At 29.2% G+C, this 51,358-nt stretch overlaps 2 protein-coding genes across 10 annotated transcripts; both read right to left on the bottom strand.

Annotated features, from left to right (window-relative positions):
• Positions 1–11,291: 11,291 nt before the first annotated feature.
• On the bottom strand, positions 11,292–27,980 carry LOC111280338 (N-terminal acetyltransferase A complex auxiliary subunit NAA15-like). 6 transcript variants are annotated; one of them, XM_022867612.2, is made up of 26 exons: positions 27,760–27,980; positions 26,649–26,727; positions 25,889–25,971; positions 25,649–25,798; positions 23,974–24,089; positions 23,135–23,240; positions 22,098–22,169; positions 21,881–21,996; positions 20,782–20,914; positions 19,770–19,847; positions 19,614–19,667; positions 19,412–19,482; positions 18,999–19,053; positions 18,790–18,885; positions 18,173–18,301; positions 17,974–18,056; positions 17,658–17,888; positions 14,446–14,566; positions 14,261–14,368; positions 13,994–14,125; positions 13,578–13,634; positions 13,360–13,457; positions 13,182–13,240; positions 12,982–13,093; positions 12,777–12,877; positions 11,292–12,033 (listed from the first exon to the last, which is right to left on the bottom strand). In XM_022867612.2, exons 1-26 carry the CDS (start codon positions 27,808–27,810, stop codon positions 11,825–11,827), a joined length of 2,700 nt encoding a protein of 899 aa, XP_022723347.1. In that variant the 5' UTR covers positions 27,811–27,980; the 3' UTR covers positions 11,292–11,824. The 6 variants fall into 6 exon arrangements, with proteins under 6 accessions (XP_022723347.1, XP_022723344.1, XP_022723349.1 ...); XM_022867609.2 differs by having other exon boundaries at positions 11,528–12,033; positions 17,974–18,095; XM_022867614.2 differs by having other exon boundaries at positions 11,528–12,033; positions 17,974–18,095; positions 25,889–25,954.
• A 1,388-nt stretch (positions 27,981–29,368) lies between these two features.
• On the bottom strand, positions 29,369–34,466 carry LOC111280745 (E3 ubiquitin-protein ligase At1g63170-like). 4 transcript variants are annotated; one of them, XM_089757377.1, is made up of 6 exons: positions 34,197–34,428; positions 33,593–33,663; positions 32,631–33,466; positions 30,813–30,938; positions 30,434–30,719; positions 29,369–30,045 (listed from the first exon to the last, which is right to left on the bottom strand). In XM_089757377.1, exons 3-6 carry the CDS (start codon positions 33,293–33,295, stop codon positions 29,857–29,859), a joined length of 1,266 nt encoding a protein of 421 aa, XP_089613503.1. In that variant the 5' UTR covers positions 33,296–33,466; positions 33,593–33,663; positions 34,197–34,428; the 3' UTR covers positions 29,369–29,856. The 4 variants fall into 4 exon arrangements, with proteins under 4 accessions (XP_089613503.1, XP_022723930.1, XP_089613504.1 ...); XM_022868195.2 differs by lacking the exon at positions 33,593–33,663 and having other exon boundaries at positions 34,197–34,466; XM_089757378.1 differs by lacking the exon at positions 33,593–33,663 and having other exon boundaries at positions 32,631–33,427; positions 34,197–34,449.
• Between the last annotated feature and the right edge of the window lie 16,892 nt (positions 34,467–51,358).

Here is a 51,358-nt window from a genome sequence, read left to right as displayed (position 1 = left end):
TATTTTAATAATTTTCATAACAATTTGGAATTTTATTATTTTTGGATTTTATTTTATATTTTTTTTCTTATTTTCATTCTTTTTTTTTTTACTGAATACTTTTCCTTCCATTTTTTTCATTCTATTCCTCTTACTAAATTATTTTCATTTTTACTTTGATTTTTTTTATACTTCAATCTGATTTGTCATATATTTTCTTTTCTTTTTTTTCGTATTCTTTTTACTTTTTATCTTTATTTTTTTCCTTTTTTTTCCTGCTTTTCTTATATTTGTTTTTTGCACACATTTTTAATCTCACACTTGGTTTTTTTTTTCACTTCCTATTGTTTTTATTTTTATTTTGTTGTAACTTTTTTTAATTTTTTATCTTTGATTTTTCATACCTATTTTTTCTTTTTATTGCTTATATTTTTTCATATGTGTTTCTCTAAACTAATTTTTTTTTCATTTTGTCATTCTTTTTCATTTTTGAAAATTTTATTCCTTTGTCTTTTTTTTTATTTTTTTTCTTTTGAAACGTTTTTTTTTTCTTTTTCTTACCTATTTTATTTTTTGTTTTTGTTGACTTTTAATTTCATTTTCTTTTTTTAGCACTTTATTTTGTTTTATTTTTTTTACTTTAATATTTTTAATATTTTTATTTATATTTTAATAATTTTCATAATAATTTAGAATTTTCTTATTTTTTGGTTTTTTTTATATTCTCATTTTTTTCTTTTTTTTCTTTTTTCTTATTTTCATTCTTTTTTTTCTACTGAATACTTTTCCTTCCATTTTTTTCATCCTATTACTCTTATCAAATTATTTTCATTTTTCCTTTGATTTTTTTTTATACTTCAATTTGATTGGTCATATATTTTATTTTCTTTCTTTTCGTACTCTTTTTACTTTTTATCTTTATTTTTTATCTTTTTTAATTTTTCTTGTTTTTCTTGTATTTGTTTTTGCACACATTTTTAATCTCACACTTGGTTATTTGGCACTTCATTTTGTTTTTATTTTTATTTTGTAGTAACTTTTTTTAATTTTTTATCTTTGATTTTTCATACCTTTTTTTTTTCTTTTTGTTGGTTAAATTTTTTCATTTTTGTTTCTCTAAACTAATTTTCTTTCTATTTTGTCATTCTTTTTCATTTTTGAAATTTTTATTCTTTTGTCTTTTTTTATTTTTTTTCTTTTGAAATGTTACTTTTTCATTTTCTCACATATTTTATTTTTTGTTTTTGTTGACTTTTAATTTCATTTTCTTTTTTAACACTTTATTTTATTTTATTTCTTTTACCTTAATATTTTTATTTTCCTTTTTTGTTTTTATTTTCTTATTTTTGGATATTTTTATATACTCATTTTTTTCTTTTTAAACTTTTTTCTTATTTTCATTCTTTTTTTTTTACTGAATACTTTTCCTTCCATTTTTTTCATTCTATTCCTCTTACTAAATTATTTTCCTTTTTACTTTGATTTTTTTTTATACTTCAATATGATTTGTCATATATATTTTTTTTTTCGTGCTCTCTTTATTTTTTATATACATTTTTTTCCTTTTTATTTTTTCTTGCATTTCTTGTATTTGTTTTTGCACACATTTTTAATCTGACACTTGGTTTTTTTGCACTTCTTTTTGTTTTTATTTTTATTTTATAGTAACTTTTTTTAATTTTTTATCTTTGATTTTTCATAACTTTTTTTCTTCTTATTGGTTATATTTTTTCATTTTTGTTTGTCTAAACTAATTTTTTTTCTATTTTGTCATTCTTTTTAATTTTTGAAAATTTTATTCCTTTGTCTTTTTTTTTTTTCTTTTGAAACGTTACTTTTTCATTTTCTTACCTATTTTATTTTTTTTTGTTGACTTTTAATTTCATTTTCTTTTTTTAGCACTTTATTTTATTTTATTTCTTTTACTTTAATATTTTTATTTTTTTATTTATATTTTAATAATTTTTATAATAATTTAGAATTTTCTTATTTTTATATTTTTTTATATTCTCATTTTTTTTCTTTTTTAACTTTTTTCTTATATTCATTCCTTTTTTTTTACTAAATACTTTTCCTTCCTTTTTTTTCATTCTATTCCTCTTACTAAATTATTTTCCTTTTTACTTTGATTTCTTTTTATACTTCAATCTAATTTGTCATATATTTTATTTTCTTTCGTTTCGTACACTCTTTACTTTTTATTTTTATTTTTTCTTGCTTTTATTGTATTTGTTTTTGCACATATTTTTAATCTCACACTTGGTTTTTTTGCACTTCCTTTTGTTTTTAATTTTATTTTGTAGCAACTTTTTTTAATTTTTTATCTTTGATTTTTTGTACTTTTTTTTTCTTCTTATTGGTTATATTTTTTCATTTTTGTTTGTCTAAACTAATTTTCTTTCTATTTTGTCATTTGTTTTCATTTTTGGAAATTTTATTCCTTTGTCTTTTTTTTTTTTTCTTTTGAAACATTACTTTTTCATTTTCTTACCTATTTTATTTTTTGTTTTTTTACTTTTAATTTCATTTTCTTTTTTTAGCACTTTATTTTATTTTATTTCTTTTACTTTAATATTTTTATTTCTTTTATTTATATTTTAATAATTTTTATAATAATTTGAAATTTCTTATTTTTGGATTTTTTTTATATTCTCATATTTTTCTCTTTTAACTTTTTTATATTCTCATATTTTAACTTTTTTATATTCTCATATTTTTCTTTTTTTTTAACTAAACACTTTTCCTTCCATTTTTTTTCATTCTATTTGTCTTACTAAATTATTTTCCTTTTTACTTTGATTTTTTTTATACTTCAATCTGATTTGTCATATATTTTATTTTCTTTTTTTTCGTACTCTCTTTACTTTTTATCTTTATTTCTTTCCTTTTCTATTTTTTCTTACCTTTCTTGTATTTGTTTTTGCACACATTTTTAATCTCGCACTTTGTTTTTTTGCAGTTCCTTTTGTTTTTATTTTTATTTTGTTGGAATTTTTTTTAATTTTTTATCTTTGATTTTTCATACCTATTTTTTCTTCTTATTGGTTATATTTTTTCATTTTTGTTTGTCTAAACTAATTTTTTTTTATTTTATCACTCTTTTTCATTTTTGGAAATTTTATTGCTTTGTCTTTTTTTATTTTTTTTCTTTTGAAAAGTTACTTTTTCATTTTATTACCTATTTCATTTTTTGTTTTTGTTGACTTTTAATTTCATTTTCTTTTTTAGCACTTTATTTTATTTTATTTCATTTACTTTAATATTTTTATTTTTTTTTTGTTTATATTTTAATAATTTTTATAATAATTTGGAATTTTCTTATTTTTGGATTTTTTTTATATTCTCATTTTTTTAACTTTTTTCTTATGTTAATTTTTTTTTTTACTGAATACTTTTCCTTCCTTTTTTTTCATTCTATTTCTTTTACTAAATTGTTTTCCTTTTTACTTTGATTTTTTTTTATACTACAATTTGATTTGTCATATATTTTATTTTCTTTCTTTTTGTACTCTCTTTACTTTTTATCTTTATTTTTTTCCTTTTCTATTTTTTCTTGCTTTTCTTGTATTTGTTTTTGCACATATTTTTAATCTCACACTTGGTTTTTTTTGCACTTCCTTTCGTTTTTATTTTTATTTTGTAGCAATTTTTTTTAATTTTTTATCTTTGATTTTTCATACCTTTTTTTTCTTCTTATTGGTTCTATTTTTTTTATTTTTGTTAATCTAAACTAATTTTTTTTTCTTTTGTCAATCTTTTTCATTTTTGAAATTTTTATTCCTGTCTTTTTTTATTTTTTTTCTTTTGAAACATTATTTTTTCATTTTCTTACCTATTTTATTTTTTGTTTTTGTTGACTTTTAATTTCTTTTTCTTTTTTTAGCACTTTATTTTGTTTTATTTCTTTTACTTTAATATTTTTATTTTCTTTTTTCTTTATATTTTAATAATTTTTATAATAATTTGGAATTTTCTTATTTTTGTTTTTTTTATATTCTCATTTTTTTTTCTTTTTTAACTTTTTTCTTATTTTCATTCTTTTTTTTTTACTGAATACTTTTACTTCCATTTTTTTTCATTCTATTCCTTTTACTATATTATTTTCCTTTTTACTTTGATTTTTTTTTATACTTCATTCTGGTTTCACATATATTTTCTTTTCTTTCTTTTCGTATTCTCTTTACTTTTTATCTTTATTTTTTTCCTTTTTTATTTTTTCTTGCTTTTCTTGTATTTGTTTTTGCACACATTTTTAATCTCACACTTGATTTTTTTGCACTTTTTTTTGTTTTTATTTTTATTTTGTTGTAATTTTTTTTACTTTTTTATCTTTGATTTTTATACCATTTTTTTCTTCTTATTGGTTATATTTTTTCATTTTTGTTTGTCTAAACTAATTTTTTTTTCTATTTTGTCATTCTTTTTCATTTTTGAAAATTTTATTCCTTTGTGTTTTTTTTTTTCTTTTGAAACGTTACTTTTTCATTTTTTTACCTATTTTATTTTTTGTTTTTGATGACTTTTAATTTCATTTTCTTTTTTTAGCATTTTATTTTGTTTTATTTCTTTTACTTTAATATTTTTATTTATATTTTAATAATTTTTATAATAGTTTGGAATTTTTTTATTTTTATATTTTTTTATATTCTCATTTTTTTTCTTTTTTAACTTTTCTCTTATGTTCATTCTTTTTTTTTCACTAATTACTTTTGCTTCCATTTTTTTCATTCTATTCCTCTGACTAAATTATTTTGCTTTTTACTTTTTTTTTTACTTCAATCTGATTTGTCATATATTTTATTTTCTTTCTTTTCATACTCTCTTTACTTTTTATCTTTATTTTTTTTTCTTTTTTATTTTTTCTTGCTGTTCTTGTATTTGTTTTTGCACACATTTTGCACTTCTTTTTGTTTTCATTTTTATTTTGTAGTAACTTTTTTTAATTTTTTATCTTTGATTTTTCATACCTTTTTTTTCATCTTATTGGTTATATTTTTTCATTTTTGTTTACCTAAACTAATTTTTTTTCTATTTTGTCATTCTTTTTCATTTTTGAAAATTTTATTCATTTGTCTTTTTTTTTTCTTTTGAAACGTTACTTTTGCATTTTCTTACCTATTTTATTTTTTGTTTTTGTTGACTTTTAATTTCATTTTCTTTTTTTAGCACTTTTTTTATTTTATTTCTTTTACTTTAATATTTTTATTTTCTTTTTTTATTTATATTTTAATAATCTTTATAATAATTTGGAATTTTTTTATTTTTGGATTTTTTTGTGTTCTCATTTTTTTTTTAACTTTTTTGCTATTTGCAATTCTATTTTTATAATTTTTCAATAACTTTTTTCTTTTTTCTTTTACTAATTTTTTAATATGCTTTCATTTTTCCTCTTTTAATTTTTTTCTGTCTTAATTTTTTTTATACTTTTGTATTTTCATTTTTGTATTTTTTTCTTGCTTTTACTATTTTTTTTCACAAAATTTTTTTATTTGTTGTTTATGTTTTTGTGCTTCCTTGTTTTGTTTTTATTTTTATTTTGTATTAACTTTTTTCCATTTTCAATTTTTTTCTTTTTGATTTTTTGTATGTATTTTCTCGACTAAATTTTCTCCTATTTTGTCATTCTTTTTCATTTTTGAAGTTATAATTTCTTTTCCTTTTTTTAGTACTTTACTTTATATCTTTTATTTTGTTTTAATATTTTTTCTCATTTTATTTTGCCTTTTATTTTTTTATTTTTAATTTGGTTATTTTTTATTTCTTTTTTTATTTTGTAAATTTTTATAATGTTTTGGATTTTTTTAATCTGTTTTCCTTTTCTTTTGGTTTTTCATATTTTCTAATTCTCATTTTTTTATCTTTTTTTTCTATTTTCTATTATATTTTATAATTCATTTACTTTTTCGTGTGCTTTAACTTTTTCTGTTTTAATTTATTTTCTCTGTTTTAAAATTTTCTTTATCCTTTTTGTTTCATTTCATAACTTTTGTATTTTCATTTTTTTTATTTTTTCTTGTTTATCTTATATCTTTTTTGTTCACAAATTTCCTTTTATTTCTAGTTTGCGTTTTTAAAATCTATTTTTTTAGCACTTCTTTCTTTTGTTTTTTATTTTTATTTTGTATTAATTTTTTTTTAAACTTTTATAATTTGAAAACAATAAGCCTATTTGCTTGAAAATAATAAAAAAAGGAGCACAATCTAGACCTTTTTAAATGGCAACCTTGAAGAATTACTATCATTGTCAAATTTACTACTTCAAAGTTTGACCATCAAAATCAAAATCAGAATTCCAAGATTGAATGACTATATAAGATTTGCTCAACTTAAATAAAACATAATAAAAAGTTGACATAATTGAAATAAGTCATAAAACATATATACTAAATTAAATAATAAAAAATACAAATAGCACCAAAGGAAGTAAGTAAGAAACAAATGAAGCAAATAAAGAGCAAAAATAAAAGAATTAGAGGTCTAGCAAACTTTCAAAGCCAATACTCTAATGCATCAAAGCAAACCTATTTATAATGTTGAAGTCGGATATCTAAAATTAGGAATTTAATTTAATTAAGAGTAAGGTAAATTGAATTGTAATTTATTTATTTATAGAATTAAAAATGAATAAATAATTTTTATTTATCTTTTTTTTGCTATTTTCTATTATATTTTATAATTTTTCATTTACTTTTTTTCCTTTGTTTTCTTTTTACTTGTTTTTCGTGTGCTTTAATTTTTTTTGTTTTAATTTATTTTCTTTGTTTTAAAATTTTCTTTATCCTTTTTGTATCTTTTTGTTTCATTTCATAACTTTTGTATTTTCATTTTTTTATTTTTTCTTGTTTTTCTTATATCTTTTTTGTTCACAAATTTCTTTTTATTTCTAGTTTGCATTTTTAAAATCTATTTTTTTAGCACTTTTTTCTTTTGTTTTTTATTTTTATTTTGTATTAACTTTTTTTAAACTTTTATAATTTGAAAACAATAAGCCTATTTGCTTGAAAATAATAAAAAAGGGGCACAATCTAAACCTTTTTAAATGGCAATCTTGAAGAATTACTATCATTGTCAAATTTACTACTTCAAAGTTTGACCATCAAAATCAAAATCAGAATTCCAAGAATGAATGACTATATAAGATTTGCTCAACTTAAATAAAACATAATAAAAAAGTTGACATAATTGAAATATAGGTCATAAAACATATATACTAAATTAAATAATAAAAAATACAAATAGCACCAAAGGAAGTAAGTAAGAAACAAATGAAGCAAATAAAGAGCAAAAATAGAAGAATTAGAGGTCTAGCAAACTTTCAAAGCCAATACTCTAATGCATCAAAGCAAACCTATTTATAATGTTGAAGTCGAATATTTAAAATTAGGAATTTAATTTAATTAAGAGTAAGGTAAATTGAATTGAATTTATTTATTTATAGAATTAAAAATGAATAAATAATTTTTATTCATCTTTTTTTTGCTATTTTTTATTATATTTTATAATTTTTCATTTACTTTTTTTTCTTTGTTTTCTTTTTACTTGTTTTTTCGTGTGCTTTAATTTTTTTTGTTTTAATTTATTTTCTTTGTTTTAAAATTTTCTTTATCCTTTTTGTATCTTTTTGTTTCATTTCATAACTTTTGTATTTTCATTTTTGTATTTTTTTTTTGTTTTTATTATATCTTTTTTGTTCACAAATTTCCTTTTATTTCTAGTTTGCGTTTTTAAAATCTGTTTTTTTAGCACTTGTTTCTTTTGTTTTTTATTTTTATTTTGTATTAAACTTTTTTTAAACTTTTATAATTTGAAAACAATAAAAGTTATGAAATACAAGATAGTCCACATGTCAATAAGTTAGACCATTTACATTGGATTTTTTTTTTTGTTTTGCGTAAGGTTTTAGTTTTTATTTATTTTACTAATAATTCAAATTAGTAAAAGATAATACAGTAATACAAATATTAGTAAATTATTTTGTTCCATTACGGAGAATTAATTTGATATATTTTCCATATATATTTACAAATGAAATACATCATGAAATATATCACTCATGAAATATATCAATTACTCAAATAGATATTATATTTAATCAAATATAAATGTATCAAATAATTAATTAGAGAATCAATTATTTTATAATTGTAATTGTTGTATTTATTAATTTATTAATTATATATTGATTGATTTAATTTGTCAAGTTAAGAAAATTTTTTAATTTTAATATTTATAATATGAATTGAATTGAGAGTGATTTAAAATCAATAATAAAAACATAAACTAATCAATTTAGTTTTTTGAATTATATTTGCTTTATATATTTACACAAGAAACACATCAATTACTGGATATTATATTTAATCAAATATAAATGTATCAAATTATTGATTAGAGAATCGATTATTTTATAATTGTAATTGCAGTATTTATTAATTATATGTTAATTGATTTAATTATATATTAATTAAAATTTTTTTAAAAATTTAATGCTTTTAATATGAATTGAATTGATTTAAAGTTAATAATAAAAACATAAATATAAATCAATTTAGTTTTTTCAATTATTTTTAAATTAAAAAAGTATTAAATAAAATAAGATGCATTTATTAGATATAAGTGACGATTTTTAAGACCATCCACATGTCAACATTTTAAGTTATCCACAAATTTTTTTTCAGTTTTGCCAAAAGCTTTGACTTTTATATATTTATATAAGATTAAAAATATATTAAATAAAATAAAATGCATTTATTAGATGTCAAGTGATGATTTTTAAAATCATCATCCATATATCAACATTTTAAGTCGTCCACATAGAATTTTTTTCATTTTTGCCAAAAGCTTTGTCTTTTATATATTTATATAAGATTAATTAAGATGGTAAAAATCAAACCTTCATAAGCTCTCTAAGTTCCTCATACATTCCAATTTGTCTTTCGTCAACCAATTCTCCAAAAGATTCTACTTTGTTTGGATTAAACATCGGTCAGAGAAAAATTCCTTCGCCTCAAAAGAATTAGTTTCCTTCCTGTTAGATTAAGAACCTTAATTTCCCAACCTAAACTTGATGCCCAATCTCAAAGGAAGTTGAGTCGACTCATTACTTGTTTAATGTCGATAATATCGACAATAATTTCTATTCCAAACCCTAACATCGAAAAAGAATCCAAAAATGAAAACCTAAATTAGAGAGAAAGAAAATTAAAATGATGAGAAGAAAGGTTGAAGCAAGAGATTTCTAAATTTTAAAAAATATCTGACCATTAAAACTTGACCAACGGTTAAATTTTAAATTAAAAATTGACTTTTTTGTATTTAAAATAAATTTAGTGACTAAATGAAAAACATGTTTGATGGAAATTGGCTCCGCTTTGCAAACTGATTTCTTTTACATAAATAAAAAAATGCATTTTAAAAAAAGGAAAATAGAAAGAGTGAAGAAGCCTCATCAATTTTAAAAGAAATTTCATTTTTCTAACGAAAATAAAGTTGAGAAGGAATGGAGAATGCGAATAATAGCAAAAGTAATTCTAAATTAAAATTAAAATTACCCACGCACCAAACCAATTAAAATAAAAAAAAAAAAGTTTAACCAAAAGCTCAGCCAAGCCGAAGCTTGAAAGTTGCAAGGAAGATGTAACTGGAGTAAGAAGGAATAGCATTTTTCTCAAAATTGGCCAAAAAGACAGTGAAAGACTGACAAATAGTTGCAATTACAAAAAGACCACTCACCAATTAACAGAAAAATGAGCTGCCTTCATTTTATTTGGTGGCTTAAAAATTTAGGCTTTTCTCATAGTAAGGGAGGACCCTCCCTCTTCTTTAGCGTTACCCACAAAGACACATGGTGGTGTTTATGATTCCATGGGGTCAGCCATCACTGCACCTTATGATTTTCTTCTAAAACATTAATGATAACTATAGTATCAATGAGAAAATTAACAAAATCATGAATGAAAAATTAAAATAATGAATCAATTGAGAAGAAAATCGAGTTAAATATATCAAATCTCTTTGAAAACATTGTGTGTAAGATTCTCTTCATGTTATGACGTTTTTATTTTATTATTTTTTGTTTGAAAAATTAATTTAAAGATAAGAGAAATTATCTTATTTTTAAGATTAAAATAAATCATCAATTTATAATTTTTTTTAATTTTTAACAATTTTTTAGATTTATAAATTATTTATTAATTTTTAGAGATTTAAATATGAAGCAATAAATCTAAATACTTTATATCTAAATCTTAAACCTTAACTATTTGCACCAATCTTTATTGGCTTACTTGATTATATTTAGCAAAAGAAAAACTCAATAAAGTGTTGAAAGAAAGAAAGAAAAGAAGGTTCAGTGACATGCAGATAAAGTAAAGTTGTGTTCATGCAAACTAGCAACGAGAAATATGAATTTTTTTAATTTTAAACTTGTGGTATGAGATCCCTTGGCGTAATTGTTGGTTCAAATAATATGTAATTTAATTAAATTTTAATTTAGTCAGATTTTTAAATTTATAAATTTGAAAATATTTTAAATGTTTAATGTTTTTTTCATACAAATTAAATTAATAAATAAAAAATTTTAAAAAAAATTAATCACTTAGACTCATTTTTTCTTCAAGGTGTTTTTAGAAAATATTCCAAGGCTTAAAAATTGAGATTTCATGCTTTTCCATAATGTTTGGTTTGAAAAGATAAAATTATAAATATTAATGGAAACACTTCTTTTGTTTTTTTATAAAATTATATACCATTAAAAATTATAATTATAATCCATTAAAAATTATAATTATAATCAAATAACTTTTAATGTATTAAAAAAAATTAACAAATCAAAGTATAATATGATGAAATTCAAATTTGATTGGTTAAAAAAAAATTTTAAATCTAATAATTAACAATTACTCAAACAAAAAAAATTAAGTGTTTAACAATTTAATCATCCAATTACATAGAGTACTTATTATTTAATACTTTTTAATTATGTTTAGCATATAAAATGATAGATAGGACAATAATTTTATATAATATTTGATTTAGACTTAATTAATCATTTTGATATAAGATAATTTAATTCTTTTAAAATAAAAATAATTATTTTTTATATAAACTATATAACTCAAAATTATATTAATAATTTAAATTATATAAAATTTGAAGAAAAGTAATTTTACGTAGGCACCTCAACAAGATTTCGTTAACCTTTTTCAACTAACAATAAAATTTTATAATCCAATCAAAATCCTTTTTTTTGCGCTAATTATCAATCTTTCCTCCATAATAAAATTCAAACAGCAAACCATAGGAGATGAGACTTAGAACAACAAAACTGGGAATTTTTTATAGCCACTCTCGTCAGCTCCGTAGCAAAATTTTCCACATTATGTAGTGTATAAATGGCAACTAATGAAAGGGGCGAAGTACAACATGCTCCAAAGGCAAAGATTAGCTCTAAAACAGTGTTCTTCCTATGCTGACCAGAAGATTTCATCAGTACCCAAAAATTTTCTATAGCGCCTCAAATTTTGGGGCAAAACCATGGAGCCAGATATCTCCAAAAACCTCAACCAAATGGTGAGCAAATTAATATATATATATATTCAACCCTAAAATCATAAATGCGGATAACTTATACACATTTTGCAAAGGAATGCATTTCACAATTAATTAGAAAGGCAGCGGAAATTTTGATCTCAAAGCAACAGAAGAAAGCATTGTCATGGCTTGCACAACTTCAAGGTGCTCCTTTTTTCAGCCTGCTGCAAAGCACTCTTTCTAGGGTACAATTAATGTGATCCATCATTCAAACACATTGAGATATGGTGTCATTTGATGCGCTTAAGTAGCATCATCTTGAAATGGTAAGGCTTTTAAACGCCTCAAGCTTTCCATTTGATATAAAGGAATTTGCACCTTGACTGATTTCAGGATGGCTTGCACCGCCATTCACAGCAGCTTTGCTATCCTGATTGTTCAACAAGTTTTGCACAGCAGAGCTACGACTACCTTCAAAGTAGGTAGAATAGGGGAAGTACTCCGCACATCTCACTTTCCACCCTGCGGTATAAGAAAATTATCAGACCAAAGATATTTCTTTCAGCCTGAGCAACCTTTAAATTAGGTAAGACATGATCAATATCACTAGAAATGCAAATTTCCCCTATTATTTGTACAATTTCCAATATCCTCAAGGTTTGACAACCCCAGCAAGGAGTAAGTGCTACAGGATACAGAGCAAAATATGAGAAGTGAGAATAAAAATGAGAAATAACAAAACTCTAAGCACAGAATACTACTTCAAATTGTCTACCTAATTTTACTTCAATTGTCTAATAAGCTATCAATAAAGAGGGTCTAATAAAAGAATAAACAATCATTTCTTGAATAATTTTGTCACATAGCTTGCAACTTCAATTAAATAAACATCAATAAGAAAGTGAGAAAATTATTATCATGAAGGTCCACCTTTCTTTAAAATGCCAATAATAATCACAGCATCCAACTTTCAAAGATTAAGCATCATAATAACAAAAACCCACAAGCAATCAGAACTCGTGAGATACATCTCAAAAAAATCACCGAATGATGTTGAAACCATAAATTTAAAAATCCTAATTTAATGTTTTATTTTTAGGCATCTAATCTATAATATTCAATAACAGTATATCAAAATTTCAATACCGTTAAAATTCTTACTAAAATACCTTCTAAACCAACAACAGTAATTAATGTCATTAGTTGTTAATGGAGTCAAAGTCAAATTTCTAGTCAGCATCAATTATGTGGAGAATTATACTTACTCAAAGCAGCATCTTGGTCAATAAGAACTTTTTCTAAGAGTATATGGACTGCAATACAGTCCTTGAGTTTCCACTCCAGTACTCGTCCAAGTGCCCCATTCCTGGACAAGCAAAAGAGAAAGAAACAATTAATCTCAAGAGTAAGTTGCAATGCATGGAATCAACATCAAACAGCAAAAATTTTAATGTACACTAAGAGCATTACATTGGCATGACTTTATTGCATGAATCTTCAATTAACTTAACAGCCTCAAGTTTCTTGGTGTGCTCCAAGGTATATAACATTTCTGCAACTGCCACTATATGCATCAAAGATTCTGCAGAACCAAAAAGTGAAAATTGCATGATTATACAGCCTACCTCAAGGAACCTAAAATGCATCACGTTATGTAAAGGTCATAATACCTTCATGTTTACCAAGGAAAACTTTGTTTGCCTCACTAAGAGTTTTCTCCTGCAATTGACTGCGGAAACAGAAAATAAAGGGATTTAATGCATCAGGGATCAAAATAATAATAGTAATAGTAATACAACAAAATTCTAGTACGGGGGATAGCTATCATAAAGCCATTTCAAAGAGAACCTGATGGATGGACGCTCAGCTTCTAAGACACTCCAAACAAGTTTTTCAGCAGCAGTTAATGGAGCAGGCATTGAGCCCAATTTATGGAAGAATTTAATCTGCATTAGATTAAATTCAAATAAGCATTGTAAAGATTACATGATCTTTGTATCTAAGAACAGAAAAGAATGCAGTTGTGCATGGCAGTGCACAAATATGGTAAGGCAGACGTTACATACCAAGCAGCGATGTGAATCTGGATTCTCAGCATCCAGCCTTTGCAGTTGCTTTACAGCCTTCAGGAAAACAAAATAAAACCAAGACAAACACACTAATATGAGCTCATGAAATAGTAAAAGTACTACCGCACAAAACCATTGTTCTACAACTCAAAGATATGTCGCGCAAACTATCTAATTCACACATAAATTCATTGAGTGAATAAAGTAATAAGAAAAAGATGTTTGGTTAAAAGGTACAGTTTCTTTACTTCAAGAACACATCCACAGGCATCAAGTGAAAAAAGAGAGGAGAAAACAAGAGAAGGGGCTTCCTCACAAACCACTAGCTGACAAATTAAATATTAGTTCTAGTTGACCAAACATAAAAAGAAGAAGAAACACATCTCATGTTCAATTCTTGGAAAATATAATACCTGAAAGGCAAGCAAAATCTTCTGCTTTCTCATATTTACTTCAAAAGAAAGTAAGTGCGTCTCCAAAGAATCAGGTGAGTTCTTCAGAAGCAACTTCAAGTACTTTGTTGCTTCTGACAAGGGATACTCTGTCTGTAAAATTAAAAAAAAAAAAAAACAGCTTAAACAGAGTCTTAGCTTCATAGGCATTAGCAAAACACATTTTGACAGCACATGAGGACTTCAATCAGGAATCTAAAGCACAAGAAAAAGATAATAATAGGTAACCTTCAATAATTTTTCTCCTAAAGGATCTGGATCTGCAGGTTTAACATGTCTTTTCCCAGACCTAGAGATGCCACTAGAACTTGATTCTTCATTTTTCTCCTCTGCCTCCTAAAATAATACACGGCATTAGAATGAAATCATCAAAGAGAGTGTTAGCCAAGAATCACCAAAACAAGCTGATATACTTTCTTGGCTCGTTCCGCCTTCCTCTGCTTCTTCATTTTCTTTTTCTGAGAAGGAGTCTTTGATGTGTCCTCTTTTTCAGCCAGTGAGTTCAAAGGAGAATCAAACAACTTTAGATAGCATCTGCACTTCAAAATCCAATAATTATCACAATGCAGAAAGAAAAGATTCGAAATTAAAGTAATCACCAGTTTCAAGCCAAGAGTTTCAGAGAAAGAAACACCAACATAGAAAAGGTACAATGGATCAATCACAAAAACTAACACTTAATTGTTGCATGGCCTGTCACTATATCATCCCATTCCATTTTACCATCAAATCAATAAGATCAATATAAAAAGCTATAATCAATAAAAAAAAATTCTGGTACAGTAACATGCAATTATCCATACTTAACCCAACAGAAATCCCAGGCACCGCCTTCCTATCATTTAAAAAGCCACAATATCAAATTTCAATATGCCCGCAAGGAACATTTAATCCTTTCAGTAATAACATCACGAGAATATGAACTTACAAAAGATATAATGAAAGCAAATTGAGACTACCAACCAAAATTTTTATCCTGTTTGGCATATACCACAAGGTCTCAACGTAATAAGAATCCCCTAAGTACAACGTAAAACACCATCCTAAGTATGAAACAAGTATATAACCTTATAAAAATAAGGAACTATAATCTAGAATACTTGTTAAATTAAATTTGACTTGAGCATCATTTGAACACAAATTTTTTAAGCAGATCCAAATATTTGCATCTTCTTTTAATAGTTAATAATTTGTGGGAGAGCATTTGAACTTCAGACCTCCTGCCAGGGCAAGAGGATTTATTGCAACTAAGGTATGTGTAAAGTCACCAAAAAAAAATTGCTTTATAATATAACATAATTGGCTTATTAATAGCATTCGTTTCTGTATCGTAAGGATAGACATGTATCCACAGTTGAAAATTCGTTAATGGTACATTTTCCTATATATAATGTATGTGGTCCATCAGGTATATAAAACAAATAGACGGGGCACAAGGATTGTCTTACATAGCATTCTGATACATAATACTAATTTAATCACATACATATCAATTAGATCAACAAATGAATCAACAACAGCCTCTTATTTAAACTCTAAAATTCTCTTTTGTATTCCTATACAAATGAAATTGAAAAACAGATTGATTAACATTATTTGAAAAAATCATTAAGTTCATAACGAATTTAAAATCATTGTGCATATCAAAATGACTAGTATTATTATTATTGATTAGTAAAATTCACATTCAAAAAGAAAAGAGAAAATTTTGTTTTATGATAAAAAATTCATTCATGGATCTCAGTTAATTTTCAAGGGGAGAACAAAGAAAACAAGGAGTCCATTGAATTTCAACTAATTAGTTTCACCAATAAGATACAAAGATTTACCTCAAATTAGGAATTGCACAAAAAAGATTATTTACCTCAAAAAGGTCTATGTAAAATTATAGGAAAACATCAATGGCTACTATCTTATTTATCAAAGAAAAATAAAATACATTATAAAGAATTAATTAGTGAGTAGGATATTCAGGAATAAAAAAATCGCTAATTTGAAAATTTTGAATTAGTCAATTTATTAGATATTTCATTTTGATATACTTTTCATTTTCAATAATCCATGTAAGAGTGAATTAAGGAAAAACTTATGAATCTATCAATTATAAAAAAAAGGCCTTAGGATAGTCAATATGATAGCCATTTAGCCTTATGGAGTTTTGTATAGAATATAAAAAAAAATAATAATAATAACAATAATAATTCCATTGCTACCATTATTATGATATTACATATTCCAATCCAATTGAATACTAGAAAAATAAAACGAATTCCTAATTTTATCTATTCATTTAGATAAAGAGAAAATAATCATAAAATATATATAGAGAGAGAGTTGATTTTTCTCGAACTTAACTTTTTCATAGATTCCATTGTTCCAAAAATGATTTGTAGAGAGATGTTTCACCAACTTTTTATTTTTTATTTGTTAGTAGAATATTTAGAATATGATTGAAGTGTGCACGAAAAAAGGCTTGCATTTGTGCAGATATAGCATTTCTATTTATATTCTTTCCCTTTTTTTATTCCATTATAGCAATCTAGTGGAGAAAACACACAACGTGGTCTATGAAAAATTCTATTTTTCTTTAATTTTAATCTATTCAATGAAAAATTGAAACATGATAATTTTTTCTAATTCCCTATGGACATCATATCTAGATAGATGAAATACATTATTAGATAACTATAGCTGTGTAATAACTTTTGTTCTGGTGTTTACATGGAATCATAATTGTTTTTATATTATTATATTATAATATAAATCAAATTAAGAAACTTTTTTTATTGAAAAAAAGAACAATACTAATTTTTTACTTGAGATACTATAACTAATTGAAGGTATGGTTCCAATCTATAATTAAAAAGGGGATACTCTCATTTTTTTTGTTTCTAACCTTTGGTGACATGGCCAACCAGTAAGGTGGGTGACTGCAAATCCCTTATTCCCCGGTTCAAATCAGGTTGTTGCTTGATTAACAAAAAACTTGGAACCCTATATTCTGTTTTGCTCATATAACTCGAAAAATTTTCTCTACCAAAAACAAGTGTAAGAAAAGGACTCTTGATACTTTCTTGATTATAAACTTAGCGAGGTTTTGTCTTAAAAAATGTTGTAAATCCGTACATCTAGGATTCAAGGAAAAACGAGAGTAGTGGAAGGGAATCAGAAATCTTGATATGATAGCCCCTCCCCTATTAATGGAGGGGCTGCTAGAAGAGTCTTGAATTAGATTGGATATCATAATGGGAGTGTCTAATTAACAAATAAATGGTTGTACAAGGGTAAGTAATGAACAACAGTTACCTTTAGGAAGTTTGTCATGCTTTGAAAGCAAGGTTCAGACAACACATCATTGTAACATATGATTAATGCAACATATATGCAAGCAATAATCCCCCATTCCCCAAAAGACAAAAGGAAAAAGAGGGAGGCAAAGAGAATCTAATCCAAAGTGAAGCATCACATGCATGTGTTGATCAACAATAGGTGACAGACGCTAAAAGCACCCAGACAAGTGGACAACAGAGATTACATAGCATTTTACATGTACAGGCCACAACCAAATAGAATAAGTCTATTCCAAATCATTGAAAAGCTTGCAGATCCTAACAAAAATGTTCACCTGATGGCACCAGCTGCTGCTTTGTGAAAGTAAGCATGTGAATGCAACCGATCTTGAAATTTTAGCATTTCAACATATGCACGGAGTGTCATTTTCCGCAAACAATAAGAATGGAAATCAAATTGATCTTCAGTAATATCAGCATAGTGCTTCTCCACAGCTAAAAATTTCTTCAGGGCCTGTCCAAGATCACCTTGTCGAAAGTAACTTTCACCAGAAGCAAGTTCATACCTTCAAAAGATGGATAACACTCAGTAGGTGTACCCAAATTATAATTAGAGACAACAACATGCAAAGGTAATAAACAAAAACAGACCACATGCACTGCATGTCATGAAGGTTGTTGTGCTGGTCCCCATCTTTTGTGAACAAAACAGCAGTTTTTTCTGCCAAAGCCACCTTCAAGAGTGGAAAAGGTTTGTGAACCGTACAGTAATACTGAAAGAAATTTACAGTGACAAATATTAACTATGACAAAAGATGAAAGAGGGAGGGGGGGGGGGAAGCTTTAGAACCTGATCAGCCTGCAACATTCGCTTCACAGATTCACTGTTTATATAGCGGTCTGCGAGATCCATACACCTAGCTTCATCTGCGAATGAAGCCGCAGCTACCAAATCACCGGCATGTTTCAGTATCCGACTCTGTCACCAAAGAGAAGTAAATAATATACACAGAGAACCAGCTTCAAGAAAATTCCAAGAACTTCTCCAAAAGATAGTAAAAAGGTTCATCAAGAAACAATAGCCATGTACCAAAAACCCTAAAACCTAATAAAGGAGGTCATATGCCTGCCCAATGCCCATCAAGACTTAAGGTCCACAAAGAAAAACTAGTATGCATTTTAAATGAATGTATATCAACTTTGCACAATTTAGTGCAAAACAATATATTCAATCAAGGTCAGTATCATAGAAAGTGATAAGTCTCTTACAAGTGAATGATAACTACAAGGAAATATTTAGAAAGATTTTCAGGTATTGCTATGCCTTGTGAGATGCGAGACAAGCCGGGCAAAAAGATTTCAAAATATAAGATTAAAAAATTAAATAAACAAATCCAGCTAACAAAATTATAAAACACAGCAGATGAAGCCAATGCAAAAATTTGAAGATTGAAGGCGAGAACAAACCTTGACAGTGTATAAATCAATTACAGTTGGTGTGTGCTCTATGGCCTCATTAATTTTTGAAAGAGCAACATCATATTGGCCTTCTCTATCATAATGCTGCATCAATAAATTCAAAGTTACTCAAATGCAAAGAAAGCACCAAATATTTATAGCAAGAAAAGAAGAAAAGGCCATGGCCCAAGGGGTGAGGAAACCTGATGGTTACCCACCTGAGCCAAAAAGAATAAAATCCATAAAAGTGTTGAAGGGGGCTCTTTCTCTGTCCTGCACTCAATATGAAACACAAGCAAGAAATGACTCAGCATAATACCAAATGTGTGCTTGTGTATTAGCATACAACTATAGGAACTTTACGTGCAACCATATGGGACAACCATTATGTACTTGTTTAATAGATAACAACACACATATGACCGAGGACTTCACCAAACAATAAGCAGTAAAAGAAAAACATGCACCCAGACTGCACCCAATATCTAAACATTTGGACACTGTTAAGACTTAATAGAATATCACACAACGGCTGAAAGTCTATATTACCTCAAAGAGTAGTAAATCTAAAACATTTATTTGCTTTTAAGACTTACTAAAATATTACACAAGGGTTTAAAGCATATATTACCTATCAGGGTATCTGCTGGTGGCCCTAATTGAATGCTCCAACCCAAGAATAAGTTGTTCCAATATGTCTGCCTGTATAAGTGCCAACAAAGCAGTAATCAATCCTAATGAAATCAAGCTCCAACTAGTTGCTAAGCAGTTTAAGAGAATCAATATTTAGAAACTTAATTCTATTTTTAGAATATAAAAGTAAGAAAACTTACCTTTCCAAGGTGATCATACAAGGGAGAAAGGTCTGAGAATAAAGATGGAACCCCCTGAGACCACCAAGAAAATATATCATTATTTCACCCAACAAACTAAAAACACCAGTCAAACTAACACAAAAAAAGAAAAAAAATCTCATTGGATATATATACCTTTGTTAGAAAAGGCTTAATGTAATTAAATGTTGCTTCACGAAATTTGTCTCCTTGGAGAAAATCAAGAGGTATCCTCTAAAAATTGAGAAAACAAAGTTCCAACATAAGTCCTGGAACATTCATCACATGTCATAAAGGAAGTAGCATTTATTGGCAATGGCACATTGTAACAGCAATAATTACAATTCTCATGAATGAATACATAACAAATGTGGGTTACAGGAAGAAAACAATTTAAATACATCCTCACTGCATGAGTCAAATTCCAAAAGCTCTAGAATTTGACACTTTATTTCAATCATGCCATAACCTGGCCCACCTTCAAAAGGTTTTTATATAGGAAAGTCAGATTAACTAAAAGAATGAGATAAAGATAGCCACTAATAAAAGAATTAGCCACCATGTCAAATCTCTAAGGGTGAAGCATATGAAAGCATAATTTTAACCACCTAGAGTTCTTACTATTGTCACATCAAGACATCAATTAAGTATTTCAGCATAATACCACAACAATCTATTTCTAGATTATTTAAGAATATCACAAGCCATTGAATGGACTGTCTGTTGTAGAAGCACATCACTAGATTTTTGTCACATAATTTCTTATCAAGCCATCAAGAAAAATAAGATCACTGCAAGAGTATTTGTAAAAATAGCCACTCCTCTCTCTAGAAAAGGGGAGAAAGCTTGGCAGCTCTGCAGAAAAGTAAGGTTTTCATTGGATTTGCATCATGTGATACTATAAATAAGAGAGAGAGAGAGAGAGAAGAAATCCAGAGTAAATATAATGAACAGAACATCCCAAGGTACCATTTGGAGCTCATAAAAAAAAAAAAAAAAAGAGATACAAAACAGAAAATGAAATTAATATGACTAACAGTAAAGACATAATAAAACAGTTTAGAGTAGCACATTCCACCACTAGGGAGTTTTTGCAATAAACAGAATGTATCGATAACATCCATCATAAATTCCTAATGAAAGCAGAAGCACAACATAAATCCATCACCTTAACTGCAGAAGACCAAGTGTACTGTTGTGAAAGTGATTTGTATAATGCATCCAATCGATCAACTTCATCAGAGGAATACTTGCCATTTTCAGAATACAGGCCAAAGCATTTCTGCAAGCCTTCATAATATCTGAAAAATATACATATACAAATATAAAAATTGCAAGTTGGTTGGCTTCCTATTTATCAGACCTAATAGCAATAGATTGCACCGATATATAGGCATATACTGAGTGAAGAGACATAATTTAACAGTTCTGTAAAAGAATTTTCCTCATTTCCCAATCTGAGAAAGCACCCAAGAGACTGTTGACACATATGCTAGTATAGAATTACAGTTGTGCTCATAGTTGCTTTGCTACTTTTTAATTATATTTATATATGAGGTGGTGCATAATGCTTCTTTTTACTAAAAGAGCTAATTATACTTCATTCACATGTAATGATGACTACTAAAATCATGTTGCATAAGGCATGACACTATGATAATATTATCTTTAATGTGTGGCAAAGTAGTATAATATCAATGTCAAATACAACTTCTCTAAGCAAAGGGCTTGACAGGACAAACAGATATAAAACAATCCCAAGAATGAAAAAAATAAATATAACCTCATTTTATGTAAAGATACCATGATGTAAATGTAACATGCACAAGTATAAGCAAAAGCTTAAAGAAACAAAATTTAAAACTAGAAAATGATTGAATATGTGACATAAGAGATGCACATTGATTAGTTTCAAGCTTAAAGCACCAACGAAAATAGAACATAAAAAATAATGACTATTTCTACCATTCTTTTAACCCTTCATAAAGTTCTAACATAGATAAAGGAATTTGGGTGTTACTACAAGAAGAATTGAACAACCTATTAGCCCACAAAATATATATTTAAACACATAAACTATTCAGAATTTTAATTATTCTTCATTTCCTACAATAATAATACACCACGGCATTGAGAAAAAGAAGTCAATTATAACTTCAAGAAGTGCTATATAAAAGGAAAGAGTTGGCTAATATTCTTTGCTATGAAAGATTTATTAATGAGCTTAACTAGGTGTTTCAAAAGAGTACGAAATGCATAAGACTCACCTGTAATTGTCAGGGTTCATGGTAAGTAAAGCCTTGTAAATATTGGCACCTTCTTCTAGGCGTCCAAGTTTCACCAGGAGAGAAACCTCTTGTTCTTTATAAGTCAATTTATCAACCTAGAATAATAGAATTGATTAGAATTTTAATGTCCAAAAATTCAAAACTTACAAAATTTTTAACGTTAAAAGTATTCAGGCATTATACATTTGACACTTACTATTTTTGGCTCTTTCTTGTACAATTCCTCTAGTGCTCTCTCAAGAAACCCGGATTCCTCTAGCAAAGAGATCTGGAGAAAAATACCATGCCCTCATAAACATCAGAAAAGCTGCAGGGGGCACCACTAGTCTAGATGTACAGCATCCATTATGCAAAATGAATGTAGTTATGCATATTTCTATGCCAATATATTATTAAAGAAATAAATGCTACTGCAAGGGCTAAGGCTTGTAGGTACTTGTCCAATTGGTTAAGCTGTTTTTGAATCATGTTACTGGTGTTAAACCAAAAAAGAGTAGTCAAAAAGAAAGATAGACTAATTTATTAAGATGTCAAACAAAAATTCCGAAATGGTTCCATAGAACATATAATTGGAGATTAACAATTATTAAGATTCAGAGCTGCCAGGTACAAACACCACAGATATGATTACTTGTAGAAGGCCCAACAATTAGTGAACAAGCCATATTTCTCTCTAACATGAATACATCAAGAATTAAATATCTTACAAATGCCAAATACCACTATGGGCCACTAGTTAGTCCTCCATCTCAGATTAAAGTAAACTTGGAGATGATTTAATTTAACTTATCAGCCATACACAGAATCATGAAAAGCCATACTTCACAAGTAGAAAGAATGGGTGTAACATGTACATTAAAGTAGACTAGATTTTGGCAATAAAATAAGCAGAAGGAAAAAAGAAGTTAAGAAGAAATGGGTAGGTTTCCTAATTGCATGTGAAAAAAATTAGAATTAATTCAAAAATGGGACCCCTTATAAAGAAGGTAAAGGCATTAAAAATCTTTAATTTTTGTATATTTAATTACTTTATTTGGTTTATGGATAATTTCACTAACTGTGTTGGCATCTGGTTAACAAGTGACACCAAATCAGTCACTCCCATTATAAGTTAGTATAAATTCTAAAATTTTGAATGTCTGTATAATGAGGTCAACTCATGTGACATTACAGCCACATCCCACATACGTATGCATGCAAAAAAAAAAAAGAGTAGAAGTACATGACCAATACCTTATATAAAAGCATTTCACCATGCTCATAACGTTCATTATCTGGTGGATAATCATCTTCTAATGTCCCTTCAAATGCTTCCAAAATTTCAACTGCTTTTGCACCACTAATATCAACCAAAAAAAGGAATACAGCATAAATACCTAAAGGATGAATGAAATTAATAAGACTTCATTCACTTAGAACTACTTGGCTAAGACAGGGACAGAAAAGGAAAAACTCTCATAACTGCTGTGCCAACAACTTCAATTCATTCATATATAAAGCCAAATGAAAATATGGCATCATCATTGTCTCCATATAAAACTATAGCAAAAACAACAGAACTCTGCAGTTAACAAGGCATTGCTTGTAAAAGGCTAATTTGCAACCAAATTTCATAAATGCAAGTGCAACCAGCTTAGAATAGTAGGGTACCTATCTATCTATCTACCCACCTATCTATACATATTAGTAACATCTTTAACACATTCTACACCCACCATATATTGTCATAAAAGAAGTTTGATATCTTATTGGATGTTTAGTTGAAGTCACACAAACAATATGAACCACGTGTTAAAAATCAACAGTAATTTCATCCATGTTAGCACCAATTGATCATATAATTAGAAACACTAAGTCCTGATTAAGCAATTAATTTAAAGAAAGGCTTTCATTATATCAACAAATATTTCAACTTTCAATACCAAAAGGCCCTTCATTTTGGACCTTCAAGTATACATAACAATAACAACACTTTAAAACATGTTTCACAAAATAAAAGTCAACAGAAATTGGTGAAAGTTAGCATAAGAATCGGAACAAATTTTTTTAAGAAAAAAATAGAGGACAAGTACTTTGAGTTTAAATGGTGGGCTACAGCAAAGCCAATCCAGTTCATGCGATGATTTGGTTTCAAATGCAAAAGTTGTTGTCTTGTATCAACAAATCCTGTCAAATCTCGCATTTGTGCCTACAATGCAAAAGATAACATAAATGTAATAATTTCTGAAACAACCTGAAACATGACAATGAGAAAATACAAAACCATGATCAAATCTGAAAAATTTCTCTCAAACTTCATATCTTAATAGAAAGACAAATGCTCATCATCTTCATACTTTTTCCTTTAACTTTTCAAGGCATATAAACCATAAAAAAGGGGAGGGGGGGGGCACAAATAAGTTAATGCCAACAAATGACTTAATTGTCTGAAATCCTGAGTTAAGAATCCATAATATGGCCAGTGCTAAAGCATCAAGGGAGAATAATAGAAATGAAAATCATCAGTTTCAGTATCAAAGACGCCGACTTTTGTTACTATCCTGGAGCAGTAAGACACATGTGCAGATGAAGTTAAGAGAAGAACCGAACCAGATCTGATCCAGAAAGTATAAACACTTTCTAATTGCAAAGGTCATTCATGTTAAAACCTTCATCCATTAAGGAACTAATAGAATGAGAGACAAAAAGGTTCTGTGGCGGTAGACCAGAAAGTCTCAATTCATGGTGGTTGATTCTTACAGGACAATGAGAATGAAAGGATCAAATCAGACTGGTTGATTCTGATTATATTACTTGTCATTCTATAAACACTTTCAACCATTAAGGAACTAGTAGCATGAGAGAGAAAAAGGATCTGTGGCGGTAGACCAGAAACTATCAATTCAAGGTGGTTGCTTGTTACAGTATAATGAGATGAAAGGATCAAATCAGACTGGTTGCTTCTGATTATATTACTTATGTTTTATTTTTGTGTGTGCATCAAAACAAAACCTTCAATTAAGATACTAAATCTGAACCATCTCTCATATTAATCTGCTGCCAGAATATCAGATGATGTCTGTTATATCCTTTTCCTTCCCCTAAAGCCATAAATTGTTTCTATCAAAACTATGATCTAAATTTTCAAAGTTACAAAACCAGCTGACTCATCTACTTTCCAAGTGTTTAAGAAGATATTTTTTTCATGGTCTCATACAGCCTCTCCCTTTTAGTTGAGTTATCTCCATAAATTCCATTCCTCTGTTTTAAGCCATATATCTTCATTTCTTTTGTTACTATCTTAATATAATTATGCCTTTTCTATCCATCTACTAGTAGATTCCATCAAGCAACTAAACAGCTTCAAATTTCATAAAATTTATTTTCACTTCACTACTATGTAGCTGATCTTGGTGTTTTCATCCAGTTATATTAAGTTACCACAATGAACCTGCCCTTACCAACTACCACGAAACTTACAGTTGCACAAAAGTTGGCACCAAACTATTTTAGTTGCAATATTGACTTGCCTACAAGTACCCTAATACTTAAGATTCTCAAATTCTACAATGGAATCTGAAAAATCTTTTAGGCAAGCCACAAAGCTTACAAGAAATCTTATACAGAGAAACTCCTTTAAATGTTTGAAAAATACCATGACAAGCAAGTGTTCTTACTTAACATTAAGCATACAACTGATAAACATCTTAGATTTAACACTAAGTCTAGATGTACAAATCATAAAGAAGGAAGGTAAATAAGGTATACCTGCAAGAGTGACAAGTCCCGTAGTATTTCAATGTTGTCTGGATCTATTCTCAAGGCGTTGCGATAGCATTTGATAGCCTCCCTGTATTCTCTATCTGACCGATAGAGGAGACCATAAACGTGCCAGCAAACATGACTTTTTACATCATTCTACATTAAGACACAAACATGAAAACAATGTTAGGAAAAAGTGACATTGCTTTGACATTATAGCAACCAAAAGAAAATAAATAAGATAACCTTTACACCTAGCCGAACAAGCTCATAAGCTTCAGTTTTCCGATCCATGCAATTTAAGGTTAACCCCTTCATTGACAATGTTTCTGACAATAATGAATAAAAGCCCATATGACAACATACAAACACAATAAACAAACAGTTGCCAGATAGTATAAAATATTACTTGGAAAGTGCATATTTAAAAGAATGGATATATTAAACAAAACGCAGAGAGAGAGCTACTACACTCTACCAATACCACATGCTAATGAATATTCACAAAACCCAACCAAGATGAAGAAGGTATTCAAATATTGCAGATTTCAAACTGCATAGGCTAAAAATGTCGTTATATACCCCAAATTAATGCAATATATTCAGTTGATAGAGAATATCTTCACATTGATACTGCTAGAATGTTCCACTTATCTCTAGAACCATCATAAATCATGGACTAGTCACTATACAGCTAGTGCTGTCAAAAATGCAATTGACATCAATCATAAGACATAAGAAAGGAACATACAGTCTACAGAAACAATCATGTCAAATTTAGAGGCATTCTTGTAAGGATTATCGAAACCAATAACCTTGATAACAACATAAACTATCTAGTGACAGCCCCTTTTTCCTCTAAAGTGTAAAGTTCTTTTTGTTTCAGAGTTCTTGCATCTTTATACAGGTACATTTACAAGAACCATGCAAACATAAACACTAAACAATAAGTGCCTCTCAGCCAAAAACAAATAAATAAATAAATAAGTGCTTAAAATTAAATTACCTCCATGGTCAGGAAACTTTTTCAGTATTGCATCTGCAGCCTTCAGTCCTTTCTTGTACTGTTTAGTTTCATGTGATTTCTGCAATGATAAAATATACAAGAGCTTTAGCAATAGCACATGGACCTCCAAGCAATAAAAATTCAGTTATGAGAATTAGCTAGAATATAATAACAGAAAAAAATTAATTACATAAAAATCAGGCAAAAAAACTGTGTCAAGAGTCCATTACTATAGAAGTTAAAATAGAGTAAGAATTCACCAGTCAAAACTCTAGTTTTCACTATAAATAAGGAGAAATAAGAGGAAAGGGGGGAAAACTCTCAATAGCGTGTGGAAAACATCCAAATGTTGCTATTCTATATCTAATACCAACAAGTTCTTAAAATATATAAATATTCAAGTTTAACCTGCAAAGTCTACAATTACATTAACAATTGTCCCAGTCAATTTATCAAATTCTTAAATAGATTGTTTCGCAAAGGTTGTTATTGTCTTGAATGCTAATGTGCATCAAAGCCAAAATGCCACAATTGCTTCCCATTAGGAACCAACAAAATTCCAATTTTAAAAAGTTGGCAACATGCAAGAGAAATCACTAAAGTAGGAGTCACCAAACCCCTTTATTTTCATTTCTCTAATTTTCTCCGTGATGATACAAATGAATTATCACCAAAAGGAAAGCACAACGAGCATCCTTACTTTAAGAAAAATAAGGTCAAAGCAAAATTCAATTTTTTTAAGTTGCTTCTCAACAAAATCGAATTCATTGACCTAAATTAAGCAAAGCAATAAACTTAATTAAGCTTCAATTGCTAAACAGAACAAAGAAAATGAACTTAATTTATACGAAAAATTGCCGAAAAGCAAAAACCTAATTGATAAACAAGCTTATCTAGTCCAAATTTCCATTTATAATTGATATCCACCAATTTTCTCAGCAAACAAACAGACCAGTATCCAGCTAGGGTTTTGCAAGCAAAGAACAAAAAGAAAAAAGAAGTGCGATCGAATAAACAGAAAATAAGAAAGCAAAATACGAGTATAAATACCAAGTAGAAATACGTAGATACGAACTGAAAAATGAGAGAGAAAAGAGAATCGAAGCCTTACGACAATGAGTTTGAAGAGGTTAGCTTCCTTCGGAGGCAACGAAGCTCCCATTGTTGAAGAAAATTAGAAAATTTTAGAAGAAAAACGAGAATCGTTAGAGAAAAAAAATGAGAAGATTGAGACTTGAGAGATGAAGTGAGAGTTAGGGGCTTGCAAGAGAGACAATAGAGTGGTGGCGTTTATCTGCTGCTTCAACCCTACTGTCAATAACAAGCTTGAACAAAAGTAAAATTAAAAAGGAATAAATAAATAACTTTTTGATTAATATATATGGGCCGTTGGTTCATTTGTCTGACGGAAAATTTAATAAAAGCGTGATCTCACAAATTTTTATTAATTGATATCATAATAAGATATTTAACATATAAAATTAATAGAAATATAAATTATTTTTACCAATTTAATGTTTAATAGGTGTTAATTTAAAATTTAAATGATTATTATATATTACATATACATTTAATCAAAATATATGTAAATTTAAATATTGAGATATAATTTTAATTTTTTATTAATTTTACTTATAAATATTTTTATTAATTATTTTATTATAAAATCAAATAATAAATATTTTTATGAAGTACTTAATTTTATAATTCTCCCATTGTCTTTTCCCCTATACCTAATCATTTTTCTAATCATCTATATTAGTATTAGATATTAATTAAAAAAGTTACTTTGATTTGTCTTTGAATCAAACATGCTAAAAGGTAACTTTAATCATTAATAAAATATGTTTGATATTTTGATATCATGCAAGCAAGTTGTTTTAGAGTACAAACTAATCGAAAACAATTAGCAAAAACTTTCACTTCAAATAATAACTAAAAAGATAAAGTGAATATAAAATTTGTCGTTTTAAATAATCATATTATTTTTGCATTACATGTTAAATAAAAAATCACAAAAATACTTAATTCTTATAATGATTCCAGAGAAAGATATAGAACCTCTTTTTCTTCGGTTTGAAACTAGAACCTCTTTTTCTTTGGTTTGAAACTAGCAAAGAAGCTTGCTTTATAAATTGTTTTACAAATTTTATGAATGAGTTGAATTCAATAAATACTCAAATAATTTTTAATTTTATTATCTAAATCTAACTCATATAATAAAAAAAATCAATTATTGTTCAAACTCATTAAATATTCATTTATTAAGTTAAAATTTAAATTTAAAATTCAAATTTAAAATTGATTTTAAAAAATATTATTAAAAGAAATTAAATTAATAAATGAAAGTAATCCACATAAAATAAATAAAAACTAAAATTATAAATTAGAACACTCAATAAATTAATTTAAGTATTACCTTCATAATAAATAATTTATAAATAAATATATAGTATTAAAATACTATTATTTATAATCAATTTCGTATAATTAGTACCCATAAAACACTATCCGAACTTTATGCCAACCTATAATGAATTATAATATTTTATTATCGGAATACCATCCAAACCATACTATCCAAATCGACTTTTAAGATGCTCTAATCTTACTACCCAAACCCATACTACCTAAACCGACTTAGAGGATGCCTTAATCCGACCTGTTATTATTCCTAACAATTTGATAACGAAATCCAAGTAAGAGATGGACCAAGTATCTTCATTATAAAGATGATTTTTCTACTATCATATATGATGAAAGAAGAAATTTTCATCGTCAAGTCAAGTACAGCAGAGCCACCAAAAATTCAAACTTTAGTTTGGAAACCACCAAATATTCAAATCTTAGTTTGGAAAATTCCGATTTACGTACAACATGGTGAAGAGCAGATGCAGTACCCAAGACGGTAACGATCAAAATAATTTCGTGGCAAGGAAAGAGCAAAATATAAACAGTGGAGGGAAAAAAGAACAAGAGAGGTAGCCTGAAGAAATAATCTCTTAATAGCGTAGCACTGCAAACTTTTTGGCTTGATGATAGACTTGACTTCATATTTGTATCTGGTGCATGGCCATGCGGAACTGAATCTGAAGAACAAAGTAAAGATCTTCAAGGATTTTGCAACAGCAGCAGGAGCTGAGCACCAAAATATTTAAGACATTGCCCCATTTTCAACTGGTTCCTAGTCCATCCTCTTCCTATTCTGTTAATTTGAGCCTCTAGCTATTGCTAATGGTGAAGCCCTGCTGCTCTCACCGATCTCATTTTTACATAGGGGACAGGATGCATTGATTTTCAACCATTTATCTACACACACCACATGGAAGACGTGGATGCACGGCAGCTCCCTCAGCTCATCATTGTCTGCATACTTTGCCAAGCAAATACAACAAACCTGCAACATCTCAAGTTAGTAAGCTGTATTATTAATCCAAGGACAGGCGAAGATAAAATTGCTCATTTGCACCTCACAGTCAATGCAACATATCTATTTTATGTATCCAGTAACCATGTGAATAAAGAGATATTCATGTCAACTCACAAAGTTATACATTTTAGGACACCAGAAGTCAAGCAAAGCAAACATATAGCTGAATGCAGCAAGAAAAATTAAGAGACAAAACTCAGCTAGATGCTCCAAAAATTCATTGTTCTGTCTATGATTAAATTTGTTCAGTTTCATCCAGTTTGATTTTAGCAAGTACTCTGAATGCAGGTTAAGTGATTGCAGTTTACATGTAAAGACCAATAAAATGTTAGCAAATTCCTAGCATTAAACTTACTGCATCATCCCCTGATATCACACGTTCCTTTGCTGTACCTGTGGCCAGGACTCCACCTTCACCAGCAGAATTTTCCTGATCATTTACATTTCCAGTTTTCTTGTATTTAAACTTGTAGGTTGGCAATGCGCTTATAGATTCCATGGTGGCTCCTCTAGTTTGTGAAAAATCCTCTTGAAAACCAAGGACAGAAATTATGCAAGGCAAGCAGCAACAAATTGTTGCACATAGTATGAATGGCATGGCATATCCAATACAGCTAAAAGTAAGGAACACTATACATAATCTGCAATGAAACCGATAAACAGTTGACAAACCGTAATGAAAATGTGAATCTCAGTCAAAACAGAGCAATAGATTTCATTAGTCCCCATTGTACCTGTACAATTTAGGAGCATCAGACGGAGATGAGTGACCTCCAAATATCCACACATTGCCCACAACAAACCACACTGCAAAAAAACAATCTAGGGCCATCTTGAAATGGTCTACTAATCCATTGAGCCTGCATATTAGATGCCAATTCTTCACTTAGTGACAACATCTAAATGATAATATACAGAACCTACAGAAACTTCTGAGATACTACAATAACAGCTTATTATATTTTATATGCATACATATATTTTTTAACTGCATTGCCTCTTTATGGCCATAAGAGCTCCTAAATTTTTGGCATGCTTATTTTTTTCAAAGTACAATATGCAAAGTTTTGGCTTCACTATCATATAAGTTTCAATTTTTATATGTCCTCCTTTTGAGCAAGAATTTAAAGTTACCTCAAATCCCAATTGAAGAACACAATTGCGACTGTTTAAGTCCCATTTCATCAGATTTTACAAAAAATTCATTGACAAGAACGTTGGGTGTTGAAATAATACTGAATGAACTGATATAATAATACTAATATCTCAATTTTGTATTTATCTGTGTAGATCAACAAGCTTACTGGGCTCCTTTTGCATACTCCAGCTTACACTTCAGTGATCACATTAATTCAAAACATACCAGTTGTGAAATTAATTCAAAACATACCAGTGTTTATTGCACAAGAACAATTATTAGGAGGATTTCTAATCCATATTGCAATCTATTACAAACCAAAAAATTCTTTTAAGTAAATTAGACCTGGTTGCTATTCTTGCTACATCTCTTCCTTCTTTTTTTTTTAATTTTATTATCTACAAAATGCAAAAATTAAATTTCAGATACAAAAAGAAAAAAAAACCATTTCTAAATAATTCAAAATTTCTTAGATAGCAAAAAGCACAATTTCTCTTTGTGCACCTAAATGAAGCCTAAGATCAATCTAAAATATTGTGCAGAATAGATCTCCATCTCCATTTCCAATGCCACTACAGTCTCCCCATTCCAGCACCATTACTCACCAACACCATCACAAAAACAAAGATGTTAGTGGTAACACCATTGAACTTTGCAGTATTGGCATAAATATGTAACTGAATCATCATTATCGTCTTCATGATTTCCACCATTATGACTGCCACCATAAGCACCATCATTTCGTTCTACTACCACTACCATCACAACAATTTTGCACTTAGCAATTCCCCCTTAGCTAGAACATAGAAAAAGAAGAAAATTGAAGACCTTCCATCTAAAATCCTCATTGCTCTCAATTTCTTTCAAGATATTCAGAATCTATTTGAAAAACTTAACAGAAATAAATATCAATTGACACATTGATGAAAAATCCCACCAGAAAAACATGCACGCTTCATTCTGTTAAGTGTGAATAAATCAATGTTTCAAGTCTTGGCAGTCATCAAGTCAAAGTCTAACATACTCAAAACACATCAACCAAATAATTGTTTTCAACCTTTAAATTGGTAACTACATGAAGTTAAACCCTCAAATTATACCAAAAGTGTTACTATGTTTTTGTGCCATATTACATTCTCTTAGTCTTAGTCCAACAAAGAGTTCAAAAAGAAATCAATAAAAAAATAGCAGGCGCCAGAACTTTTTCTTTTTCATGCTCTTACAAATTGTTATTCAACTAAAATGCACTATTAATTAGTCTCTTCATCATTGATGATAAATGCGAGGAAGTTAATGATGTAAAGTAATTTCCAATCCCCTCTATCCAACTTTATCGTATAAAAAGAGAAATCCGGAGTTTTATTAACCCACAAGTACACATAAAGTAGCGACTGAGTAACAAATGAAAACACACCTTGTACTTAAAGTTCCTGCTATCTCAGCGTTCCTTGTTGCTGATTCAGTGATGTGATTATTCTCCTCATCTGAAGCTTGAGTAACTGAGACAGCTGTATAGGGTGTAGTCTCGCTGAGATTGCCATGAGAAGAACCTTGACGTGAGTGTGATGAATCTTGCTCGATACCCTGATTGCGGTTATGAAAGCGCCAATAAAGAATAGGAAGTATTGCAACACAACCAGATGCATAACCAACAATCCATTCAAACAATGGAGCTTGTGGCTTTTCATTTCTTGACAATGACAGAACAACAATAGATGCTATAATCTGACTGACAGTGACAACTAACTCAACAGAAATCCATAATCCAGAATTTAAAGGGCTCCTATGACGACGATCATACCCAGCACTTCTCATGAATGATGAATTCCTAGAGTTCAATCTGTTTGAGAAAGAAGAAGTCTGATTAGTGGGAGCTTGTGTGCTACTTGAAGGTCTATGTTCACTTTGTATTAAGTTCACTCCAGAAGGTTGCTCTTCCGGAGATAAGTGTGATGAAGCATCATCATGCCTTGTTATGTCAATAATGTGCTCTTGATCTCTAAGGCTTTCCACTCGTTCCATTAGCAAGGGGTATTGGTCAGTTTGCTCACAGCTTTCTTCTGGAAAGGAACTGTCCATCTAAGTGTGGTGATCCAAGTAGAAGGTGTGAATGCATAGGTTGCTTACAGACTTTCTAGATATCTACTGCTTTTCTCCCCCCAAAATTAATAAGCTGTGCAAAGCAACGTAAAACACTTGGCACTGCAAAATCTACAAATCTACCAACTTTATTCCCTCTTTGCAAAAAAGCTGCCATGAAATCAAGCGTAGAATAAATTTTTACACTAATCACGTAAAAAACCCATGTCTTAAAATTCTAGAGAGAGCATAAGTGTGTGTGCATGTAGTTATAAAAAGATTACAACATCACATAACTGGTAAGAAAAATTGAGCAGCAGCAGCTCTCCAAAATGATGCACCAACAGCATAATCAGACAACAAAGCAACTACAGAATAAACAGGACAGCATTTACTACAAATATATTAACAAGTCATTCAAATCACTTTGTGAGGTCACCACTACATAAACAAAAGAAACTAGATCCTAAAACAATAATACAGCGAAACAGTGGCATTAAGCATCAACAAGATTTTCAGAAGAAAAGATCTGATATTTCCCACCAAATTCATACAAAACTAAACTAAAACTAATTATAAATAAAAAGCCAAGCCAAATAAATTCAAACTTTTCAAAACATCATGATTTAAGTAAACTAAACATCACATATAGTTTTGATAACGCAAAACATTATTAGCATGTTATTTTCACAATAACTTGACTTCAACTGAAAAATAAAAATAAAAATTCAATATTTTAAATATTTAAGCTATTCTTTATGCAAATTAAAACAACCCATTAATTAACTGCAAGAAAACTAAAAACCTATTATTAATTTTGCAGAATCAAGAAAAATTAATAGGAAAATAAAGCCCTAAATGAAAACAAAAAGGAATTATTGGAAATAGATTGGAACATTACCTAAGATTTTGAATAATATATATCCGATAGTATATGAAAGTAAATAAAAAAAATAGAAGTGCCAATAGACAAGATGATAAAGCTTTTCAAAGCCCACTTCTTTTTCTTCTCTTTTCTTTCATTTTCTAAAGAAAATATAGCGTCAGATTTTCTGCTCCATTGCTTGCGCCAAAACAAAGACAGAGCGCAAGCGTTTCTTTTTTTTATTTGATTTTGTTTTTGTTTTTTGGGTGGAAAGAAGAGAGGGAGGTACAAAAAAGTGAGAAAATCGTGGACCGTTTTATTAAGGAAGTTCAGATCAAATGTGGTTGATATTTTTGCCAGCATTGATCTAACGGTTTGATCTTAACCACGTGTTTTCTTTTTTTTATTATTTTCTTTATTTGTAACAATTGAGGGTCTATGCATGACACTCGTATGTTAAACTTTGCACATGCTAATTGCATGAAAAATATTTTTTTTTACTTAAAAAAAAAAACAATTTTTATGAGACAATTGAGAAAAAAAAGTATATTACATAAAAGAAATCCTTTAATTAAGCATCATTTCTTATCAAACACCTAGAAATATAAAAATATTGCAATTTAAAATTTTTTTATTTTATAGTACAACATCCACTAAAGATATTTTAATGTCATCATTCATAAAATTAAAAAAAAATAATAATAAGGTTACCGGTATCTCCTTATCTGTTTGCAAATTTTTCTTTCTTTTTTTTTTTTCATACAACTTCACTATGTATCTCAAACCTTCCTCTTTTCGTAGCCATAGATAATCTTTCAAGTCTCGTGCTGCTATGATCATGTGGGTCGGTGCCCCAATGGTCGAGCTGCGGGGTTTGGCCAGGTTCATCCTTTTATTTAAATTTTATATGAACAATTATTTCATTTATTTAACAAAATTTTTAGATTTTACAAATAAAATTATTAAAGTGCTACTTATAGAAGATATATTTAAAAAATAAAAAATAATTAAAAAATCAAAATGCATCAATTTATTAAGCTACTTGTAAAATATATTAAATATTTATCATAATGTATAAATCTGTAAACTTATTATTAGACATAAATTAAAAAATCGTCACTAATATTTTTTGTTTAGGTATTATTGGTCACCTGATTGAATCTGTTCTATTTAAAAAAAAAGTCTCAAGATTGAGTTAAATATCTTTAAATAATAAATTCTGATCAACGAAATTAAATTTTAGGTTCAAGAGTATGATTACATGTGAGAAATATTATAATACCTTTAAAGTGCCCATCTAAAAGATGGTGTCAGTTTGATTTCAAATTATCTAAACCTTAAATATATTTATATTTTATCAAAATATTTAATATTAAAAATTAATCCTAAAATTACTCCAATAGTTTGGTAGCAATTTAAGATAATTTTCTCACCTCATAAATATTCATGAAGACTAATGTCTCGTTCTGAAGAGGTTCCATCGTCAAATTTATTAATATACTTTATCCAAGAAAATAACTAATAAAATCTTTCAACGGTTTGGTAGGATTTATTTTGATGCAAATCTTCTAATAATTTGGTGAGATTTTATTACGAAATATTTATGAAATTTATTTTTTAAAAAATTTATTAAATCTTTCAATAGTTTGATAAAATTTAACTTAAGATGCAATCTTCCAATAATTTAGTAGGATAAAATACAAAATTTTATTAAAACAAAAATTATTTTTCTTTTTGAAAATCGATTTATGAAATTCTCTAATAGTTTGGTAGATTTTATAAAATTTAAAGTCATGAAAGATCTTTTAATAGTTTGGTAGGATTCGTAAATTTATTAGAAAAGAGAATTTTTTTTTAATTTATTTTTAGGCTTTTTTTTTAAATAAAATAAATAAAAGAAAATTTACAAAATGAAAATAAATTGCTCAAAAAAAGAAAAAAATAAGTAACATAAAATAAAAATGAAAATAAAATAAAGTAAAAAAACTTAAATTAAATTAAAAAATAAAATGAAAAAAGAAAAACCTGTGATTGGGTCGAGTTGATCAACGGGCGATGAACGGATCCTACTCGAGTTCACGCGGATCCTGGGCACTTAGAAATGGCATCGTGTTGGGACGCTATAAAAGCTAAATTCCTCCGTTTTTCTTCAAAAGCTCCCAGGATCCTACTCGAGTTCACGCGGATCCTGGGCACTTAGAAATGGCATTGTGTTGGGACGCTATAAAAGCTAAATTCCTCCGTTTTTCTTCAAAAGCTCCCAGTCTTCTCTTTCTCTAGCCCAGATTTTCTTCACCTTTTCTCTAAAAAAGCCATGAACATTTAACCAAAAATCAGGCAACTCGTCGGTTTCTGAAAAATATCGTCGAAATTCCATCGAAAAATTCAAAGTCTATTGAAAAATTTAACGAAAAATTCAAACCTTCAAACCCAGTTTTCTAGAAAATTTCTAAAAATTTTCAGATTTTCAACCTTGAACTTAGAAATTCGAAATCTTGATTCTAGCACTTCAAATCTAAACCAGAAACTTCAAATTAAACTCAAAATCTATAAATCTAGAACCTTTAAACCTAGAAACTAAACCTAAAAATTCTTTCTAATGTAGACACTTATTTGTGTTTAGGCTCACTGAAGTTCGAGCCTGATTAGGTCTATCGAGGTTTAGGCCCAATTGGGCCCACCAATTATAAAAACGTCAATTTGTGTCCGGGCCCGTTAAGGTCCAGGCCCGATTGGGTCTATTAAAGTTTGAACCCAATTAGGCCCATCAATGTTCGAGCCCATTTGAGCCTAGGCCCAAGTGTTAATTTGTTTATTATTATCATTATTATTATTATTTATTTTTCATCCTTTTTTTTTATTCTTTTTCCTTCCTTGCTACATTACTTTGCTGTTTCAATCCACACGTGCACAATAGAATTGGGATCAGAATCCCTGGGTCAAATACAAGATCAAATCATTGGAATTTTAGACCAAAAATCAAATTAGATAGAATGCAATCCTAAGATTCAAGCCTGGGATTGATTCTGTCCATTTCCTGAATTAATCCTAGGTTACCTAGAAATTAAACCAATTCTACAGGACAAGGATTTGGAAAAAAAATAGAGAAATACTATTGGAAATTTTTTGGAGATTTGGGCAGAAAGTATTCTGGAATGTTAAGTTTGAAATTTTAGAGTTGATTTATAGTTCTGGGAGTAAATTCAGGATTTTGAAGGTGAATTTAAGGTTATAGGAGGTTCAGGGAAGGCTTAGAACCATCTAAAAATTTTTTTGGGTTTGGTTGAATTTTTTCGTAAAGTATGAATTTTTCAATGAAGTTTCTGACGATCGGTTGAATTTTTAGATCACATTCTGGCCAACTTCCTAAAAACTGGTGGTTTTTCAATTTCTATTTGAATTTTTCGGTAACTTTTTCAGAAATTGATGAATTTTTTTATCCTGGTTGAAATTTTAGGTGAAAATTTTTAGAGAGAAAGTAGAGGATTTTGGGCTAGAAAAAGAGGCTTTGGGATTTCTGAGGAAAAACACATAAGGGTGCCTTTTATACTACTCCAGAATGACATCGTTTTGGGTAAGCTATGATTTGCACGTAGACTCGGTGACCCGCGCGTTAACTCGCGCTTCGACCTGATTACAAGCTTTTTCTTTTTCATTTTATTTTATTTTTTGCTTTTATTTGATTTTATTTTTAACCCATTTTTTATTTTCTAATTTTTTTCAAGAAAAAAAGTAAAATATATTTCTGCCAATGGTATTCTTAAAAAAAAAAAGAAGAAAAAATATCTTTTTTTTTTAAAAAAGAGAAAAACAAAAAAAAAATCTTTGTAAATAATGTTGTCAAAATAATAACACATAAAAAAATATAAGAGAAAATTTTTTAGGTTTTACTATTTTTTTTATGTAATAAAATGTTAAATTACTTGGTAAGTCATAAAAATGATCAAGGCCTAGATAATTCAAAATCAAAATAGTATTATCTTTGTGATAGGTGTTGTGGGGGTACTACAATCTTCTCATACGTAATCGACTTCTGAACCTAACCTTTATTTTGCATATCAGCTTCAATCAGGTGGCCAATCACACTTAACCAAAAAAGATTGATAGCAACTCTTTTTCATTCCAAGTCTAGCTGTAGGTCCACAAATCTATACGTTATGACAGTTTGATGACTCCGTTGGAGACATTAAAGAGTCAAGCCAGTAAAAGATTTCTTATTATCCAAGTCTTGCTTAACAAATTTAAAATTATCCTTTTTCATTGCTTATACCTGCTTTATTATTTATTACATAATTGTTTATTTGTCTACCCTATTATTCGTTACTTATATTTGCTTAAATATCTGCTTATTTATTTGTCATTTATTTGCATGTACATATATAAGCCCTCTACCCGAGCTCTATCTTTAGGAGGGAGTGAAGTATCTATGCCCTCGTGACATTTTATGTCTTTGCATAGGCTGCGAAACACTCCCACTCAGATTAAATCCTTTCCACTTGAAGCTTATGATGGGTGCGGATTAGGGTGCCTTACTAGTTTGTAATGGACCATGATGTAGGGAACAATTTGTGAACCTTTTAGAAATAGCCCAAACCACATATAGTTAACTTTAGAAGCCTAACATAGATGGAGCCTTATTTTCCCACGTTTTGTAGATAATCAAAAATTCTAGATCATGTTGTTATCTTAACTATTATATTTTCCCTATGTTTCATTAAAGTGACTAACTAATTTTTTTATCTTTTTTTATTTCTTTTTGTATACATTCAAGAACATGTTTACAGATTGCACAGTATTCTTGCCTCAAAGCTATTTCAATAAAAACCCTCATGGATTATACAAAATGTTAGGTTTACACCTCATCTATACTATTCGAATGTGACTCCCCCATAGAGGTGAGAATGAAATCAGAAAAGGGGCAGCTAAAAGGAGACTATTTACTACATGATCATGTCCTTACATTATTAAGAGAAGTCCACCTACTCTTCAAACATAATAACTTGAAAAGCCTATTAGACGTATAGAATAGTATGACCCCTTCAAGGTATGAGGCTTTTTGTGAAAAGTTTGGACATATTGCATATCTCTTATCAATGAAGTTTGACTACTCACTTATCAAGGTGATGGTACAATTTTGAAATCCTTCCTATCGATGTTTCATCTTTAATGAGATTGATCTAGTATCGATAATAGAAAAATATTCAACTCAGGTAGGTATGCATCTACTGTATCCAGATAGAGTATACATCAAGAAACATAAATCAGAAAGTTGTAAAAAGTTGGGTCAGATGCTAGAAGTGGGAAAAGAAACTATAGATTCATACATTCGAGAGAAAAGAGACCATAAGGGCATTTCAAAGGAAGTTTTCTAATATTTCATTATCAAGCATCCAAATGATGATAAGGGAATGAATGCACTTACTCTGGCCATATATGGGTTGGTCATTTTCCCCAAGGTTTTAAGACACATTGAGATAGAAGTAGTGGATCTATTTGAGCATAATGAAAGAGGGTGTAATCTTTTACCAGTTATCTTGGCAGAAACTATCAAATCTTTAAGTTTTTGTAGGCAGATGAACAACGCACATTTTATAGGTTGTTTATCCTTATTGTACGTATGGATGAAGAGTCATTTTAAATGCAAGAAAAGTGCCTTTACCAAACCTTATTTCTACACCCGAAATCCAATTAAGGAATTCTACCAGAGTACTTAGCTAGAAGTAAAGACCCAAAAAGAGTGAAAAATGTCTGCTACAAGGGCTCACTGCTGGTCAAGTAAAATGGTTAGCTTTATGGATAGACAGGGAACCTATGTTGTATCAATGTGGAGATGAGATAGGGGTTCTACTTTTAGGCTTATAAGGGTCAACAAGTTATGCACCATTGATGGTAAATAGGCAGCATGGAGCTTAACAGTTCACTTTTATGACCTATAAGCTCGGCTAGTTTGACTGCTCATATAGGGAGCCTAAAATTTTTTAAAAGATTGATAACATGATTAAGGCCTGGAAAAAGCCCAAAAGAGTAAGCCCAAGGCTGTTCATTGATAAATTCACTCAGGGATATTTGATTTGAAAAAATAAAAAGAAGTCAAGAGATCACATTTATGCCTCAAGATATCACATACCGGTGGGCCAAGAGTCAGACAATAAACTTTCTGAGTTAGAGCATGAAATGAAAAAAAAGAAACTGAAGCAAGAAATTTTGAAGCTATAGGGAGAAAAGGACTAGTGGCAGAATAAAGTAAAAAAATTAGAGATCCAAGTCCATAAGATTTTCAAAGAGTACAGTAAGGACCAAAAAGTTGTTAGAGAATAGGACGATGCCTTAAAAGAGTTGAAGGAGTTACAACATAAGCATAAGAGGTTATGCATTAGGTACAAGCCAAAAAAATAAACAATACAAAATTGGTTCATGAAAATGAAGAGCATGACCAAATAGAAAATACTTTCATAGAGGTTGAGCAGGAGAATCAATGGTTTTCAGACCACATTTTGACTTTGACATTGAAGTTGAGTGAATAGAAAAATCATGTTAAGATTCTTACAAAAAGGCACAGAGAATTATCTCATTAGGTGTGGTGCATAAAAAAAAAATTACGAAAATAAAGATACATAAAGCACCTCACTACTCAGAAAGGCAAGGTTATGATCCAAATAGGTGAAATGGCAGAAAAGACTGAGGCACTGAGAGCTTTGATTACACCAGTAGGAGAGCATGGATAGAAACTGTTAAACTTTATTGAGGAAGTTAAAGACGACCATAAGCAAATTAGACATTTTTATAGAGGAACAATATTAGGTTTGATGTAAAACAGACTTCTGTGGAATAAATGAAAATTTTCTTTTGTTGGATTTTTTGTTTAAAGGGGTAAATATTTACTCTTTTTTTTCTTTTTTTTTTAATTTTTTTATGCATTTGCATTACATTCATTCATCCATTCATTATCATAACAACATCTTCAATTATGGTACTAAGATGCAAGAATAGCTACACATCAATATAATACTTGAGCTTGAGCTAGAAATATGAAGTAGGATAATATGAGCCATCTTAAAAAGATAAAAAAAAAAGCCCAAAAAGCACTAGAGGGAAAGCTGAGCAAATTTTAGAGGCCATGAAAAAGGTAAATAGAAAAAAATTAGTAAAAAAAGATACTTCACAAGAAGCTACCAACTCAGCATATCTTTCAGGCTTTGGTCCATAATAAAACCAAACCACACCATTATTTCAACCTCAATAGGCAGCCTTTTCAAAATACAACTACCCATGAATGACCTATGCATCAAGCCATGTTAAAAGTTATGATAATCTTGTCTTCATCGAAAGGGTAGTTAAGCTCGTTCAAGTCCCTACTGCAGAGGATAAAGAAGGGCTGATAAGTTTTGATACCAATGGGAGCTCAGCACCTAATATTAGTGGGAATCTTTTATCCAGTCATATAGTCAATGCCTTAGATGAAGACAAAAGGCATGTAAAAAGAAGGGTAGAAAAGATTAAAATGCCATTCAACCAATTCTATGATGCCTTATATGAAGTTGGGTTGATACAACCAGTGACTCTATGCACTTACATGGAAGGATGCATTCCCAATCAAGGGTGTAAGTATCACAAAGAAATCCAAGGCATTCCATTGAAAAATGTCGATAATTTCACCAGAAGGTATAAAATTATTAGATTTTTATCAAATAGAGTTATATGAGAAAATAATAGCCTCAAAAAATGTTAGAGTGACTATAATAGATAAATGGGTGCCAAAACCTATCACTATAAGCTATAAGGAGAAGCACAATCAATTAGGAGCAAATTTGTTTCCAAACCAGTAGCTTTCAGAGTTCTCTGCCCATTTTTTTATAAAGATAATGAGGCGGTGCCTTAGAGATATGAATGCGAAGTGATGACTCAAAGATAGCAATGATCAAAAGCTAAAACTGCCAATATAATAAGAGTAGAAGGCATGACTAGAAGTGGAAGTGTTATACTCTAAAGACTTTAATAAGAGTAAGGAAAAGAAAAGAGAAACAAACTGAATAAGAGATCCCAGAAAAGGATACTCCAAAATCCATGCCTGAAAAATAGGCTCGTGAATTTTTTAAGCTAGTCAAGTATAGTAAGTACTCTGTGGTGGAACAATTGAATAAGATGCTAGTTAGGATTTATCTATTATTACTTCTCTTGAACTCTAAATCGCATCGCAATATCTTGTTAAAGGTATTGAATTAGGCTTATGTAGTCCATAATATTTTCATAGAATATGTAAACCATCTGGTAAGTAATCTAGTGGTACCACATCATATCTCTTTCAGTGATGATAAGATTTCATCGAAGGTTAAAAGAAGCACTAAGGCATTACATATCACTGTTAAATGTAAATGTCATATAGTAGCTAAGGTCCTTGTTGATAATGGGTCAGCTATTAATGTTATGCCTGTATCTACTTTAGCTAAATTACTCTTTGATATGTCCATATCCAAGACAGCCAAATGACAGTCCGAGCATTTGATGGGATAGGTAAAAAGTCTTAGAAAACATTGAGTTGCCTATCCAGATTAGACCATGTATCTTCAATATAAAATTTCATGTCATGGATATATCTTCATCATATAACTGCTTATTGAAAAGACTATGGCTCCATAAAGCAGGTGTCATACCTTTCTTATTGCACCAAAAAATCAAATTCAGTGTAGAAGAGCAATTAGTGATTATGGTCGAGAAAGAAGATTTGCTGGTGACTTAACCCATAAATGCCCCATATGTGAAAATAACGAAAGAGTCATTGGAATGTTCATACAAATCTTTTGAACCTATTAATGCAGTAGGTGAAGGGTTCAAATTCAATCAGATTATAGTTAATCATATAGTTAACAAAGGTTAGAGTATTGGGTTTACCCTAAGCAAGAATCTTTAAGGGATAAAAGAGTTCCCAAAACTTGAGGACAATAATGGCAGAGTCGATTGGGTTATAAGGCATAGAAAGTTTTAGGCCATAATAGAAGGGCAAGGAATGAATCGACAGTTGTTCTGCATTTAAATAAGACTTTCACTCCTAGAGGATACATGTTTTTGAAAGCCAAAGACAATCTAAAAGAGGAACCAAAGTGGGAAGAAATTTTTACCAAGCTGTCCATTCACATGGTGGATGATAGAAGGCAAGATGAAAAAACCTGGGTTTATCCATGCCCACCAAGATATGAATTACAGAATTGAAGGGTCATTCAAATGACTATTATTTTTTATTTTCCTTCAATGTAATCACACCTTCTAATTACTTATGCTTAAAAACATTAAGATGAACTCTTATGTTTGGGCCTTTCATATTTCGTTATTTCAATAAAAGTAGGAGCGTGCATTTTGTTCATTTCTTTCATTCTATCACCCTATCAAAATTTTTTGCCAATATTTCCTATTCCATTAATTTTCAGATCCCCAAATGAATGTGAAAGTAACCATGACAATGATTCAGGGCCTAACTTTGAAAATTCAATCAACGCCGATGAACTTGATACTAAAGAAGATTATGAGGAATACACTTTGTCCTTGGATTGAATAAGGCTAATTGAATAGGAAGATAAATCTATTGAGCCTCATCAAGAAATTGTTGAACTGATCAATTTGGGTTTTATCGAAAACAAGAAAAAAGTCAAGATTGGTGTTTAATTCTCAGTTGTTGACTGGTAGTGGTTAAAAGATTTATTTTGGGAGTTTGTGGATGTATTTGCTTGGTCCTACCAAGATATGCCTAAACTCAGCACTGAAAATAGTGGAACATAGGCTGTCATTAAAGCCAAAATGCAAATCGATATAGTAAAAGCTAAGAAGAATGAAATCAAAGATGCTGTTGAAAATCAAAGAAGAAGTTAAAAAATAGTTTGATGCAAGCTTCTTGCAAGTGGCTAAATATCTTGAATGAGTGGCTAATATATTACCTATCCTTAAAAGGGATGGAAATGCATGAATGTGTATAGATTATAGAGATCTAAACAAAGCTAGCCCTAAAGATAATTTTCCCATACCTCACATTGATACTTTGGTGGATAATACGGCCTAACATTCGGTATTCTCTTTCATAGATGGATTCTCGAACTATAATCGATAAAGATGGCTCTGAATGACATGGAAAATACCACTTTCATCACCATGTGAGGAATTTTTTATTACAAGGTTATGTTATTTGGACTAAAAAATGCTAGGGCAGCCTATCAAAGGGCCATGGTAATACTTTTTCGTGATATGATGCATAAGGAGATTGAGGTGTACGTTGATGACATGATTACAAAATCCAGAAAGAAAGAAGATCATATAGCCAACCTTAAGAAATTATTTGAGAGGTTGAAAAAGTTTTAACTCAAATTGAATCCAGCTAAATGTACATTCGAAATCAAATCTGGGAAGTTGTTAAGATTCGTAGTCAGTGAAAGAAGAATAAAAGTGGATCCAAACAAAATATGGGCTATCCAGAATTTATCTCTGCCAAGCACACAAAAGGAGGTTCAAGGCTTTTTAGGCAGATTGAATTATATATCTCGGTTCATTTTTCAACTCACTTTTAAATGTGACCTCATTTTTAAACTCCTTTAAAAAAATAATCCTGAGGAGTGGAATGAACAATGTCAAGAAGCTTTCGATAAAATCAACCAGTACTTATCAACTCCTCTAATATTAGCACCCTCTATTTCAGGAAAATCATTGATTCTATACTTAGTGGTACATAAAAATGTATGCTGGGCCAACAAAATGAATCCAATAAGAAAGAACAAGCTATTTATTACCTGAGCAAGAAATTCATGAGGCATGAGTCCAAGTATTCATCTATCAAGAAAATGTGTTGTGCTTTAGCTTGGATATCTAAAATACTCAGGTAGTACATGCTATATTATACAATTTTACTCATAGCTAATTTAGATCCCATCAAATATATCTTTGAGAAGCCTTCACTACCAGGAAAAATTATAAGATGGCAAGTGATGCTTTCAGAATATGACATGGTATATGTGATCCAAAAAATGATTAAAAAAATGTCATTGTTGAATTCTTAGCAAACAAGGCCGCTAATGACTATGAGCCCATAAAGCTTGATTTCTTAGATGAGGAACTAATGTCCATATCAAAATTAGAAGAAGATGATGATGAAGAAAATATATGAAAAATGTATTTCGATGGAACCGCTAATGCCATGAGGCACGAGATTGGAGTAATTTTGCTATCTCCAATGGAACATTACTATTCTGTTATAGCAAGATTAAATTTTAAATGCACCAATAATGTAGCTGAATATGAGGCTTGTGTCATGGGACTGCATGCTACTTTGGACAAAAAAATTGAAACATTAGAAGTGTTCAGGGATTCAGTTCTAGTCATTTATCAATTGAAAGGTAAATGAGAAACAAGGGATTCCAAACTCATCCTTTATTATAAATACATTTAAGAGCTATGCAAATAGTTTAAAATAATTTGGTTTAAACATTTACATCGAAAAGAAAATTATATTGCAGATGTCTTAGCTATTTTAGCTGTAATGGTACAGATTGGTGACATTGCAGAGATTTAGCCTATTAAATTAGATATCAAAGACATGTCAGTACATTGTGCCAACTTGAAAGAAGAGAATGATGGCCACCCTTGGTATTATGATATCATATAGTATTTAAAAAATCAACAGTATCCATATCAAGCAACAAAAAATGATAAGAGAGTTTTATGAAGATTAGCCATAGGATTCTTTCTAGATGGGGAAACTTTATACAAAAAAGGCAAGGACCAAGTGTTATTACATTGTGTGAGTGCATTTGAAGCCAGAAAAATTATTGAAGATATGCATAATGGTATATGAGAAGCACACGTAAATGGGCACATGATGGTAAGATAGGTTATGTGAGCTGGATATTACTAGTTGATAATGGAAAAAGATTGCATCGATTATGCTAAAAAAATACCATAAATGCTAGATTTATGCTGACATGATTCATTCTTTGCCCCGTGCTTTACATGTCATAGTACCACTTTGGCCATTTTCTATGTGGATGATGGATATTATTGGACCTATCACTCCAAAGGCCTAAAAAAGAAATAGATTCATTTTTGTGATGATTGATTACTTCACTAAATGGGTCGAAGTTGCTTCTTTCATAACAGTGACTAGATCTATGGTATGTAAATTCATTAAAAGAGAAATAATCTGTAAATATAGGCTTTCAAAGATAATCATCTCAGATAATGCAAAGAATTTGAATAGCAAGATAATGTAAAAAATATGTGCTCAGTTTAAGATCAAACACCATAATTCAGCTCTATACCACCTAAAAATGAATAGGATAGTAAAAGCCATAAATAAGAACATCAAAAGAATTTTGAAGAATATGACTGAAACATACAAAGACTGACACAAGAAATTACTTTTTGCTCAACATGCATATCAAACTTCTATGCACACATTTACTAGAGTAATTCTTTTTTCCTTGGTTTATAGGATGGAAGCTGTGTTGCCAGTAGAAGTAGAAATCCCATCTTTAAGGGTCCTGAAAAAAGTAAGATTAAAAGAAGCTAAATGGATTCAAGAGCGCTATGAGTAATTAAACTTTATTAAGGAGAAGAGATTGATGACGCTTTGCCATAGCCAATTGCATCAAAAGAGGATGATGAGAGCTCATGACAAAAAGATCAGATCTTGTTAGTTTTGAGAGGGAGTGTTCGTGTTGAAAAGAATTCTTTCAAGTCAGCACGATGATAGAGGAAAGTGGTCCTTGAATTGAAAAGGGCCATATGTGGTAAAAAGAGCTTTTTTAAGAGAAGCTTTAATCTTGTCAAAAATTAATGAGGATGAATTTTTTGGTCTTGTTAATTTTAATGCAGTAAAAAAGTACTTTGCTTGATCCAAAAAATAAAAAAGTAAAAAGTTCAAATTGAAAACTCGAAAGGGCAGTTTGAAAACAAAAATAATATAAAAAATAAAAAAGAAGAAGGAGAAGTTCAAGTTAAAAATTTGAAAAGGTAACTTGGATCCAAAGAAAGGTTCGAAACTCTGAAAGATAACTTGAATTAGCATCACTTGGGAAGGCATATCAAGGACAGTAAATTTTGAAGAGCTTTGAAGTGTTAGGGCATCAAGTTTTAATTGAGTTTTTGAAGAAGACCTAATATTTGTTGTCATGGTTATCTAATCATTTATCTTGGGGCATTGCTACCCCAAATAGCTGCTCCTAAATACTCTAATTTCATCTCTATACCATCATTTATAATTTATTATTTATCCAAATAAATGAAAGCCATCTTATTATTCCCTTAGTCCTAAACATTACTTTTCCTCTTTATATCTTGTCATGAATGAAAGAAATACATAACTTGTATCCTCATACTTCAAAATTGGGATAGTGATTGATAATTGAACAAAATCATAAGAAGTGTGTGTTACTTTGAATGATTAAAGGAGATAAAGACAAAAGATGAATCCAAAAAATAAAAATAAAAAAGAAAAAAAATTAACTCTCATGGTTTGCCTTGGGATAAATATTCCAAGCGAATGAAAAATAGTTTCTTTGTCAAAGATGAACCTTTAGTGAATGAAAAATAGTTTCTTTACAAAAATATACCTCAAGACTGATGGAAAATAACATTCAGAAAGGATGATTTCTTTGCTAAAATGTACAGTGAAGATAAATATCCAAGATAATGAAAGATGGTTTCTTTGCTAAAGGTGCAAAAATGAGAATATGAAAGCCTTAGTTCCACAATTGATGTTTCATTTACATAAGACATGCACTTGAACTATCCACTCATTTGATCTCGACTCATGTTAGATCATCCTTTGACCCGTGACATCCGTTCGATCATTTTTGACCTCGACTCGATCTTCGTCATCTTTTAACTTGTGGCATCGTCCTAGTCATTTGATCTCGATTTATGTCAGATCATCTTTAAACCCACGACATCAGTTATGTCATTTTTTACCTCGACTCGATCTTGGTCACCTTTCAACTTGTGGCATCATCCCAGTTATTTGATCTTGACTCATGTTAGATTATCTTTAGACCCGCGACATAAGTCTGATCATTTATTTTTGACCTTGACTCAGTCTTGTTCACCTTTCGACTTACGACATCATCCCAGTCATTTGATCTTAACTCATGTTATATCATCTTCAGACCTACGACATCAATCCGATTATTTTCTACCTTGAATTGATCTTGGTCACCTTTTGACTTATGGCATCTTCCTAATCATTTGATATCGACTCATGTCAGATTTTCATCGAACTAACGACATCAGTCCAATTATTTATTTACGATTTTGACTCAATCTTGGTCACTTTTAGGCTCGCGACATCGTCCCAATTATTTATTTAATCTCAGCTTTGATCAGATCGTATTCTAACTTACGACGTTGTCCTAGTCATTCAATATCGATTCAGGTTAAATCATTTTACTTTCGACTCGAGGTTTATCTCGATCGATTTTACTCTTTATCTTGACTCAAATAGAGCTGGTGTCTAGGTCTTTTCATCATTTTTGTCTAATAAAAATATGCAAAGAAGGGCAACTGTAAACATTCATTTGTGTCCGGACCCATTCAGGTATGAGCCTAATTAGGCCCATTGAGGTTCGGGCTCGATTAGGCCCATTGAGGTTTAGGCCTAATTGGGCCCACCAATTATAAACATCCATTTGTTTTCAACAGTAGACACTCATTTGTGATTAGGCCCATTGAGGTTTGAGCCTGATTAGGCCCATTGAGGTCTAGGTCCAATTAGGCCCACTAATTATAGACGTCCATTTGTGTCCGGGCTCGTTAAGGTCTGAGCTCGATTGGGCCTATTGAAGTCTAAGCCTAATTGGGCCTATCAATGTTCGAGCCCAATTGGGCCCATTTGGGTTTAGGCCTAAGCGTTAACTTGTTTATTATTATCATTATTATTTTTATCATTATTGTTATTACTATTATTATTATTATTATTATTATTATTATTATTATTATTGTTATTATTATTTATTTTTATCCTTTTTTTCTATTATTTTTCCTTTCTTTCTACTTTTTTTACTGTTTTAATTCACACGTGCACAATGGAATCGGGATCAAAATCCTTGGGTCAAACACAGAATCAAATCACTAGAATTTTGGATCGAAAATCATATTGGATAGAATGCAATCCCAAGATTCAAGCTTGGGATTGATTCTGTCCATTTCCTGAACTGATCCTAGGCTATCTATAAATTGAACCAATTTTATAGGACAAAGACACGAAAAAAACACAGAAACACAAAGAAATACTATTAGGAAAATTTTGGGAGATTTTGGGCAGAAAGTATTTTGACAGGTTAAGTTTGAAATTTTGGAGTAGATTCGTAGTTCTGGGAGTGAATTCAAGATTTTGGAGCTGAATTTAGGGTTGTAGGAGGTTTGGGGAAGGCTTAGAACCATCTGGGAATTTTTTTGGATTTTTTTTGAATTGTTTTGGATTTTTCTGGGTTTGGTTAAATTTTCCGGCAAAGTATGAATTTTCTAATGAAGTTTTCGACGACCGGTTGAATTTTTCGATCACATTGTGTCCAACTTCCCAAAAACTAGTGGTTTTCTAGTTTTTGTTTGAATTTTTTGACAATTTTTTCAGAAATCGGTGGATTTTTTTATCCTAGTTAAAGTTTTTGGTAGAAATTTTTAGAGAGAAGAAAGAGGATTTTAGGCTAGAGAGAGAGGCTCTGGGATTTCTGAGGAAAAATGCAGAAGGGTGCCTTTTATACTACACTAGAATGACACCATTTTAGGTAAGCTAGGATTCGCACGTTAACCTGTGCTTCAACCTAACTCGATCGTAGGTTTTTTCTTTTATTTTATTTTATTTTTTGATTTGATTTGATTTTATTTTTAACCCATTTTTTTTATTTTTTATTTTTTTTAAAAGTAAAATATATTTCTAATACTATTATTCTTAAAAAAAGAGAAGAAAAATTATCTTTTTTTAAAAAAAAAGAGAGAAAAACAAAAAAAAAAGTTTGTAAATAATGTTGTCAAAATAATAATACATAAAAAAATGTAAGAGAAAATTTTTGAGTTTTTACTGTTTTCTTTATGTAATAAAATGTTAAATTATTTGGTAAGTCATAAAAATAATCAAGGCTTGGATAATTCGAAATCAAATTGGTACCATCTTTGTCATAAAAACCTTTCCTATGCATAACCGACTTTCAAACCTAACCTTTGTTTTATTGATTAGCTTCAATCAAGTGGCCAATCACACCTAACCAAAAAAGATTGATGGCGACTCATTTTCATTCCAAGTCTAGCGGTAGATCCACGGATCTATACATTATTACACCTAAAATTTTAACACAGAGTCTTTTCTTCCAAAATCAACCATGTCCTTTTCTCTAAAATGTTGTGTCCAATTTATAGGCTGCTTTGGGTAGTAATTTAGGAATCAAATAAAATCAATCCAAGCTTGAATCCTAGGATTGAATTTTGTCCACCGTGATATTTGGCCTTAGATTTTGTCAACTTGTCCAATGCCTAAACTTGTGCCAATTTGTTTGATCAAAATCCTTTATTTAATTCTAAATTAAAACCCCTTTGATTCGGTTGATTGGATTTTCTTATTTAATAATAGATTAAGAACAAGAAAGGAAAGAAAACTAAAAATAAAAATAACAATAAAAAATAAAGGTGGTAATAATAATAATAATAATAATGATATAATATAATATAACATAATATAATACAATATAATATACTATACTATACTATAGTAATATAATACTAGCAATAATAATAACAATAATAATAATAATGATAAAAAATAATAGTAATAATAATAACAAAAAATAATAATAATAGTAATAGTAATAATAATAATATACATAAAAAATCGACACCGATTGACCTCAAACACAAATAGGTATCTACAGTTGCCCCTTTTTGCATATCATTGTTATACAGGGATAATGCAAAGACCTAAACCACTCTGCTACGGACCAAAAACAAGAGTCAAATCAATAAGTGAAAATGACTGGGATGAAGCCACGAGTTAAAAAAGTGATCTAGACTGAGCTGAGAGTAAACGACAAAGATTGAACCATCGCAAGTCTAAAAAAATGATCTTGACCAAACTGAGATTGAACGATCGGGATTGAACCAAAAGTCTAGAAAGATGACCTGGACTAAGCTGAATCAAACGATCAAGATTGAATCATATGTCTGAAAAGCTGACTTGG

Source organism: Durio zibethinus, chromosome 28 (assembly GCF_047325235.1).
Source record: "Durio zibethinus cultivar Kanyao isolate XHJ-2024 chromosome 28, ASM4732523v1, whole genome shotgun sequence".
NCBI lineage: Eukaryota > Viridiplantae > Streptophyta > Magnoliopsida > Malvales > Malvaceae > Durio > Durio zibethinus.
This window is presented reverse-complemented; position numbering and strand designations above follow the sequence as displayed.

Bases quoted from the DNA above. Each gene is read 5' to 3' on its own strand.
- LOC111280338 (XM_022867609.2), bottom strand. From the start codon at position 27,810: ATGGGAGCTTCGTTGCCTCCGAAGGAAGCTAACCTCTTCAAACTCATT. The intron at 23,241-23,973 runs GTACTTGTCCTC...GGTTGATATTAG, and splicing joins GCCCACCATTTAAACTCAAA to TGGTGCAAAAGCAGTTGAAA. The intron at 19,668-19,769 runs GTATATATATCC...TGGTGGTCTCAG, and splicing joins TTAAGCCTTTTCTAACAAAG to GGGGTTCCATCTTTATTCTC.
- LOC111280745 (XM_022868195.2), bottom strand. From the start codon at position 33,295: ATGGACAGTTCCTTTCCAGAAGAAAGCTGTGAGCAAACTGACCAATAC. The intron at 30,939-32,630 runs GTGTGTTTTCAT...TCTAATATGCAG, and splicing joins GCAGGAACTTTAAGTACAAG to GCTCAATGGATTAGTAGACC. The intron at 30,720-30,812 runs GTACAATGGGGA...GTTTCATTGCAG, and splicing joins GATGCTCCTAAATTGTACAG to ATTATGTATAGTGTTCCTTA.